Genomic DNA, 72,089 nt, shown 5'->3' on the forward strand with positions numbered 1-72,089 from the left:
TAACTTATATACTAACACCCAGACTTAAATAGGCTATATAGTTAGCTAAAGAGATTAAAATAGATAAACTAGATTACATTACTAAAGAGATTAAATCTTTATATCATAATAAGATAGAGAAGTAAATAAAGCGCTATCTTCGTAACTTTAAAAGAATATAATTCTATACTTTTATCACTAAGAAAAGTGTTAGCATAATCACTAAACAAAATTTATATGTCTTCTAGAGGTAAATATTACGGTGTGTAGATAACTAGTGATAATAATTAATAGTAACTATTTATAACTAACTTATATTTAGTGTTATAGAGATAAGATAACTTTTAGTGCGTAACTCTTATCACGCTCTCCCTAATTATCTCTCGCTAATATAGTTAATATCTATAGATTAATCTACTAAAGTAAGGAAAACGTGCAGAAGATTACCTAGCTTTTATTATGAAATAGTATTTATATGCTCTCTCCTAATTAAAAGAGTTATAGTTCTCTTATTACACTTTAGATAATCTACTATTAGTGAATTATCTCCTAGTAATAGCCTTTTATATAAACTATAGTATTCTAGTCATTAACGCTTAGGCATTAAAAGGTCTTTTAGTTACTAAGGAGTTTAAAAGAGATAATAAAATTATAGATATATCATAATAAACACTTAAAGCCGCTAATGTATTACTAAGATACGTCTTTTTAGAATGGGTTTTCCTTAATTATTTAGCTAGTCTACATAATAATTAATTCCTTATAGTTTATTACTTAGTTATTAAGATCCTATAAATAAAGTTTCTCTTCTTATTCTAGAGCTAGCTAGTATAGTAGCCTTACTAATATAAACTCACTTCTAGGCTAGAAATGGCGGAGAACTTACTCTCACTAATGTCTAATCTATAGTCTTTAAGATTCACGTCATTCTTAAGTATATAGAGACTATTAGTTCTAATCTACCTTTAATCTTAGTAATTTATCTATACACTAGTTTATTAAAATTCATGGCGAAACGACTAGATATAACGCACTTTATACCCCCTAATAAAGGTAGTATAGATAGTATCTTCTAGGCGTGAGAAGGTGAGTAAAAACCGACCGAATTTAGCGCTTATAACTATATAAGTTAGGCTAACTTAGGCCTCTTTATATCTAAATAGCCTCTATTTTTTCATAGTAACCTAAAGAGAACTCACCCTTTTAATTATAATAGCTATTCTATAATGTTTTAAATGGAGAGAGTTTAGATAAGGAGAGGCTTAGTCTAAGGCTAGTAATTCTTATAGTTTCTAGATATATAGATATTCTAAACCTATCTATTCTATCTATATCTCACTATTAGCCGCATTAAAAGGTGTATATTAGACTTTATACGCTCTCTCTATAATTAGATTAGACTTTCACACTCACTATCTAAGCTCTATGAGATAATTTCTCTTGCAGATTAATCTAGCCTAATTAGAGCGCTTTCTAAGAAAGCATTAGGCTAAAGTCTATATATATAATCTTACTAGTCACTATTTTGCGACGAGAGATATCTAAGCCCCGGTAATCTTACCAAATTCCTTTAAATAGCTCTTAATAACAATTTAAGCCTTATCTAAGTGTGCCTTAAGAAGTTATGTGGCCTAGCTAAAGTAGGGAGACCTATCTAAAGAGATTTAAAAAGAATTACTACTTATAAAGTATTAACTTCTTATCATTATAGCTTAGGTTAGTAAAGTACTCTATAATGGTATCTAATTCTCATAGAATAATCTGGGTTTTTAGATACTTAATAGTTAGTAGAGAGACTTTAAAGATAGTTATTATATACGGTCATTACTAAAAGGTAGCGAAACTAAACCTTTAGGAGTTATATAGACTAGTAGCTCTTTAGTAATTATAGCCATATTCTATAGATATAGGCTAATAGCGTTTAATCATAAAATAATAAGCTATACGTATACTTTCTTATACTAAATAGCGACTAAAAATGTAAAAAGCTAGTATTTAATAGTTCTAATATAACTTAATAAGATAGGAATCCTAATATAGACACTCTATTTTTTAAACCCTTCTAGCTTAACGTTTAACCTAGCTCACGTGAGAGAAAAGCGGCTAGGCTTACTTACGTAAGGGCACAGAATTGAATAATATAATAGGTAATTAGCGAATAGAGTAGTGCTATAGTGATTTAATTTATTAGCTATCTTAAGAAAAGCAAAGTAAAGTATATTTATTAAGAGGCTTTTCTATATAAGAGTTTATATTTAGTAGTTAATACTTTATTCTTAACTATACTATATTAATATAGATATTTAATAAATTAGTTTAAAGATTATAAGGAATAAGCTAATAAATTAGATTAGTTAAAAAGAGATAAGAGCCTAAGACCCTAATATCTCTTTACTAAACTTTGAATTAAAAAAGGGTCTACTTACGCGATATTTTGCGGCGACATTTTGCGGCGACATTTTATAGGCACTAAAGGAAATCCCGCGAAAAGGGCGCCACTAAAACTATACTAGAATTTAGATATGTTTAATTATTATATAGTTCTTAGGTAGTAAACTAAACCTTTAGCCTAACTTAAATAAACTTAAAGATCTTTTCTATTTAGAGTATTATTAAAGATTACTTTAGTACTAACTAGTATTATCCTCGCTAGTTAGGACTTTATAAACTATAAGGCTTACTATGGGAGAAAGGAATACCTTTTTAGTTAAGTGTAGATTTTATATATTATAGGGCTTATAACACTATTAAAAATATTTAATAAAGCTTATTTTCCGCTAACTAAGATTAAAGCTTTATTACCTTAGGTAAAGATAGTAATTAAATTATAATTAGCTAAGAATAGTTAGTACCTTAGTGTAACTAAAGGACATATTAATAATTACACTAATAGCTACCTAAATAGTGTTAATAGAGCTGCGACTATATATAGCCTATTAAAAAGAGACGTCTATAATATACTGTATAGAGATATCTAGGGACCTTAATTAAAGTAGTTAAGTGATCTATAAATCCCTTAGAACCTAGGTAGTATATAAGTTAGAATATTACTTAGCGATTTATTTACTCTCTTTCCCTTCCCTAATAAAGTACTAACCTAAGCAGGATTAACCTTTACCTAGTAGAGAATAATATATTACATAGTGAGATTAAAGACTATATTTATATATAGGTACATTATTTAGATAATAGCTAGTCTCTCCCTAAGCGGTCCTAGTTTTTAATTAATACTACTAACTTATTAGCTTTAAGTCTAAGGGATATAATATCTTATCTACAGTATAGGTTCATAAGGGTCCCTTTAATTACGCCGTGCCGCCGCTCAGTTTCTAAAGAAAGACTTTAACTCCTAAAGTGCTATTACCTATGATAATATCTTTATTATGCTAGGCTTAACTAGTGCAGTAGACATTATAGTGTAGTTAGTGTATAATAAGGGGAATAGCGTTATTATCTTATAGCCACTCTATAACGAGTTTAAGATTGATATTTAGTATTAAATAGATACTGTTATCATTAAGATAGCTTTTCACGACTTAGAAGGTTACTCCTTAATTAACGATATATTTAACATAGTAATAAACTAAAAAGCACTCTTAAGAGCTTTATGAAAGGTATAGAATAATGGAATTAAGGTATAAGCAGTCTTAATTACTAAGTATAGTTAAGTATGTCTCCTACACACTAATTCCCCTTACTAATAATAACACGCTAGTTCACATAACTCACTCAGTAAATACTACATAAGTAAACCCTTAATTCTATCTTTCCTTAAGTCCGCTACGCACTAACTAAATTACTAACACTAATATCACTCTAGCTAGTAGAGACCCTTATAGGAATTATAAACTTTTGCGGGCGTAATGGCTTACACTTTATCTTAGACAAGATATATACGCGCTTAACATTTCGTAATGCTAATTTACCGGATACACTACTCTTTATTTTTACCCTTACCCTAAATATATTTAGTGTAATTCTGCCCTAACTTTATTATGTTCTCTATAGAGCTAGTAAGGACTTCTACGTAAATAGCCTTAGGCTAAGGTTTCTATATACTAAGAATAAGGGGATTATAGGGTCAATTTTAAGTAATAAATACGTCTATTAATCTTAGCTCATTACTATTAATCTTTACTACCTTACTAATAGGCCCTCTAATAAGCCCTTTCTTATGAAGTCCTTATGTTCTCTAGAACGTTTAGGTCTTTATATTAAAAAATAACAAATAGAGATACCAGTTTTTTAATAAGAATAAAACATTAATAGTAAAGTATTACTATTATATAACGAATTTTCTTAGAGAGCGGGGCATTAAATACTATAAGATATTAGTATTCCTTATTCTTTATTATTTAAGGGGGGCACTAATAAACCTAAATAAGTTACGCTAGTGTTTTCCTTTAGATTAATTTATTACTATATTTCTCATAAAATACTAATTCTATAGACTCTAAAGTTACTATTAATAGCACTCTAAATGTCTTATCTAAAGACTTTAAGGTTTACCTTAGATATAAGGCTAAAATCGTTAATACGTATACTAGTAACGAAGTAATAATTATACTAAGGTTATTCTATCGCGCTAAGGACCATAGGTAATTTCGCGTAATATTCACTATATTAAAAGCGTGCTTAAAGGAAGAACTTAACTAAATATAGAAATCTCTTTACGAAGTGTAGAATACCTAATAAATAAGAAGTGAGTAGGTCTTATGGCTTTATAAAGATAGATAATGTCTTAAATAAACTAAGTAAGATCACTATATATATAAATAACCTTATAAGGTAGGTAAGAAGCATATTTTAATTATATTAATTTACTTAACGAAAAACTATGAATATTTCTCTCCTTAATTATCTAATGAGAATATAGCTTTTAGTTCTAAATATACTAAGAGAGCTATAAATTACTCCCATAAGTAAGAGTCCTTTAGGAGGGCACTAAGCGCTTTTCTTCACGTTAGTTTTAGAGATTTACCCTTAAGACTTTAGACAATCTTAATTTATTAAGACTGGATATATCCTTATGTCCTACAGTAGAACCTAATATTTTATAGTCTTTAAACTTTTTAAGTACTGTGTTAAATAATGGTGTGAAGAAGACTAGCTAATAAGAAAGCTTATAAGCGTTAAATACACTAGGTAAACATGCTAGTTCTTTAGTATATATTTTGATTGGGTAGCTTACACTAGTGCGATAATAAGTTAACACTAATATCTACTAATTTTCCTAATACCTATTAATATTTCTCCCTTATTCTTACTCTTACTAAAACCCTTTATTCTCTGGGTTTCTCTCTATACTCTTATATAATATTAGAATATATATAGAGTAAATAACTCTCTACATATTTACATAATTAATAACTAGGCCGTATAAAGATATAGTAAGAAGGGTTTATATAACTTAATTATGCATATAAGTCTATAAGCTATATAGTTTCTATAGTATAACTACTTACCTCTTAGTGACTAAGGTTTTAGTGAAACTTACTCTTATAAACTCTATGTACTTAATAAGAGCTAATTAACAATATAATCTCTTAATATATTTATAGCGTTAATAGTAGAGAATATTTATTTAAGTCTTATTAAAAGTCTAACTTATACCTCTAAAAGTTAGTGTAAGCTAAAAAGTTAAAACTTAAAAGGTTAATTTGGTATTAATTATTATGTTATAAAATATTCTAGCTAAAGTTATTTAGGTTTTAGAAATTAGTAATAAAACTACTTAAGAAGAGTATAACTCTTAGTAAACTCTAAATAGTACTTATGGCTTAATGAAGTAAAGTATAATTAAGATCCCTAGGTTAAAGTAATTCACTAAGTTAAATTTTCGAGGTAAAGATAGAAAGGTCCTATAATATTTTAGGGACGTTTAGTGTTTAGGTATCTAGTTACTAAAAAGAGAGATATAGCATTAAGAAGTATATAACCTTAGCGGCTAAAAGGCCGTAATGCGTAACCTATAAATAGATTAGTTACGTATAAAGCGATAAGAAGAATCTTTTTTAACCTTTTAAAGAAAACTTATGCCTATGTTCGCTAGCTTTTCTCTAAGAATTATGGCTTTAATAACTAGAGATAATATTTCTTTTAAGATATAAAGGGTTTTTAACTCTTTATTATCTAAGTTAATATTACCCTAGGTAACATTATCACTCTTTAGAAGGAATAGAATTTATAGATAAGTTAAATAAATATTAAGTAGGAGGTTACACTTAAATAGAATATAATCTTAAAGTATATAGAGACTACTCTAAAGTTTTAAATGGGTTAATAATAAGCCTTATAAAGTCTTTACTCTTAAGTAAACTACCCTAAATATATATTAGTACTTATACGTTCTAAAGTATATAACTATCTTAATATACGTAAATTTTTACTTGCGTCGTTTTAGTAATGCATTATTTCCATGAAAAACCTTAAGGATCTCTTCTTTTAACGAAGTATAGTAAGCTATCTAGTGTAGACTTATCACCTTATTAGCTTAATCCCCTAGACCGAAAAAAGCTAGAGTTATATTAGCTATAGGTTTTCCTAGATCGCTAAGTACACTATCCAAATTTCTGCTATAATAAGAGAGCTAAAAGTAGTAAAACTTTCGGCTTAGCCTTAGTGAATGTCCTAGAAACATAGCTACATTCTTATTATTAAAGTATATTTACGTAAAGATTAACCGCCGCATTGCGATTAGAAAGTTTAAGATTATAGAATTATCCTTAATTCGCTCGTTAAATCCTAAGAATAATAATATACTAATTATATTACCTAAATAGCGCCACATAATATAACCTAAATAATGTTTAGAGGGTATAACATTATATATAATAGAGAGAATACTTAGCTCACTTTAATTACTATCTATATTTAAGTAAAGAATGAAATTCTTATACTAATATATAAGTTAGAATTTATTTAGTAAATTAAGAGAAAGGGTAAACTTTAGATATTAGTCTAAAAGGTTTATAAGGGTTCGCTAAAAAACTCGCAGCTCTTAATAATAAGTATATAGGGGCAAGAAAAAGAGAATATCTATAGTGACTTAGTCTCTAATGATTAGAGTAAGAGCTATACTCTCTTACCTTATATTAATATTATTAAGTCTAGAGTAAAGGTCTTTTATTAAAGTTATAGACATAATGCTAAGCGGTCTACCAGAATTCTTAGAAATCCTTTATAAGATAGTAATTAGATCTTCGCCTATAAAGAGCTTATTCACTAATAATTATTATAATGTCTTTATATAGCTCTTCATAAATAAGGTACTAAGAGCTAAACTCACTCTCTTCTCTAGCTAAAAAGTTACTAGATTCCTATATTATTAACTATTAATCACGTTAAATAATTTCTTTAAGGCCTTAATTTATTTATTAGGGTGCCTATTACTTAGATATACTAAACTAAGTATTATAAATATTAAATCTATTAGAGATAAGTCTTACGTATTAATCTAAAGATAGTTAAAGATAATTATGTGACTAGAATATTTAAGATAACTAATATTTAGATAGTGATATTTAATAGACCCTTATTTAGGAAGGGCTAAGGAGGGGTATAATTAGCCCTTTATCACTATATTATCTAAAGTAAAGAGAGATTTAAGGTAATATAAGCATTAATAACTAATGAAAATCTAGTGTTACTATATATACTATATTTAACTATTTATTCTGCAACGAAGCTTCTTAAAAGGTCTTTCATAGTAAATATATACTTAGAGCTATTCTAACTATACGCATCATTCGCAAATTAAATAGATATAGTTATAGGCTAGTTTTATTTATCTATATAGCTCGTAAGTAAGGAGACATATAGGCTTACCCATTAATTAGGGCAGTTTCAATTGCGACCAAGCAATATTAGGCAGAATGATTAGAGATTACTCCGGCTAAGTTAAAGTTAATAATACCCTACCCTATTAATCACTAAAAGCTAAACTAGAGTGAAATATACTGCCGAATTAGTACTGTTTAAGGGAAGTGTCTAGTATGAATAGAAAAGTAACTTTATTAGCGAGGAATTTAGTTATCACGGGGGATTTATAGACTTTATACTAGGTTATTATTAATCTCTACGCTTAGCTTATAATACTAATACTCTTAAATAAAGGGTCTTAGTACTCTATAGAGTATCTCGCTAATATCTATCTTTATAAGTTAAGACTTAGTACTTATCTTAAAACGCTCTTTCTTTATTTTACCTAGAGAAGCGCTTATTATTAAGGTATCTTCTAGGGCCTTAGTTTAAACCTATTAATGTCCTCTTATAGGAGTTAATATAGTAATAAGAAAGACCTTACTTAGAGAAAGATTTACGCTCCCTTTTACTATATAAATAGATAGAAACTCTTCTCCTAGTGAGTGAGAACAGACTTATTAATATATTATATTAAACCCCTAACTATTAATTAGCCTAGTTTTCTAGCCTTCTTATAAATACTTATCTTATAAGGAGTGTAAACATTAACTCCTAAGACTATAAAAAAGTAAGATTATAATCTTTTAGCTATTTCACTAAAGAGATAGTAAAGACTAAATATAACGGATTCTAAATTTAAGAGTTATACTACCTTTACTATTCGGAATTAGTGGTCTTCTTTTAGGGAGATAAATAAGTAGTTATAATAAGTATAATTAGATATTTAGCGCAGGGAAGTGTCCTTAACTTTTAAAGTGGTATAAGCACTAGTAAATAGAACCAAAACTAATTTTATCTAATAGAAATTAATATGATAATAAATATATCTTTTCTAGCTTATATATCCTAGTCTATTTAGTGTATTAAAATATATATCTATTATATATAGAGCGTTAGAATCTATAAGTATTTCTTATACTTAAGATCTACTATCTTACTACCTAGTCACATTTAAAGTTTTCTCTTACCTTAGTCGCGAAGACTTTATTAGTAAGAACCTAGAGTTTAGCGCTAACTATACCCTTTCTCACACTTATAGCTAAAGTATAGACATTAGGCTTATAAGTAGTATCCCTAAAGCTAGTAGTATAAAGAGCTACATTAGTGTCTATCTAAATACAGAAGTTACTGTGAAATAAAGGTATCTTATAGCTTATATTCCCTTTATCTTATTAGCTCTATAGGGTTTCTTAGGAACTTCTTAAAGGAAAACCTATCTATATTAGTGCTAAAGTAACTTAAGTCATGAACACTTTAATTATTATAATATTTCTTCCCGCTAAGCGCTATATTCTAAGTAAACTCGTTACATAGTGATTCATTCGGCCGCAAATTAGCGTATAGATCTATACTATATTAGCTTAGTTAGCTACGTCTAAACTAAAGTGTATTAATAAAACATTAAGTTATATACATAGTAAAGAGTTTTAAAGAGTAATTAGTGATAAGCGCGGCACCCTTACAGCAGTTTTTAACCCTAGTGCGCAGCTCTTCTATTTATGAGGATATCTCTAAGTGTACACTCACCTATATTATGCTAGTATTAAGAATAACGTTATACCCTATCCTAGCCTAAGGAATAATTATGTTAATTCTATTCTTAGGCTTAATGTGTTAGCGAAGTAAGCTAATAGCATTATAGACTAGACTTACTATATTAATAGCATTAATACCTACCTAAGGCATAGTAGTAGTGTGAATAGGTCTACCTTTAAATTTAGTAAGAAAGCTAACTATAGTAAGACATATCCTATAAGTAATTCTATTAGCCTTAAGTATCTTAAACGCAAAGGGAGTGAGATAAGTTATAATAGCTATATTAATATCCTTATACGCTTTAGCGTTAATAAGCCTAATCTTATCACTCTCTTTCTTCTCTACTGGGCAGCTAAGAAGTCTTACTCTTCTAGTGATAAAGGGGTTTATCTTTATTACTTTCATAACGCTAAGAAAGGCGGTAATAAAGAAGATATATATAAGATTATGTTTATAGCTATAACTAATAACTAGTAAAGTATTATACTTCACATAGTAAATAATAACTTACCTATCTTTACTATACTCTATAACGAAAGAAGTCTCTAGACTAAATATGTACCTTTTTATAGTGACTTCCTTAGCCTTAAGAAACTAGGTAATATTCTTATGATCCTTATATTCCTTATAGTAAGTCTTAGGATTATTATGAATTTATATAAGCTATAGTAAGTAAAGCGAATCGTTATAAAAAGACCTAAAATACACTAAAGGCCTACCTTAAGATTAAGTTCGCGAAGTTTAGGGTTATAAGCGTTAATCGCCTGCGTAGTGATATAAAAATTCTTATTAGCGCTTATAGTGATTACTAATATATATATCTTAGTTTATATAAAGGAGAACCTATATAGTACTTTGTAATTATGCTATAGCTATTTTATAGAGACTTTAGTAAGAGATTATTATTAAGATACCCTAACACTTTAGTGAATCTAGAATATAATCTTAGAGTAATTATTAAAGTAATTATTAGAGTAAAAGATTATTTAGTATATTATTCTTAAATCTTTAGTGAATTCTAATATAGCTATTAGCTCTTTAACCCCATAATCTACTTAATAACCTTAAAAGATAATAGGTTTAGTCTATCTTATATAACTAGTTAGGATTTAGCTCTTAGTCCCTTCTAATAGACCAAAGCTAAATATAAACTATTTAGCGAATAATTAAGCTTTAAGGTATTTCTTAGTTTAATAAGTATTATTAGGAGTAGCGATTTTATCTGTCCAGTTTAGTAAGGCGTTTAAGCTTATATATACTATATATTATTTACTCCTATATAGGTATTTATAGTATAAAAGAAATAGATAATATCTTTACCTAAAGAAAGATATAAAGAAGTTAGAATCTTTATTATCTTAACACTTCTTCTCTATAAATATTATAGCCTTTTAATATTAAGCCTTCTATTCTGCACACCCTAAATAGCTATCTTATTAAAGTTCTTAGTCTATCGCTATAACCTTATAAGTCCTAAATTTATTTATCATTAAAAATAATCTTAACATTAAGAGAGTATAGAGTCTTTATATTAGCGAGATTACTATTAAGAGAAAAGCCTTACTAGTGATAAACGTTAATATAGCTAGGGAGCTTAGTGTACTCTAGAGAATTAATATATTATATATAAAGCTTACTCCCTTTAATCTATATAAGATAGAGACTAACCTATTTTAAAGCTTAATATCACTCCTAGTGACTAGCTATATACTATAGTTTATAAATAAAGTGTCTCTTAGAAACGCTAGTATTATAGGATTTCTTTTTAATCTTATAAGTTATTCTCTCTAAGTTACTATTAAAGAAGCTAAACTAATATTTAAGTCCTTCATAATAGTATCTTATTAGATAAGATTATTCTTAGGTTAGCGGCGTATTTTACTTTAGTTATCTTATTACTAGTTACTTAGTTTCCTTTATTCTCGTTCACTATTCACTTAGGAAATCTCTTACCATCGCAATATAAGCACCTTAAATAGTATAATATCTAGAGACATAAGATTTAATATATTAATTATAGGTTTATCTAGGGCATTATTCTTCTATACTATATAGTAATATTTAGCTTTACTAGGATTATGGTTATCTATACACTTTTAAGTGTTTTTAAGAGCGTAGTTAGCCCTGGCTTCACTTTTATTATAAGTATTTAGTATAAGCTATCTAAGTATACTCTATATCATAGCTTTTAATATACTAAAAACTTTATAAGTGCCTATATTAGTACTCTTATCACCTTTAGATATATATATATTTATTATAAAGATAAGCTAGTAACCTAGAGAGTGCGTAATTTTCCTAATTTACTAACCTTCTTCTTTAAGCTCCTTAGAATGCGGAAAACTAATAATTTATCTCTTAGTATCTCTTTATTATTCTTAGTGCCTTAACCATTATTTAAGGTATAGTGCTTTCTTAAAGGCTTTTAGATAAGTCACTAAAAGCTAAGTTTCTAAATAAGCTAGATTAATAAGTTACTCATAACTAAGCCTAGTCTAAGATAAAGACTATAAAAATTAATAAGTGAGTCTATACTTAATTTATTAAGACTCTTAGAGATCCTAAGACTTAATTTCTTTTCTTACTTAAAGGTATATTTACCCTAATAAATAGTATCGTTACTAACGTAAGTCTTTATTCTCACTAATTCTTTAGATTAGTATTTACGTAATTTATAAGTATTACACTAATAACTATTTATAGTTTATATTTATAATTCTCTTAAGTTTTGAATTTAGTACCCTTATAACCTTACTATTAAATATATTAGTATATAGATTTTAGTTCATTAGTATTATAGTATTTTCCTTCCTTACTAAAAAGTTTCGCAGATTAAGAATTATCATTATTATCTATAGTAGTCTTATAGCCTTATTTAGTGCTATTATTATTATAAAGTTACCTTATAGTAATAAGGGTAAACACTTTATAGGCCTTATAATGTTAATAGCCTTAATTAATGGCTTTTTCTTAACGCTAAGCCTAATTTCTAGTAATATTAGTGGCTTCACTAAGTAGTTTATAACTAATACTATATTCTTTATTACTTACTACACTAAAAATATCGTAGACCTATAACTTTATAAGGCTAAGGAGAAACCTAAATATATAATAGAATAATATTTCTTTTATCGCATTAGTTTTTCTCTACATTAAATACGCGACTAATTATTCTTTACTTTAGACTACTTTTATGTTAATTATGGTAGTGTCTACCTTTAACATTATTCTTCTCTTCCTATTTAAGTGCTATCTTAACTAAATAAATAAAAAGTGAGATTATAAGTAAGGTATCTATATAGATCCTAAGATCTATAGCGTAAATAATGTGAACGAGTTTAGAATATATCTTAATATAAAAGGTAAAGATCTCATTAATTAGTAGAATTAGCGGTTTTAATATATGCTATAACTTAATAAGCTAGCGGTTATTATCTATATAAAACTTAACTATAGGGTAACTTAAAAGCATTATAACTCTATAGACTATTAGTTTTTAGAAGAATAAAAAGCTAATTAAATATAGAGATATTATAATCTAAGCTAGAGGCTTATTAAGTATATAATCTTTAGTTAATTATTATAGTAAAAATAGTATTTACCTAGGAGAAAATTAAGCTATTTTAGTGACAAACTATTTTTAATTTCCTAAAGGGAGTAGACCTAATAAACTTCCTATTAGAGAGATTTTCTAAAGAGAAATCATAAATAATTAGTATATATACTAAAATTCTAGTATTACTAAAGATTTTAAAGCGTATATAGATAAAGTAGCTAGCTCTTTATAGGGTAGAGTCCTTTATAATAAGACTAAGCTAAGAAGAGAGACTATAAACCTATAGAGAAGTTAGGTTATTAGCGATAAAATGACTTAGAATCGTAGCTTAATTAATGAACTAAATCCTAATATCATTACTCTTAGGTTAAAGTATGTATAAAGGAGCTAGCGAGAATAGAATTCCATGGTCTCTTCTTCCTTAACCTAATTTCATAGGAGAAAGTAAACGTCTTAAAATACTATATCACTTTTAGACTAAGAAACCTCTAATAATATAATCTTTACATCTTTAATAGAGAATTATACTATTAAAGAGTAAATACTAATGCTATATTTTATAGCATATTAATGCCATAGTAATCGCTATTAAGATACTTATAACTTTTTCTATTATATTAATAAGTGACTCTAGCCTTATTATTAAGTCTATTCCTAATAGAACTATCTTAATATCTCACTTTACCTCCCTTAATTTATAGAAAATTTACCTTTCTATACTAATTAAGTCTCTTTTATTACATCTATATTATCTATTATTATTCTCTCACATAAAGTAAGGAACCCTTCGCACATTAAATATTTACACTATTAAATTATATCGCGTAAAGAAGCTTCTAAGGCGGCCTTTATTAATAGTAAATAGTAATACTTTACTTTATAGTGTTCTAGGTAAGACAGTTATATATAGCATAAAATAAGCTATAGTGACTTTACCTTAAACTAGAACACATATAAAAACTTTAGCTATAAATAAATATTATAATGTGAGCGTATAGATAAAAATAGTTATAACACTTATCGCGTAAATATATAATTATAAAGTGAATTAATCTATATAAGAGCGTAAATATGTCCCTAAAAGACTTATATATATTAACACAGTCTCTTCTAAAGGTTCAAAGTTAATGTGCATTTTTTCTTACTTTTCTTATGTTTTTATCACATGATTAGAAGAACCCCTTAAAATACCTTCTATAGAGATCTAAATACTATTTCTATCTTATATCTAGGTAGCTAATAATGCGATTTCGCAGCGAGGCTTCCCTAAACTTTATATGTCACTATTAGTACATAAATAGTAATGAGTTTAATATTATAAAAAGAAAAGGTTAATATACATATAAAAATAAGGGGCAGAGAAATTCGCTTATAACGTGATTAATATTTAGAACTATCGCACTAAAGACTAGGATATATACACTTATTTTCGTAGCGGTTTCTCTTAATTAATTTAATATTAGGTTATAGCGTATAGTAAGGAAATAAGAGATACTATAGCGCATTATCTCCCTTAAAGCCTTAAGAGTAACTCTTATTAGTACTGTGATTAACTTTAAGTCTTAAGATAAGTAAGACTTATAATCACTTAGTGAGTAGTGATATAACACTAACTCCCTATTATAGCCTTAAAGCCTTAGGCTATATTTATAACGAGACTTTTAGGTATAGAGAAAGTATTAATCCATTAATTAGCTCTATTAAGTACTTAAAGACTACTAATAAAGTCTTAAGAAAGAAAGATAAAAAGATTAATAGAGTCCTTATAAGGACTAACTTCTTAGGATAATCATAAAGAAAAGTATTTAATAAATTTAAGCCTATCTATATAGTCATAAAACGGAGTAAAGGTATCCTTTAAAAGCTTAAGACACTTAGCTATAGCCTTAAGAAACGTGGCTACTAAGCCTAATATCTAATAAATTAAGTGATTAGTAAGGTCTTTAGTCTTAGTATTAGGATACTAGGATATCTTTAGTGTTAGTTATACCATTATTAATAGAGTAAGCGTTAAAGACCTCTTATTTAGCTTAGTCTCTTAAGTCTTTACTAGAGTAGATCATTATCTATTTAGTAATTTATTATAGGAGTTCTAAAGTTAAATTACTAGCGAAAAGTTAACTAATAGTTAATTATGATAATAGATCTAAATAAACTTCTTTAAGATTAGTTTATAAAGTAGTGGTTTCTACGCCTAACGCAGTATAGTTAAGAAAAGATAGTGAATTAATTATGCTACACTTTTCCTTACTTTCTATAGAAAGATTAAAAAGCTTAGATATAGTATAGTGCCCCTTATTAAGCACTAACTTAAACGTTATTAAATAAGAATATAATTTCCTAGCGTCCTAATTTATCTCTAATTCTATATTAATAAGATAGAGAAAGCCTACCTTAAATAAAGTATCTTTAAGTTACTATAAAGTAAGTAACTTATTCTCTAGGGAATAAAGCCTTACGAAGTTAATAATAAGGATCTCACTAAATAAAGTAATCATAATAATGAGTAGTAATTTATTAAGTCCTAAAATATTCTTAAACTCCTAGCATTTAAATGGGTTTAGTTTAAAACCTTTCACTAGAGATAAAACTAAAGTGTTTATAAGATATTACTTTATAGATAGAGTAATACTCTAAACATAGTAGCGAGATAGGGAGTTTCTAAGGTATTTTAATATATATAGAGATTTTCGTAATTTTCTTCTGCGTTAACGCTAACTACATTATCTCATTATTATTAGAACTTTATCTAAGTATATAGAAGCTAAAACCTTAAGTAGTTCATAATGTATAAATAGTTACTAGTGCTTCTATTATTATTAATACTATACCTATAAAGATATCCGCTAGTTTAACCTATAAATTATTAATCTTAATATCTTAATACTTAAATAGATATAGAACTTTAGAAGAATTCTATCTTATTATAATAAATATAATTAGTTATGAATTTCTCTCTTAGGACTATTCTTAGTCTAAATTATATAAGTAAACTTAGTAGATTAGAGTGAGCTATTATATAGGGATACTATTTATAGTAATATAATATTAAGAGAATAGAATATTAGGCGGATTTATCGCGCCTATCTTATTAATTATTAATATAAAGTTTTAGTGCGCTAATACCTAAATATAAGTTTATAATATTATTAGGATTTATAAGGTAATAAGAGTTCTACACTAATAATAAATCTATAAATACTCTAATTAATAAGATATTACTCTTAAACTATTTAAGATTATATCGCGAATTATTAAAAGAAAAGTATATCTTAAGATTTAAAAATAATTTTCTTTCTTTCTTATTCTTCTATATACTTAAATTATTTATAATAATATTATTAATCTCTTTCTAAGTAAAGCTATTATTTTATTAATTAAATTAATCTTTTATTATAATTATAACTTTATTAATCTTTACTAGCTAATAATATACTTTCTTAATTAAAAATTTTAAGAATAATATTTTAAATTAGGTCTAAATATAATTAGACTATAATAAAATTATAATTAATTAATATACTTATATTTTAAATTAATATATTATTTTAATATTAAAAGTATTTTATTCTTATAAAGTTAACTTCTTATACTTATTTAGAAAGATTAAATATATAGCCTTAAAGAAGATTAATATAGTATTATTATAACTAAAGTAAATCACTAAGAGTAACTCTTTTTTTTAATAGTAAAATAAACTTATTATATTTAGGTAAAGTATTTATAATAATTTCTTAAGTTATTTCTTATAGACTTTATAGAATTTCTATATTAAGTTCGCTACTAAGATAAGTTTAATAAGATTAAAGGGATTAAATTTAATGGCACTTATTTATAAGTTATTCCTTACTAATTATATAAGGTTATTATTCTCTTTTATATTAAATAGTGTAAATAATTATTAATTATCTTTAGAAGTTTAAGTAACTTATTACTATTAAGGTTAAATACTATTTTATAACTATAAGTATAATATAAATAAAACTTAAGGTAAGAGAAGTGATAAAGGAATAGTAAAAGATCTCTTAAGCTATTATAAAGAAAGGTTAATTAAAGTGAGTTAGAGAGCTAAATATAAAATTAGGATTAAAGTGAAGGTCATTATAAAACTAAACCTATTTATATAATACTATATACTTAAGTAGTAATAATACGAAATCTATATTCATGACTAATTAGTACTTAAGTTAGAATATTACCTAATTAAATCTAGGTTCTTAATTAATATCTATATAACTATAATTAATAGGTACTAAATAACGTTAACTCTAATATATTTATTAAAGGCATAACTATATTTTAAGATATTAAATAGCCTAGGGATCTCCTTCACAAAGTACTTCGCTTACCTATCTTTATAAGTTAAGACCTTTTTCTAGGCTTAAATCACTCCTTTTATAGGCCTCTCTAGACACTCATTTTTAGCTCTCTAGGCCTATTTTATAGGCGCTTATTTAAGGTATCTTATTATGCCTATTATTTAACCCTTTAAGATCTTATGTTATAGTAAGAAATACCTTAACTAGACGGAGAATTTACGCTCCTTTTTACTATATAATAAATAAAGAACTACCTTATAGTCATTAAGGTCAGACTTAATAATACATTATATTAGATCCTTAGTATATAAATTACTTAGAGGTTACACCTAGTTTAACATAAGAACTTCTTTCACTATTGTAAGTGTACTAAGGAATGGTCGGAATATTTACGCACTACGCAGACTAACCTAGACAATTAAAAACTAATCATATAGAGAGAATAAGAATAAGAAAATAGCTTTATGTCCACTATATAGTACAAAATAGAGGGCTCTCTTATACTTATTAAACTTAAGAGAACACTTTATTCTCTTTACCTTCTATAGAGACTATATATCTTTATAGTGATAGACTAATGCCATATCTATATAGAACTATAATTTATTATATACTTAATCTAAATACTAGCCAGTGTAAATAATACTTTTTTACGGATTATAGGTACTTTCTTACCACCAATTCTAAGACTTAAGAGATAACTAGTAAAGTCTTATCTCTATAGAGACTATAAATTAATCTTCTTTAGACTTAGATTTCTCTAATTTCTAATGCGCCTATAAGTAAATTCGCATTAAGTAACTTAGTAGTAGTGATAACGTAGAGCGCTAGACTAGACTTTATTAGCTTTCCTAGTAGTCCATAAAGGCTTAAGTCTAAATTAAAACAGGTAAAGAGATCACTCTAAATAACTAATATAACCCTAGTAAATCTAGAGATCTTACTAATAGGGATTAAATTTATTATTATGAGCGAATAGGCCAATATATAAAGCTAAACGATTTTAAAGTATTAACTAGTGATGGTTTAGCTCTCATTTAGGAGTGTAACAGAATTTAATGAATAAACTATAGTTATTCACGAAGCTTCTCTATCCACTAAAGTCTAGATCTAACTAAGAAGTGTCTACACAGCATTAGAAGTGACGTAAGTTTGTTAACTAAATGCCCTAGTACTATAGGGCGTTAATGCTAATAGTTATGGACATAAGCATGGCGCTAGTTTACTTACACTTATACTCAAAGTGACTAACACGCTACTAGCCTATAGCCTAAGTAATTTACCCCTTATTACTACTAAAGGCATAATGAATAGAAGAAGCGCTATAGTAGCGATTTCGCTAGGGGTATTAGGATTAATAATGGGCACACACTTCCTTAGGGCTATAAAGACTATTATAGACTCTAATGTCCATTAAGAGATCTTTAATGCGAGAGATAGTGACCTTTTTATAAGGTGTTCATAGTTATAAGATAATATATAGGGCCCTAACCTATGGCCTTAAATATATAACGGCCATTATTTAAGAAATACTATCTATAATAATATTTAAGGTAGCTTAAGTATAGACTAGGCCTAGAGATAGCTTTATAATCATGACTAGCTAATAGCTTCATAGTTAATTAAGGTAAAAGATATATTCACTATTTAGGTAGGAATAAGAGTTAGAATAGTGAAAAGGCTAGAATCTATAGTAAATATTATTAAGTAAATATAAATAGATATAAGGAAGTGACTAAGAAATCTTTCTTAATGAGAATAATATCCTTAAAAAGGGAGAAATATTCGCTACGATATAAATAGTTTTAGTCTCATTTTCTAGCCTTAAGTAGTTTATTTATACCTTATAAATAAAAATTTTCAGGATAAATCTCTAATAGTATATAGAAGCATTATAACGAAGAATAGTTACGTATAAGCACTTATCAAAGTTCTCTTAGTAGTTAGAAGCTATAAGGAAGTATATATAGTATATACTATAACCCTTATTATATTATAACTCAATAAAAAGTGACATAATTAAGAATAATATAGACTACTTAGAAAAAGTAAATAATTAATATATCTACCTAATCACTCTATAATTAATGTATATAACTTCTGCAATTAATTAAGTGTGTAATTAAATACTTATAGGTAGGCTTAGCCTAGTGAGATATTAATATAGCCATGAAAAAATATCGCGAAAAGTGTCTATAAATACTAAATAGATAAAATAGCTTAGAATCTCTACTTCTCACTACTATATTTAGACTACTACTCTACTTATAAGACTAATACCTTATAGAGCCTTAAGTTACCTCACTATATAATGTAATAACCTTATAATATAATACTCTTCTTAATTATAATGCTATTAATTTATGCCTATTATATAACATTAATAACGTTATTAATATGCTATTCTATATATAGATTCGCGAATTAAGTCTTTTATAATGCCTTAAATAAGAGTTCTACCTACTTAACTTTATTTATTTAATTTTTTTACTCTTAATATTACTTTATCTATAGTTTAGCTCTCTTAATCTTCTTAATAATAATAAAGGCTTTATTTAAGTTTATTTTAACTCTTATATATTTTATAGTAGTCTTTTTCTTTATAAGAGTTAAGATCTTTATTAATTTATTATTTATATAATTATTTTATTAATTACTAAACTATAATATTATTTAGTTTCATAGAAAATTTTCTAAATAGGGCTTTAAAGTAAGTGTATAGAACTATAAATATATAGTTAGAATAAATCTAAGTATATTAAGACTAAGAAATATATAGAATACCCTATGAAATCTATTAAGATAAGCTTATAAAATAGCCTATAAAACTAAGTCTATTTTATCTAAAAGATATAACTTCTAAATATAGCTTTTAAGGTCTTATATAATTAATATAAAGACACTATATTTAGTGAGAAAGTACACTATAGTGCTTCATAATATATTTTCCCTAATTATAATACCTAAATATATTTCGAAATTTTAAAAGAACTAGTATATAGTAAGTTCTAAACTTAAGCTACTATAGTTAGTAATTATTTAGAAGCTAATAATACTTAAAAGTTATTTAGTTTTAAGGTCTTTAATAGTGAGAACTAAAATTTATATTAGGAGTACTATATTTATTTTAAGGAGTAAAAGAAAGCTTAAGCCTAGAATAGTAAGAATTTAGCTTACCTTAAGAATCTCTTTATATAGTTAATAACTAATTATAACTTATAATAAGACTTTCCCTAGTAATAATGAATAAGAAAAGAGTAAAATATAGAGAGTAAATTATCTTAGGGTTTATCACTATATAGAGACAAAGTAAAAAGGTAAGAAATATAGTAAATAAGAAAACTATAGCTTTTATTAGTATTTTAATATATTTATTAAAAAATAACCTTATAATTATACCTTATAAATTAAAATAAAAATATGCTATAATTTAAGAGATCTTTCTAAATAGAGTAACCTAAAAGATAGAAAATTTAGTGATATTATATTCCTAGATAATAAATAAAATTATTTTAGAGGACTTAATAATAATTATTAAAAATATAAACTTACTAATTTATATAAAGTTTATATTACTTTAGATAATACTAAGAATAAGGTTACTTACACTAAATAGAAATAGTATTATACTTTCTTAATTAACTCTAAGTTATAAGTATTATATTAAAGAACTATAAAAAGAAACTACTTAAGATATAAAAGTAAGAAATAGTTTATATAGAGATATATTAAATAGAGTTAGCTAGTAAAATATAAAGATTAAAGTTAATTTACTACTAATAAAAGGTTCTATAATACTTTTAATTACTTAAAAAGCTAACACTATATAGTAATTACTAAGATATTTCCTTAATAGTATAAGTTAGTTAGATATAATATAAACTAATAATATTATGTCTTTATTACTTAAACCTTATAAAGTAAGACTAGTAAGGATAAAGATAGGATTCTAGCTTAAAGTATAAATTATTAAGCTCTCTATTAATATTATTATAAATAACTAAAGTACCTTTATTTAAGTGCTCTAAATATTAAACATTATAGTAATAAAGAGTTATATAAGGGCTAAAGCTAGAAGATAGAAAATTATAATTAAATATAAAGAAGTTATAGTATTATTAAGCCTCTAAGTATTAAGCTATATTAGTTAGTTCTCTTTAAATTAGATAACCTTTCTTATATATACATTAACTAATAAAATAGTGACTAAAATTATTAAATTAATAGTAGCTAAAAGGCATATAAATAAGAGAAGTAATATATAAGCCTAAGCCTTAGGTAAGAATTTTTCTTCTTTACTAAAAATAAATAATAGAGACTTTATTTATTTAAAGATACTATTAATATAATCTCTTCTTAATATACTTATATAAGTTTAGAGATACTATATTATTAATAATAATTTAAATATGTAATTATAGGAAACTTTATCACTAAAATATAATTATTATAGCTAGTAAGCTTTAGTGTCTTATCTCTTCTAAATCTACACCTTTATTAAACATTAATTATATAAAGAGTTTCTATGCGTAAAGCACTCATAATATAATACGATCTTTATAGAAATGTTACTAAAGGTTTACTTAAGAGATATAATCTAGGATCACTATACTATACATAATATATACTACTATATATTCTCCCTTTTCTAGCGCTATTCGTAACGTTTAATTTAGTATGTCTATTACTAATGTGCTAACTCTAACTATAAAACGCTTAGGTAGCTAATTAAACTATTCCCTTTAGACATTATTACCTTTCTTTATTAACTTTAGTCTTAACACTAGTCACTATATACTCTTCACGTTTTTATCTATAGCTTTAATAATAATTACGTAATTAATACTTCTTTCTCTATAGAGTAAAGAGCCATTCACTCTTAACTAACTTACGTCTATATCTCTAAAAACTACCTTCCCTTCTCGCTTTTTCATTATCCTGTTAGCGCTTTCTAAAGATAAGAGCTCTATACCTAATCGCCAATCCTTTAGAACTATCTCTTTCTCTAGATCTTTTTCTGAGAATAGAACCTTAGAATATATAATATCTATAGAGTAGATCCTAAACTCATTAGGAAGCGTTACGCTAATACTAATAACGCTTTACATAAAAATCCCATTTATTATCGTAAGTATATCACTACTATTTCGATAAAATCCTTTCATAATTAGGCCTAGACTAGAATCTAGAGATAGAGTTAAGTTCGCTTTAAAGCTATTTACGCTAGAGAAGTACGCCCTAGTGTAAGCATTTTTAGCTTATTCCCTTATAACTACCTTAGTAGTAATAACTACCCGCGTAATAATGACTTCGCTAAGAGCTCTTAAGGTAAATAGAGTGTTCCTCACTGTGAGAAACATAAGCCCTAACTTATATTATGAAATAAGAGTGATTCGTAAGTTATAAACTTAGATAAAGTTATCCTTAGCGTAAATATTAATTATGGTTAAGTTATCTTTAGTAGTGCTAGGGAAAGAGAGTAAAGTAAAAAAAGGGACATAATAAATTTCTTATGGTGTGCTAATAGTAAACGAAATAAAGAAAATAAAAGAATAAGGTTATAGCTAAGTATAAATAAGCCCTACTATGAGGAGAATAGTTATAAAAAGGCTAAGGATTAAATATAGAAAGCGAGAAAGGTCGTTCGCGCTAGTGTAGAGATCGCTAGCGAGCGCGTTAATACTAAAGGAGAAATTAAAGCTAAAGTTAGTAATAAGAATAATAAAATTCGAGGATTTAGTGACTAAAGAGACTTCTAAGTGTGTTATGTTTAGAGAAGAGAGAATTTAGTTTTAAAGGAGTGTAAAGAAGGAGATATTAGTATTAAAGTGATAATAAAGAATTAGCCTAAGGAGAGAGAAAGCTAGGTTACTATATATAGAGTAAATAGTGAGTGCGAAGACTAAGGTTAAGGAGATAAAAGGATTAGAGAGAGTAAATAATAAAGTACGTTTAGTGTATCCTTCTATGAGACTAATAATACTATATAAAGAGAAATCAGATATTTTAAGGGGTGAGAAACCTAAAGATTTATAAATAGAGACTAAATTATATATCTCTAGAAATCCGTAGTTCTAAGGGATCCTAAAAAGATATAATATAAGGTATAAAACTATTACGTTACACTAGGGAATTAGTGAAGAAGAATTTATATGTCTAAGTTCTAAAAAAAAGTTAGTAATAAATAACTTAAGACTAATATTAAATTAAAGTATAAGGAGAGTTATAAATACCTTACTAATAAATATAGTTAAGTACTAAGAGTTATTATTAATGGAATTAGTATTAAGATAAGAGCGCTTAGGTATGAGATAATGGTAATCCTAAATGACTAGATTTAATTCTAAGACTAATAAAGATATAATAGTAATAAAGAAGAAGGTATTCTTAGTAGCGAATTCGGCTATAGAGAAGTTAGAAGAGATATTATTAAGTAATATTGTAAGGTTAGTAGCTATATCTTAGAAAGAGAATGAGATTATAAGAATAAGTATAGATAGAAGAGGTTCACTTATTAGTGAGATTACTCAGGAAAAACTAGGGATTATAAGAAACGTACCTAGTGCTAGAGTGAGTAAGGAAGCTATTACGATTATATGTTAAGGCTATCATAAGAGCTTTCTTAGATATACTTCACAGAATTTATACTTATCTTACTTCTAGGACTTATTAGATTAAGACTTAATGAATTTATACTCTTATTATTTTTTATAATCACTATTAGCTACTATTACCTTATAGTTAATATAATTTATACTAAGCTAGGGATAATCTTCTAGTATTAATATATAAATCTATGAGTATAAGGCATATAATCTAGTTTCTAAGACTAGTCTATTTATAGTAAGTGAGTATACTACACACTAAAACTCGCGTATTTATATTTATCTAATATAGTAGCTTTTCTTTAACTATAAGCTACTTAGCGCGACCTTTAACTATGTAATATAGATATATAATAATATCACTCTAGGTCTCTTTACTATAGAGTAAACTATAAATGCGCTAACTAATAAGTGCCTTTAGTGTTTTAGCTAGGCTCTTACTTTACCTAGTGAAAATAGTAATAATAGAGGAGATAGAATAACGAGAAACTAGTCTATAACTTAGCGAGAAATACTTAGACCTAAATATATAATAATAATTATATCTCACGTCACGCTTCCCTAATTAAACTATACTTAAAATCAGACTATATTATAATACCTAAGGTACCTAAAAGATATAAAGCTAAGAGCATAACTAATTAGGCAATATTATGAGCACTATTTCTATAAGTTCTATAAAGCGCCTAACTAGTAATAATAATAAAGTTTTAATTATTAAACTTAAAGTGCTAATATCACTAAAGTAGTGATTATTTAAGAGGCGGCCCTAATAGGGCATAGAATATAGAGGCGTCTATTTAAGAGGTGTTTAGCTATATTTAGATCTTCTAGTGATTAGGTTATTCTTAGCTAGTAAGGCTAACCCTATAGTAACTAAGCCTATAAACTTTTAGGACATATCTTATTAAATTAGTGATTATTAACTACGTGTACAGTATAATAGTTAAAGGTAATAACAATTAAGATAGAAGGAGTTTACAAATCGCTTTTTCATTATAACTTTTTTTCTCTATCTATTTATAGTCACTATTCATAGTAATCTTCTTAAATACGTGTTATTATCTAGCTAATAATTTTCTGGTTTCTATTAAAATTATAGACATTAAGTATACACGCTATCTTAAGCAGGATATAGTTAGCACTTAGATTCTATTTAGATATATAAGATATATATATAGGATAATAAGATCCTATATAAGGTAATAGTAAATTAAGTATACATAAGTCTTTTTACTATTAGAAGGTAAAAGCTTACTTAGTCTTAACTTAGGGTTTTATTAAGTATAATAAAAATATATCTAAGAGACCTATAATTCTATATAATTAATTAATTATAGAATAAAGTTTTTATAAGAGACTAAAGTAAAGAAAGTCTCTTCTTTAAGCGAAAAGAGTTAATAATAAAGAGTCACGACTTATTACACTATAGATTAATTAGTACTTTACTTCCGCCTCTTATATATTACTTCCTAACGTAATACTCATGACTTAGGTAAGTTATATACTACACTCTCTAAGCAATTTAGACGCATAATATAAAGTCCAGAATAAATACTTAATAACTATAAAATCTTACTATAAAGGGGTTTTCTTATGAGTATCTCACTATTAGAGTAACTACCTAATTACTATACACATTAAGAAAAATTAGTAGCTAACCTTTCTTCCCTTATAGTAAAATAATAAGTGAAAAAGAAAATTAATAGACTCTTAGTACTGAAAACATTAGGTCTAGTGTATAAGATAGAATAGTAGAGAGTATACTCCCTATTAGGATTTTTAACCTAAGCTTATATTTAGAGCTTTAGTTCTCTCACTAAGGTTTATAGTGTAAATTCTATTTATGAATTAATTATATTCTAGCTAATAAAAGCGAGTAGTGTCTATTACCCTTAATAAGTTATTCCTTTCTTACTATAGCTAAATGTCTTAGACTTTTACTCATTATTACCTACACTAGCTTAGTATTATGGAATTTTAAGTTTAAGCTCTCTAACTATAATCTAACTAATCCTAAGTATCTATACGCGCTAATTATAATAACTAGTATAAAGGTATTACGTTTTACTTTACCTAAGGTGTTATTATATATAGGGTTTCTTAATAAGTAAAAAGTATAGAAGGGATAATGTCTCTAAGAGTGTATAGTATACTTAAGCGTACTAGTATACTAGAAGCGAAGTGATTATAGCTAAAACATATAGGTATAATCGTGAACGAAGTTAACTATATAGTAAAGCTATGTAATGACTATATATATATACTCTAAGCTAATTAGTGTATCTTAGCGTGTCTTAGTGGTTCTTAGCGTATAGCGCGCTAAGGGTCACTAATCTAAACTGATTTCACTAAGACCACTAGCCTAGGTTATATAATAACTATTTCTTCCTAGTAAATTACCTTTACCTAACCTATTACTTTACTTTATAGGTTATTATTATAGCTATTTCTATGGCCTATAAATAGGCCTAATTCATAATAAAAGAATAAAGAATAATTTTATATAATCTTTATTATCGCTAAAGCATAGGATAAACCTTTAGTGATAGCTACCTTGCACTATCTAAAAGCCATCACTAAACATAATAATAGTGATATTCTTTCTACTGTTAAGTTAATCGTGAATAGTATCTAAGATTTAACTAGATTATTATTAAGAATTTATGAGCACTATAACCCTTAGGTTTTTTATGAAAAGATTACTCTATACTCTTAGGGACTAAGGTCTTCTTCTTTAGTGTTTACCTTAAGATATATTTTATAATCTTAGAAATAGCTATAGTATATAGTGAAAGTATAGCGAAGATAGTAATATATAAAGTACTTTAATCTAGATATTAAATATTTTTATAGGAGTTTCTTATTTAGAAAGGAATAAGACACTAATAGAAATACCTTTTATTACACTACCTTTTATATTTAGTGAGTCCCTTAAGATATATATTTATTACTTAAAGCTTAATATATATAGAAGTCTATAGAACTAATAGGCTAACTTAAAAGATATAATTCTATATATTATAAGAGTATTATAAGTTTCTTATTTATATTATATAGTTAGATAATTTAAGGAGATACATAATAAAGTACACTACTAGTACTAATATATATTAAGCGTATAATAATATAGTTAAGGCTTTAGTAAGCTTTTATAGCGTTTATATTTAAATTATTATATAGTTCATTATTTAGCTATTTAAAGGGTTACTTTATTTTCTATTTAGGGATTTATAAGGGTCTAATCTAGAGCTAATAACTTAATTATAGTTATTACTTAATAAGGATATATCTTATTTAAATTTATATAGTACTAAAGGCACTAAGTTTATATTATTTTTAAAAAATAATACGTAATAAAATATAATACACTATAATTACGTTATTAAAGTAAGCTAATAATCTTAATTACCTTTTATAAAGAAATTTATCACTTCTAAAGTAACTAAATTTCTTAACTAGTTTAACTTTATAAGTAATTCTATAGTCTTAACTATATAGAGAATAGCTTAAGTCTTAAGTTTATAGTCTATATATAAAGTATAAATAACTTTAGATTAATGTTTATAGTATATATTTACTAAGGTATATTCTTAGAAGAACTTTAAGTTATTACGTAAGTAAATAATAATACTATATAATACTTTATTAAAACTTTAAAACACTTTTATTATACTTATATCTTTAGTAAATTATAAGGTAAATTATATTAGGCTAAAGAGAACATTAAACTTTATAGAAACATTAAGAAAAAATAAGTTTATAAAAGATAATAACTATATAATTTAGATTTAAAGTACTAAGATAATTTTTAATATTATAAGTAATATATAGATTAAGATATAAATATCTTATCTTATTCCTTTATTAACCCTTTATTATTAACTCTTTATTAGCTTTATAACGCTTTATTAAATCCTTACTTAATTCTTATTACTATTTAACACTATATTAAAAAAGTCTTAATAATTCGTTCTAAGGTTAAGGGATAACACTAAGCTAAGTTAGTTTTTATATATATCTAAGTATAGTATCTTAATATAACCTAATTTACATTAGTTTTTTACTAACTTTTTTACCTTAAGGAAAGCTATTTTATTCTTAAGAGTTCTGTTTTCCTAACTTATTTATTAATTTTAAGTGATTTATATAGCCTAATAACTCTAACCTTATATTAATTATCTTAAACTCTTTTAAGTTTAAAATTCTCTTTTATAGCGTTTTAATAATCTTATTTAGTTAATAAAGGTCTAGTTTTATAGCTATACTATTAGTATTATTAAATCTCCATTAATTAACCTCTTTCGCTAGCTTATCCCTCTACTAAAGTAGATTTATATTTATATTGTGACATTAGTAAATTCTTTTAGTTAATAATAGTAACTCCTTATGTATTAAATGAACTACATTCTGATAGCTATTTACTGCTGCGGACAAGGTTTGGAGATTTTGTTCGACGCAGCGGACATAAGCCTTAGGACCTTGAATGGCTGTGAGCATTTTGGGCCAAGCTAGAAATCTTGGAAGATGGTACACATTTTTGAGTGATTCTTTCGGGCTGGAGAAGTGCTGAGTTAGAGGAGCGCCGTCTCTGGCTTAGCCAAACTTTAACAAGTTTCGATAAAAGCGCGTGCGATCTCTGTGCGATATCAGGTCTACTGGATGCTGGGAGTCTTTGTAAGGGCTTGGATGACCTTCAGATCTTTCCCATTGTCTTTGTCATCGCGGCTGACAAGAGTAATGTGTTGCGATACGTTTACATGATGACCTTGAGGGGACGCTGCTAAAGTTGAAGTACACTGACATAACGAGCATTCACCATCATCTCCCGCATTCGCGCTTGAGGCAAGAGAAAACCCCAGGGCTGAAAGCGGGAAAAACCTTGCCTGGAGAGGATTACCAAAAATGATCATATGGACTTTGCAATTCGCCGCGCCTCACCGAAGCGACGGAGCTTCTCTTTCAAATCAGCTCCCACGTTGGTGGTGCTGTAGTTTTCGGCAGCAATGGAAGCGAGTTCTTCATCAGAGAGCCTTCCAACAAACTCACCATCAAACATCCCAATAAAGCCAACAGGTCCAAGCCAAGATCTTTCGACCACTCAAACTACAACATTGTCCATAAAACGTTTGATGGCCACTTTGTAATAGGCTTTGACGATGTCGTGGATATCGTAGACCGCTTGATCTTCATTGCTCAGACGCACCACTTTTGTTAGCTGCTGCAGATCAACTGGGATCGATCATTCTTCTCCTACACCGAAGTTGCGAAGGCGCGACAAGACGCGCTCCTGCCGAGCAGCAGCTGGATTGTCGGCAAAGTAGTATTCACAGTGTGCAAAATGACAGACACAGTCGTCCGTCAGTTCAGCAGGTTTTACTCCATTACTCCGTACTTTACGCGTCGATCCGCAAGCTCGACAGAAACGGCAGTATTCGCCGAGTCCGCATTGAGATCGGGTTAGTTTTACATACTGCTAATGCCAAGCCCATGAGATCTGTTTAAGTACGTAGGATTTGAAGAATAGCCCGAGACTGCCAATATAAGCCTAGAAGTCCCGCCTTGCCTTCTAAAAAACGCGAATTTGGCCAACGCAGACCAGATTTCGATTCGGAGATAATAAAAATGGGCGATAACACCGCCTCCAATGGTCATGCAGCCGAAATCGAAAATGCAGCATCGGTGTACTCTCAACCACGGGTTCTGAAGTTCGGTGTGGTTGGTATAGGTCGAATGGGACAACAGCATGCGCTCAACATTCTCAAGTCAGTATCTCGAGCGAGACTGGTTTGCGCCTGTTCACCGGCCAAGGCGGACCTCAAATGGGCCGAGAGCAACCTAGTCCCTCATGGAGTAGCGGTGTATCCTACATTCGAGGAGATGATCCAATTCCCAGCCCTCGATGCGGTTGTGGTCGCTTCAATCACCGAGCTTCACTATCAACATACCAAAGTGGCGCTCCAGCGAGGTATTCACGTACTTTGTGAGAAACCTATCGCCCAGACCGTGGAACAAGTAGAGGAACTTGTTGCTATAGTGCACGCATCACCCAAGACCCGGCTCATGGTGGGTTTCACCCGACGATTCGACGAGAACTACCAAGATGCGGTGCAAAAAATCCGTGAGGGCGCCATCGGCTCACCCGTGGTGGTGCGATCCCAGGGTTGCGAGAAGCTCGACGACGCGCCCTTCATGCATTCATATGTGGTCAATGCGGCAAAGGGAGGTGGATTCTTCGTCGACTCCGTCATCCATGACATCGACCTCACCCTGTCGTTCTTCGGGTTTGACGGCAAGCCCGTCGTACCTCGATCCGTATGCGCCTTTGGCACGGTTTCCCATTTCAAAGAGCTCGAGGACGAATCCCTGAACGATGCGGACAACGTTGTGGGCACCGTCCAATATTGGGGCGGTCAGATTTCATTCCATTACAACTCCCGCACTGCCGCAGCAGGCTACGACAACCAGACCGAGATCTTCGGCACACACGGCAAGCTCTCGGTCAACTTGGTCTCGAAGAGCAACAGATTGGAACTATCTGACGAGGCGGGTATTCACGTCTCGGTGTTGCCGAGCTGGTATGATCGCTATAAACCCAGTTTTGTGTCGGAGTTGATTGCGTACACGGACGCCGTCCTTGATAATAAGCCTATGCCAATTTCGTTGGAGGCGTGCGTCACGAGTCTGAAGGTTGCACAGACTTTGCAAGAGAGCTTCAGGACTGGAAAGAGGATTGAGTTTGATCAGAGCGGAAAGCGTATCTAAGTTCTTATGCGAGATGACCCTAGAAAGCGCTCTATATTTAAGGATCGTCTACGTTTCATACTACTTTCATTCCAAGAGTGACGAAGACTTTGATGCAAGGTGGGAATTAGATTGTGCCTAAAATAGGAGGTCTAGATTTCAACAATTCTATACTTGAACAATTCTACATTTGAAACGATTGTATACTTGAACAGTTCTACGTTTTATCGTTATACAACAAATCAGTCGTAGATCTGCTTATGGGCTTAGACTTCAACGAGATATCTCATCAGAATACGTACTCGTCTTGGAATGATATACCTCAGTCAATCTAAAAAATAATGCAGTCGCTCCCAAATGCGTTACTTTTAGGACATAACCCCAATGCACGCAATGACAACCCGCGTAAGCAACCTTCGGAACATTCCATCTTAAACCTAACTTCAAGATCGTTCATACCAGTCAGAAAATCCCAGATCCCAGCCCCAGAGCGGGGTGTTGTAGCGTTTCGCCTTTCCGGGCTGCTTGCTAAATTCGTTGAGCGTCTTCAGATCTTCGTCGTCGAGGTTTACAATCTGGAAGTTCGACTTGAGCCGTGACGGGGAAGTGCTTTTGACAAGAGGCACTACTCCTTGGTTGACATGGAAGGATATCAGAATATTCGCAGGCGCAACGTCGTGCTTCTTGGCGATTCTGACGATTTCTGAATCCGATGCGATAGGTGCGCCTGTGCAGTAGGTCAGTCGGCTGCTTCGCCGGGAATACCATCTGAGAGCGCGAGATGATCCCGAAAAGAGACTCAACATTGTTAAGCCTGGGATATTGCATCTTACCTGAGCCCCCGAGAGGTGAATAAGCCTCTACCAGTATTCCTTCTTTCTTGCACCATTGGACAAGTTCGTGCTGTGGAAGAGATGGGTGAAGTTCGACTTGGTTGACCACGGGCTTCACACGCCAGGTCTTCTTAAGTTCTTCGAGGTATGGAACAGACCAGTTGCAAACTCCGATTGCTTTCACCTTTCCAGATGCAAGGATCTCCTCCATCTGGGCCCAAGTCTTGCTCATATCCCAGCCCCGGTCTACAGAGCGACTTCCATCCGGATTGACCGGTAGTAATTCGTTGCTCCCATTCTGCCAAAGATCAGCTCAAGCACAATAGATGGGGAATTGCCTCAAGGTGCGTAGTAAATTAAGACAACTGGGCTTTCTAAAGGTTCGAGGGACAACCTTACGGGAACAAGTCGTACGGGCCAGTGGATGAGCTAGTTTCCAGTCAATAACATGTCTTCATCAAGGGAAACAACTGGACACAGACTTGTCCTTGCCATTCAAGACAAGACTCAAGGGCTGGTCTCATCTGTTTGCCGATTGAAATGGTTGTCTGCACGTGTTTACTTACATAGAGATCTAGGTAATCCGTGCCTAAGTCCTCAAGCGACCGACGCAGACTCTCGGCCGCATTTGGGTGGAAAGTGTTCCACAGTTTGGAAGTGATGAAAATCTCTTCGCGTGGAACACCAGATCGCTTGATGCCCTGGCCCACCTCGGCCTCGTTCTTGTAGATGAGCGCACAGTCGATATGCCTGTAACCTTCTTTCAAGGCAGCGACCACCGCTTCACCAACTTCTCCAGGGGGTGCTAGCCATGTGCCTATGTATGCATGAGCCTAGGAAGAGCCTGTATAGAGCCTTCTCGGACGGGTTTGCGAGGCGGGGAGCCCTCACCTCAGACCAAGCCAGAAAGCCCAACGAGAATGTGGAAAAGTACTCACCAAGGCCAATACCTGGGATCGAGTTCCCGTTGGAAAGCTTGAAGCTGGGGATTTCCGGAGTATTCATAGCGGTACGAGATAAGCTAACCACTGAGAATAATAACACGGTCAATATTGTGTGCCGCTTAAGACCCAATATTGCGATAGAACATCTGTTGAAGTTGTACTTATTGAAACGTCGAGTGCATCGTGACGTTAGTACGGGACCGAGTTTATCAACGAACCAGGAAAGTTTCGGCGGATGACGCTTTTGGTCGCTTTTGGCAACTCCTCGCCGTCAAACTAACCCCGCGAAACCACACAGAAAGCCGTCCCATCTAGCCACCGCCCATCTCTCACGCATCAGACAATACCCCCAAAGGTACTGCTGCAACTAGAGATCGGACCGGGGGAGGGGCCGAGCGAGAAATATCTCTGTGTGTCTACCAAGCGTGACAGTGGTCAAGACGCGACTTTCAAAAACAATATATAGACCACTGGTACCCTATGTGCCGCTTCACAGCATAGCACATACCACTCAAATGGCTCCGTCTGCGATCATCGAGCCTCCGACTCCTAAGGAGCTCTTCAAGGTCGAAAATGCCCCTCTCGCCTACCGAAATGATACTTGGAAAAAGCCCGTTGCCGATGATTACATGTATGCGTTCAAGTACAATTTCCCACTACCAACGTATGCCGATAGCAAGGATATCCTCGATTTCACCGAAGGCGGCGAGAAGAGTCGCGAGGAAATTGCCGATCGTTTCGTAAAACAGTTGGAACAGGTCATCCAAAGCCGTGATTCCCAAGCATTTGCCGACTTGTTCTTGAACTGTGGTAAATCGAACGTCCTTGTCTCATCATTATTCTTGACTCTAACCTTCCTCCCACAGGAGTATGGAGAGACAAAGTGTCTTTCACTTGGGACTATCGTTCCTTCAACACGCCGAAAAACATAGAAAAGGCAGCTTGGGATCTTTTCCCTCGCACGCCAACCCGCAACTACAAGCTGATCGAACCCGCCCCGTCGATCCAGCGGCCATACCCTGATATCGCCTGGCTGCAAATCGTATATTCTTTCGAGACCAACCTCGTCGGCGCAACTGGTGTCTTGAACCTTATCAAAACAACCGATGGTTTCAAGATCTGGACGCTTCATACCGCTATCGAGAGCCTTATCGGCCACCCAGAAGTGCCCAACAGGGATGGCCACATGACTGGAGACAAGTCCTGGCACAACCAGAGGATCGAGGATGACAACCTGGAAGGCGTCGAGCCTCAAGTCCTTGTGATTGGTGGAGGTCACTGGTAAGTTACATTCCGTATCCTCGATGTATCATGCTAAGATTCTGTCTGTGGCCTTCATATGGCTGCTCGACTCAAGGCCCTCGGCATCGACGCCCTTGTGGTTGAGCGCAACAAGCGGATCGGCGACAACTGGCGCAACCGATACGAATATCTCTCCCTCCATCTTCCTCATTGGGCCGATCATTTTCCCTACTTCCCTTATCCCGACCACTGGCCAACATATACCCCAGCCGGGAAGATGGGTGATTGGCTTGAATGGTATGCGAGTGCTATGGAGCTAACCACGTGGACTGACAGTTCCGTGGTGGGAGCTTCACAATCCAGCACGGGTGAGTGGGAGGTGACGGTTGAACGTGGGACGAAAGACAACAAGTATACGCGGACTTTTCATCCCGCGCACGTTGTCGTTGCCACATCTCTTGCTGGTGTGCCCTTCACCCCAAACATCCCCGGCATGGACAAGTTCAAGGGCACCGTCCGGCACTCGACCCAGCATGACTCCGCCCGTGAGTGGGTCGGCAAGAAGGTTCTTGTCGTGGGAACGTCTTCTTCCGGCTTCGATACAGCATACGATTTTGCTCGTCGCAGCATCGATGTCACTCTCCTTCAGAGGTCGCCTGCGTACCTGATGTCCTTGGAAGAATCGGTTCCGAGGGTAAGTCATGATCCACCTGCGCAGCGCCACCCATATTTACTAAATCTATGTTTCCAGATTCTCGCTCCTCTTTACGAGCCCAAAGACCACAAACCACCAAATATCGAAAATGCAGATCGACTGAATTACAGTATGCCCGTCGGTCCAGCGGAAGAGCTGAATCGCCGAGTGGCCCGAGACATCTGGAACGCCGACGTAGAACTGATTGCCAATATGGAAAGGGCCGGTTTCCGTGTCTGGAGAGGTCAACGTGACACCGGTTCTCATACTCTTGGGTACACCAAGAACGGAGGCTTCTATTTCGATGCCGGTGCTTGCCAGGCGATCATCAATGGCAAGATCAAAGTCGAGCAAGGGTACCCGATCGCTTTCACCGAAAACAGTATCGTACTGAACGGCGACCGAGAGCAACAATACGATCTAGTCGTGTTGGCCACCGGATTTTCCAATACTATCGATTCGGTCCGCAATATCCTTGGTGATGAGATCGCAGATCAATGTAACCCAATTTGGGGTATGGATGAGGAAGGCGAACTCAATACGGCGTGGAAAACCAGCGGTGTTCCTGGTCTATGGCTAATGGTGGGGACTTTGCAACATGGTAGATATCACTCGAAGAAATTGGCCCTTAGGATCAAGGCGATACTGGAAGGCGTGGCTCCTGAGCCATATCTAGAATAGATTGGAATGCTGTTTTCTTCATCATATCTTGATATTCTCTTGTCCTTTAATCAAGTCTCCATTGACCAAAAAGTTTAATCTGCTTCGTAATAACTGGATGAAGTTTGCGTCGCCCCAGGAGATTGGAGTCTTGATATTGTGAGGACGATGGTATGAATGTCGCTGTTCGTGATTCTTGAGCGCTCCTGAGTTCTATATGTAGGTGTACTTTGGTTTCATGTTTTCTTTCTGAAATGTAAGGCATGTATAGCATCTAAGGAAAAGGATTCCGTAGTATATGCTTACGCGCCAATCCTGTCTCCTCATACCCTAGGCGTCTTGATGGTCGGACACCTGAGAAGTGACAACTCGGCTACACCTTGTCCATTACCCGGGAACATGTGGTATCAATCTAACAAAGGGATTCAAGAATAAGAAGCAGGGGAGAAGGCATTGCTAAGTCTTGACTATAGGAGCTTTTTGCATGTTGATTGGAAAAGATTGAGATTGATTTTGGGTTGGATACTGCATAAACCACTTCAATTCATCTTTGAATGTGAAAGGTGGGATAATATCAAATAGCTTTAAATTTCGCATCATTCGCGAATTCATTCCATCTGTGCAACCAGTCTTCCTCCGTGAATCCATGATTCATTTTCCCTATAGTGCTCGTAAAAGCTAAACAATCCTAAAGCTCGTACTCATTCTCTACCATGTTGGAAGTTGGGGCGAGCGAAGTGTCCATTAAACTCAATGACCCACGGCTCTGGTCCTGGGTTGGTTCTTGAGGCGCTCTTTGATCTCCTGCTTCTTTTCCTTTCTCAACTGTCTTGCATACTTGACACCAAAGCCATGTTGGAAAACTTCGCCAATCTCTTCGAGGTTCAAGCCCGACACTTCAGGGTAGAACAGAATGATCAAGATCCAGCCGATGCCGCAGATGGCAGCATAGAAACCAAAAGCGCCGGATGGGGTCATGCCCTTCATCATGGACAAAAAGGTCGAAGAGACGATGATGTTGGACCCCCAACACGAGCAGGTTAGCCACATGGTACCAGTGGCGCGGACTTCCATGGGGAAGAAGTCGGTGCTCATCCACGCGGTATTGCCGACGGACACGCCGTAGAAGAAGACAAACCATATGATGAAGACAAGCACCACGATGGCTGGTGGAGTGACTTTGGTTGCTTGGAGCTCGAGAGTGTGCGTGTCAACCGGAATGAAACTGAAGGCCACCGCTACCGCAATCAGACCGGCCGACATACCCCAAACGGTCGAAACTAGGACACGGCGACGTCCAATTGGGTCGACGCACATCATGTTGATCCATGTCATCACAAAGTTGGTGCCGGAAACGACTAGACCGATGGCCACGGGGTTGGAGAAACCAACCAGCGCGAAAAGTGTCGAAGAATAGTACATGAGTGTATTGAACCCGGACATCTGCGAGATGACCATGAGACCGCAGGCGCAGACAAGAGCGCGGAAATTGGCTGGATTGGTGTGCAGCTGCTTAATTTTACCCCAGCGGGATTGGTTCTCGTTGAGCTCTTTGACTTCCTCGCATGCAGCAGCAATGACGGCTGCTTTGGCGCGGACTTGCTCGGCACTGGCGCCCTTGTAGATCTTTGCGAGCACGGCTTCAGCCTCTGCGATCTTGCCGTGGTAGATCAATTGACGTGGAGACTCGGGGCAGAAGGGCAACAGACAGGCCAGGAGGATCGCCGGGACACCTCCAAGGCCAACCATGTAGCGCCAACCATTAGGACTAGGATCGTCAGAATACAAAGGTGGTGCAATTGTGTTCGCGGCGTCAGACTTACACATGTGCAAACGCGGCTCCAATGCCATAGCTTATGACTTGACCGCCGGTAATTGACATATTGTTCAGGCCAATAAGTCGACCACGAACCTTGGTAGGAGCGATCTCGGCAACGTAGAGGGGTACGACCATGGCAGCTGAGCCCACGCCGAACCCAACCACCAATCTTCCGACGGACATCTGAGCAATAGTGTACGCGGCTGCCTGTAGGAGAGCTCCCACAGTGAAGAGAACACAGCCGACGTAGATTGCAATCTTGCGACCATACTGTGATTTGAAATGTCAGAAGCTGCTTTCAAGTGTGGTAAAGGGAAGATGCTACCTTGTCGGCGGTCAAACCTGCTATGATTGAACCAATAAAGGCACCACCGGAACAAAGAGACGTGATCAATTCCTTCTCGCTCGATGTGACTGGACGATTGTTCAAATCGCTGTGCAGGTACACCAAGACGGCAGAAATGATACCAGTATCGTAGCCAAAAAGGGAGCCTGCAATGGACGCGGTGGCCGAGATAAGCCAGACGTACCATGACACGGCAATGTCGTCAATGTCCTGGGTTGAGTCATCGTCGTTGACTTCCACGTGAGTTGAGTCAGGAAAGACCATGGCCAAGTTGGCCTTGTCGAAGCTCCTTCTAATGGAATCTCGGCGACTGCCAGGTGCAGATGCCGAGTTGCGGCGGTCGAAGGAGGCTCTCATCGCGCTGTCTGGTCGAAGGCTGCTACGGCCGACCTGGTTGGTTTCCATGTGTTCGAACTTTCTGCTCTTCTCCTGGACGGCTTGCTCAAAAGCCATATGATCTCGATTAGCCATCTTTTGCGTTAAGTGTTGTGCAAACGTATGAAGATAATTTGTAAGAAGCCCGGGAGATTTGTTGGCTTGGCGACTAGGTTCTGCGCTTGAGAAGCTTGGCCGTTGCGACGACTGAGTCGGAGGAGCACAAAGTCGTATTATATAGGCGTGAGGAAGATACTTTGAAGAGTTCCCGGCAGGGAAGTGCCCATGGGGTTGAAGGTTGCTCTAGATCGGAAAGACCGTTACATGCGTGTAATGATGTAGAGGTAAGGTCATTCCAAAGCTACGGCCAAATGCCGACCAATCTGTGCTCGTGGCAAGATTGATTTCCGTCGCTCTACGTGACCAAATCATCTGTGTGGGAATCCTACGGCGTTTGTGGCGAAGTTGGAAGATCCGGGGTGTTGACTGGCCACTGTCTAGAGTGACAACACAGACATGTAGAGGGAGGAATGTTCGGCGAGTAGATTCCTGCGAAGCTGGTAAAGGGTCTGGGGCTCCGAACTTGACATCAAACTGTGGGGGCAAGCCAGCGAGGGAATGAAGCCCAACTTGGACGAATGGAACCCACTTCAAGGGCTTCGGCGAGCTCGACCAGTTCAAGTTGCTACTCCGTACGGGGCTGGACTCCATCCATGGAACAACAAGCGGGTAAAAAGTTGCCACAGCGTTGTTCCAGCACGCCAGTGTAGGCACGTAGTCAAGCTGGTCATCAATTTGATTCAGTCACTTGATTATAGTGAATATGTAAAGCATGGCTACGGTATCAACTCCTCATCAACAAAAGGTGCAGAAACATCTCGCAAGACGCTGACCTCAGATTTCGTGCACCTCCAGCAAATTAAGCTTCCTCAATGCACTTTCTCCTCCACACCTTGAGTGGCATGGGCCCTGGAGACAAGTTAAAGTTCTCTCTCCTCGTAGGCTCCCATTCTGGATGAGGGAGAGCAAACTCGTAGCGATGAAGTAGTGATGCCAGCAGCACCATCTGCTCCAAATAGCTAATGTTTCTACCAATGCATCCTCTTGCACCCGCCGAGAAAGCAATGAAAAATGGCTGCAAATTTTTCCCCTCCTCACCCATCCATCTGTCGGGGTTATACATCTCTGAGTCGGGGAAGACATCGGCATCCCTGTGGGCGACATAAGAAGAAATTGAGACTGTGGTATTGCCGGGAATGTATTCCTCAACCACCGCAGCACCCTCGGGTGGCGTCTTACGAGGAAGGCCAAAGGTGGTGGGTGGAAATAGTCGCATGCTCTCATCCAAACAGGCTCGCAGGTAAGGGAGGTGCTTGACCTTGTCGTAGGGAGCAACGACCTCGTCCTCGTCCAGAGTACCATCAATCTCTTCACGAAGGTTCTGCAAACATCGAGGGTTCTTCAGCAGCAAGTACATGACATTGTTCATGGCGATAGCGGTCGTATCGGAACCCGCATTCATCATGATGCTGACTTCAGCAACCATTTCACCCCATTCTAGGTCATTGGGACCACCATATTTGTCGAACAAAAGGGCAGAGAAAAAGTCGTTAAGCTTCTCACCAGCCTGAAATCTCTTGAAACGTGTCGTCGCCCGGTTGCGGACGATGCCATCCCAGTCTTTATTGAGGCCCCATTTTCGACGATATGTCGGTGACACTAGTTTGCTGATGCGGACCAGCGTTTCGAACCATTTATACGACCAGACTAAATTCGACTGAGCCCAAGCGGTGGCATGCAAACATTCTCTAAAATGGACTTGCTTCAATGTGCCGTCAGGACCCTCTGAGGTGACCAAATCATCGCCACGCTCGAGAAACCCAAGGTCCTCACTAAGTCCAATATTGGCAATTGCGCAGACAGTGAAGAGGTTGGTCCACATTCGATAGTCTACCGTTTGGTCTTCTGGCGACGGGAGGTCTCCTGCAGCCAATGGTTCGGTGCATCGATCATCGAACGACTTGATCAGTCGACTTGTGACATCAGCCACCTTGTGCTCCCAACCCTCGAGATTTTTGATGGCATAGGCACTCGACAGCATTTTCCTCTTGCGGGCGTGCTCGGGCCTGTCAACGACATCCGCCAGATGGTAATGGGTGCCTGCCAGCACGTCGTACATTGTGTCTTTGATGCATTTTGTGTTGTGCCCATAAATATCCTTGATGGCTTCCTTCTTGCTGAAAGATAGAGAGTTCGGCCCAATGCGAATAACGGGGTGTTTCTTGTGGGCGTTGAGTAAAGTCTGAGATCGAAATCCTTTGTGTGCCTCGTATATGAATGGGAGATCCGAGATACCAGAAAGTATCGACAAGGTCGGATATTTGCGGAGACCTTTGGGGTCACGGAAGTAGTTGATGAGAGGAACAAGGACAAGGTAGCCAAATGCAGCCGCAGCCGTGACAACAGAAAAGAAGTAACCCAGCATCCTGAGCTGAACGTATATTGGAAGGAAGACAAGGTGATTTCGTGATGATCCGACTGGATTCCAAGAGCAGGGGCAATCTATATCCTCTCAGTGGCACACAACCTTCCCGCCCTGGCCGAGAGACCAGATCACGTTTTCATATCTCCATTACCTACAATCGGGGCAGATGTCGCAAAAATAGAAGGCTGATCCACCTCCACAGGGACCTGGGAGTTCACACCGCAAATGACAGACCTGCATGGATCTTCCCCGGGCTAGCGCTTTCTCAAGAGGGGTAGTTTTCCGCCGAGGGTTGCCAACCGTATCTATTTAGAAACACACGCCGGGATATCCCGCCGAAGGGTTCATGTCCTCCCTCTCTTTCTCTTCTAGACCCCCCTTGGAGGTTACTTTCGCCGGCCCCAGGGGATCAGCTTCAGAGTTGCTGCTGTGCAAGCGTGGCGTCTGTGGATAAACATGTCCAACCAAAGCTCACAGCGACGCCTCGGACTTGGGATTGCGGCGCCACACCTGGACCACAGAATATATGACAATGGATTCTCAAGCAGGACACAAAAGTAAAAGAAGCATCTTTCTCCCAACAGCGGTCTGCAAGTTGGACAAGAATGTCGTTCACACTGGTAGAGTTCAGCAGACTGGCTCGGCTCCCAGAACTCCTTCGGCAATTGATCAAGAATCCCGGACTAGATGACCTTCTCATACTCGCGATCTTGCTCGCCGGCAGCATCACATATTTTGGGTGCGGCATAATATGGGACAAGCCCGATCCATATCACTACAAGTGGTTCGAAAGGCCTCAAGCTGGCGCCTCAGTCCCAGGTGCCGCCACCAAAGCTACACGGAATATCGCACAATCGCTTGCCGAAACAGGTCATCAAGCGGTTATCTTCTGGGGTTCTCAGTCTGGCACCGCAGAAGGCTTCGCACATCGCCTAGCAAGAGATTTCCACGGCCGCCTCAAGCTCGAAGTGTTAGTGGCCGATGTCTCGGACTATGATCATCACACCATCGCCGAATTATCTGAGTCTCAGTATGCCATCTTCATCATGTCCACATACGGCGAAGGCGATCCCAGCGACAATTCTACCAGCTTTCTGAGTTGGCTACAATCAAAACCTCAAGTGTCATTTGCCAATCTGAGGTACGCCGCTTTCGGCTGCGGGAACAGCAACTACAAGCGCTACAATGCAGTGATCGACACCGTCGTTGCTTCGCTGCAAGGCCTCGGGGCTCAGAAGATCCTTCCTGTGGGAAAAGCCGACGAGGCCCAAGGTAGTACGGACGAAGATTTCATGGAGTGGAAAACGAGCTTGCTCCACGAGTTTTGCACCCAGCTAGGTCTCACCGAGTCTGAACCGGTATACGAGCCAGCGATAAAAATCGTCTTCGACGAGTCCATCGACTCGAGCGGCATCTACTTGGGCGAACCCCTGAAACAATCTTCCACCGAAGTCTCGACCGGGCCATCGACCGCAATAGTTCCCTTGCCGATAACTTCAGCTCAAGAGCTTCTCAGTGACACGTCAGAAATGCGCAGCTGCCTGCATCTCGAAATTAACCTGTCCGAGCACCCAGAAGTCAAATACAAGACAGGCGATCACCTAGCCGTCCGGCCGATCAATCCGATCTCTGAGGTTAAGGCACTTGTCGATGTCCTAGGTCTCAGGGGCCGCGAGGACATCCCTATCATGATTCAACGTTCTGAATCGACCTCTGAAAAGCTCAACCTACCGTCCCCAACCACGATATCTGCGCTCTTCAGCCATTATCTCGAGATCTGTGCGCCTGTCTCTCGCGAGACGGTCATGTCCCTAGCACAGATCGCCAGCTCCTCTTCTGCAAAGGATCAGCTCCTAGCCCTGGCCTCGGACAAGAGTGTCTTTTCTGCATTCTTGGCCAAAACACACATTACCTTCAATCGGCTTCTGAGACATATCCAGGGCGTTGATCCTAGCGCCAGTTGGTCTAGCCTCCCCCTATCTTTTGTCATTGAGTCGCTCCGGCCGATGCAATCTCGCTATTATTCCATCTCCAGCTCAAGCATAACATCACCCCGGCGTGCTGCCATCACAGTTGCCAACAATCCAAAGCCTCTGCTTGGAGAAAAAGCCACTTTCATCCCCGGATTGGCAAGCACATACCTCTCCACTTTCACATCGGATGGCCCTTCACCCCTCAGTGCGCTCTACCCGCGCATTGTCAACCCGAGCCTGCCAATAACGACAAACTCGGCATCAACAAGTATTCTTCATGCCTCGATCCGGCATTCCACATTCAAGCTACCTGCGTCATTGAGTCTCCCAATCATCATGGTTGCAGCCGGCACAGGCATTGCTCCATTCCGTGCCTTCATACATGAGCGCGCTCGTCTCGCACGGCTCCAGGGTCACAGGGGCCCTGTCGGCCGGATGATCCTGATTTTTGGCTGCCGACATCCGGACCAGGACCTCTTGTACAAGGAGGACTTGGAGCAGTTGCAATCGAGCCTGCCGGGGCTGGAGATTGTATATGCATTCTCGCGCGTGGAAGGTCAGAAGAAGGTCTACGTTCAGGACCGCGTGGCCGAGCGACAAGATGATTTGGTTGACATGCTCCTCAAAGAGGATGCAGCCTTGTATCTCTGTGGATCGGCGGCCATGGCCCGAGAAGTTGGCAAGCGGCTCGGCGAAGGAGTCAAAGAGGCAAGATCATATGATGATGACAGGTTGAACAATTGGAGGAAAGAGAGAAAGCGACTGAAAAGATGGCAGGAAGATGTTTGGGGATGATTTGATCTACGAATAGAATATTTGTCCTCTCAAAACGAAACTGTACAGCCGTAGAAAGTATGCCTTGTACACAATATGCCAGTCAGCGTGACCTAGTTATGCGCAGACGGTCACAATGTCTCGACGAACATTCGCGTTATTACGTTTGTGCCACATGAATCGTATCATCTCATCTCGAAGACGACGTGGCGGTGTCATTCGCTCGCTCTGTGCCATGCCTCTTTCAGAGTCTGTCTCGTATCACCAGCAGGCCAACCATTGGTCTCCATCTCGTCCAAAAGTCCGAGCAAAGCCTCTTGTTCCAGCGGGTCTTGAAAATATTCTCCACACATGGCAATGGCCAGAAAAGCCGTGACCAAGGCTGGAGGGCACTTGCGATTACTCGTGGCAATGCCGCAGAGACGTAACACGGCCGCCTGTACCTCGCTAGACAAGGAACGCATACTTGCAATGTAGCCTGGTCCAAGCTTTGGTCGTGTAGGATCGTAGACTGAGAGCAGAATCTTCGCGAGTTCCACATATTGTACTCCCACCACGTGACAATCGACCATGTAGCATATTTGTGGAAAGACTTCTCCTTTGAAGCGGTTGGGATCCCGGTAATAGATCGGTTCGAAACTGGCAGGCAGAACCTCTCTCCACGTCTTCTCATAGCGCTTCAAGGTCAGCCAACGATCTTTCGTTGACTCAACGGGCTTTTGCTGCGACGCCTGGTCTTTGTTGTCATTGTAGCAAAATTCTAGCACATCCGCGCAGAACACAACCAACCGATCGGCCCAGACGGCGTCCTCGGCGGGCGAGAAACTGCGGAACGCTTCGCAACGGGCGAGAGAGAGATTGAAAGGCCGCTGCTTCAAGAAGGCGCTGTGGACCTCTTGTCTGAAAGCTACCCAGAAACCTGCCTGGCGCAGCCCGTCGGTACGCCAATGTGAAGGAAATTCGTTGCGGCTGGAGATCTGGGAAGGAGCGTTCGGAGATGATGTGATCTGAGGCGAGAAGAGCAAAGATCCGTACGGATTTGTGGCTATTTCGGGCCCGGTAATCACGGGAGAGCTGTGCGGGACCACAGGTGCAGAAGGGATTTGAGCGTCAATAAAGACATTGATCACGCGCAGAAAGAGCTCATTGTCACCCGGGTCTTCACGGAGCGGCGCATCAATCTCCTCGTAGAAGCGCAGGATGATTGCGGCAGCGAGGAGACTTGCGTCTTGCGGCTGCTCCATATTCATACTCCGCTGGACCAAATCTTTTATACACTCGCTATGATAGTGTAATGCCGTCTCTTCGGTGAGGTCGGGTAAGACCTCACCATCGTGAACGTAGACAAAACCAGGTTTCGACATCGGATTGCAGACACGTGTCATGTGACGCGCCGAAGATGCGAGTAACGCGGTTTTCAAGGGTGGACACCAGCGGGCTCGATGGGGCACAATCAGTGCAAAGTGTTTCTCGGGGTCGCAGATGTCAAACCAGCACGCCAGTACATCAATGAAGTATCGTAAAAGTGTGACTTCGAGCTCAGAGCTGGCGGTCTGAGATACAGCGCTGGGAGGTATTTTGACAAGGCCACTCGAAAAAGAGCTCCGTGTGGAGGTGTCTCTGACACTGCGGCTCTGGGTGGTAGAGGGAAAGGGCACTGAGGTCTGGGAGCCAGAAAACCCCCGCAGGCGATCTGACTGGCCAGCTGTGGACTGCTCGGTCTGGAAGCGCTGCTTCCATGATGTGTCACATAATTGTGAAGAATCGCGAAGGCAGTCGCTGGGCGAGGAATTGGCATCAGCTGTCGAGAATAATGCTGTAGAGGGGTTTTGGAATTCCTCAGGTAGGTCGTCGGCTGTATATGTTGGTGTGAAATCAGGGTCAAGTTGAGAAGCATCTGCAATGTCAGATTGTGATTGTGCGCTCCCTCCTTCTTCCTGCATCTGTCCATTTCGCTGTTCGTGTTGTTGGTCCTGCTGCTGGTCCTGCCGCTGCCGTCGTTCCCGTTGCGATTCATGGTCGATGTCGGAATCTTCTTCACTTTGACCATATATCGCTGCTATCTCGGCAGTTTCGTCAATGTACTTTAGTTCTGCAACGCTTGGTGTCAGACATCCCGGAGTACCATTGGGCTAACGACTGCTTCAACGCGAGAGCGGATAAGGGAGAACATTGCCGCCGCCGTACCGAAGACGAGGTTTGCTGAGGGCTGCTGAGGCTGTTTGGAGAACCACCTACCGGAAGATTTGTTTGGTCTCACCCAGACTTGACTGGCAGCGAATCCTTTAGAATCATATTTTGCACTAGACCCGTGCCTGAACTTGACACGATCAGCGGTTCGAATGCACTTCTCGCCACTTTTTTGACACCTGGCGCAGACCGAGCTGGCGTAATCACCTGGAGTTGTTCAGATACCCGACATATTGACCGGGCTGGGCACAGACTCACACTTGAGATGCTTCCCTGTGCACAAATGTCAATATTTCGCGCAAGAGGTCAACAGCGGTGGAGACTTATCTGCAATTGTCACAAGGGGCTAGGCGACGCTTGCGTCTGACCCCAGCTCCCAAGTCGCCGTCACTGTCGCCATTCTCAACCACGATGCGTAACTCCGAGACCTTTGACGGGGTCAAGTCCATGGCATCTGCGCATTGCCGGCAAGAAAAGGGGTTTTCGGCGAGGTGGTCGTCGGGTGGAAGGGAGGGAGAATCAGGGTCTGAATCCTCGGCGAATCTTGCAAGATCCTCTTCTGTGCTTCAGGACTTTCTCTTTCCTTGGAATCGGACCGGGATTGGGAGCGGGGAAATATGTAGCCATGGCTTTCTTGGCGAACATTCCCCGCACACCCGCGGCGAGAGTTCAAGCTGGGGAATCATGATGTGACCGTACCACGCGTACGTACGCGCAGCTCCCCTACGTACTCCACGGGGCAGACCAAGACGCGCCAAGGGTTGTAACGACCGTTCAAGATTGTACGGAGCGGTCCTGACAGTTCACGACACGGTTGCGCTGGACCTAGAACGGCCGAGAAAATTCCGCGGAGTGTCACCGCGCTAGGCTTGCCTTGTTTCGCAGGACCCCGAAAGAGTCGCTTTGTGACCTCGTGGTTCAGGGTGCGTGCCGAGATCTTCTAGCTCCTCAAAATAAAAGCCATTACTGGATCAGTGTATGCTGAGGCATGAGCGATACAGCAGCCTCACCGGAGCGAGGATGTATTGAGGCAGGGAAGAGGTGCACGACATCACTGTACAATATATACATCCACCAAGACGCAGGAAATTGCAGCGAGGTATGATTGTCAACCCACCACAAGGTTACTTATCTACACAATTAATTTCAGTCCGACTTTTTTCAATCACACAGGACACGTAAAGATATTCTACCTGTACCCGAGATATATCGTTCGCCAGCATCCTCCCAAAGAAACACCCACAGTTAAGCAATGACGCTGCCCAACTATTCAAGTCTCAGGTGAACTTCTCATGGACTAAATTTTCCGATAATGCCCACAATCGGGCTGCATTAACACTTGATCGAGCCCGAGGATTGGCTTGATCACTGATCTGGCAATCAATCAGATACGCGCCGTAATTATCCTTTCCCACTTTTGTCACCGGTAAGCGAAGCTCCGGATCGGTCGCAGCAACAAGGGTAGTAGCTGCTCCAGCACCAAGTGTCTTGATATGGATCTTCCCCTCTTTGTCTCACCGCTGAATGGCCGTAACAACTTCAGGAGGACTACTCCTATTCAGCTCGGTGGGGATGACACCAGAGTTCAATGCCAGGCTTAAGGTGCCATACTTAGAGTGGAATTTGTGATTCAGGCCGATACTGAATAAAGCATTAGCCACCTTACTTTGGCTATATCCTTCTCGAGGAATGTATAATTCCTCCTCTGGGTTGGCCGTGCCCCAAGCCTTGAGCTCAGAGTATGCTGGCTGTTCATCGGGCGGTAGTGTTCTGTTTACTTGCTCAAAGTTGATATCACTCCAGCGGACTCCACCTGACATTGCGGTCGAAGAGCTGAGATTGACGATCCGTGTCGCTCCCTTGGGTTTCCCTTTTGCAGCGTCGGCAAGTTTAGGGAGGATCAGATTCGTGAAGAGGAAATGTCCGATATGATTGGTGGCGAAGTGCAGTCCAATCCCGTCCTCACTCAGTCTACGTTCAGGAATGAGCATTACGCCGGCACTGTTGACCAAAACATCGATGGTGGGCACATCAGACCAAGAAAGAACTTCAGCTGCAGCTTGACGGACCGCTCGCTGGCTGGACAAGTCGAGCGTAAGAGCACGATATTCCACATCGGGATACTCTTGTTGGAGCGACTCAATACTCTGCTGGATCTTCGACGGTGTGCGACCTGCAATAATGAGACGGGCGACAGATTCTGAAGCCTGATTGAACTGTATACCGTCAGTTGCAGGAGTATTACTGAAGGCTAGGTGAGCTGCGCGCCATCGACAATTCTACTTACGAATGCTTCTGACGTTGCATAGCCGATCCCTCCACGATTTACGCCAGTAGTGAGGATGGTTTTCCCACGGATGGAGTCTGGAACTCGGCTTGCAACTTCCAACGCCTCCGTGTCAGTATGGAATTCTTCATAAGTTGTTGCAGTCATTTGGTCGCTGTTTACTTCTGGGGTTTCGATGGGATGCACGAATCCAGAAAGAGACGAAAGTTGGTTTTCTTCCTGTTCAGCCACAGGTCTCGATTCCTGGCAGGACGGTGGGATCTCTTGATTGGACCCGGACCATAATGCAAGAGAGTTCACCTGATGTATCGTCTTGCGTATGTTCGCTCAATTCAGAACACTAAAGCAAATAACTGCTCAAACAGCCACCCGACAGTCTCCCGTCGAACATTTCGGCTGTGGTTCCTCTTCCCCGCCCACGGGGGCATATTTCGGGCTTCCCAAGCATCCCAGGGCGCGGCTTAGGAGGATGCCGTATCTATACACGCGGTCCATGGTTCAAAGCCATTCCACTTTTTTTGTTTATGCCCCCGGCCATATACCCTGGTGGGTATGGATTATGCTTGCCCACTTCACACATCCCGCAATAGTGACAATGCGCGGCACATGGCCACTTGATATCCCCGTGGGGGCAAGCCCCGGACCCAACTCAACTTGACTGGGGAGGTTGTACTTTGGCACAGGATATGATTGATATCGACTCTGCTAAGAATACTGGCTTTGTGCCCTCCCGCCAACTATAAGAGCATGCGCGGGACCTGAAAGGCGCAGGAAGTCGTTTATCTTTCTCTCCTGCTTCCAAATTTTGTCGCACGACAATCCCTTTTTGTGACACAAATCATGGCGTCCAAGGAACACACCGCTCATACTGAAGAGCGTCTGGAGTCTCCGGTCATTGGGCCAGACGAGGTATTCATGCCGGAATGTTACATTGACCCAGTGCTGATTGAGTGCAGATCGAACAGCACAACAGCGAGGTGCTGCTGACCGTAACAACGCTTGCCGATAAAAGTCTGGACCCTAACATCAAGCTTGCTAAAGATGGCAAAGTACGTGCTCAAGGCTCCCGTCACTTTTGTTGTTGCATGACTATTACTGACTGCCATTCCTTCCTAGACAATATTGGTGCCTCAACCAACTGACGACCCCAAGGATCCGTTGAACTGGAGCCCCTTCAAGAAGCACATGGCTTTGTTCCTGATTTCTTTTGGCTCGTTTGCTGGCGACTTCGGTGCCGGCTCCGGAGTAGCTGTTGTCTTCCTGCAGGCCCAAGAATGGAATGTCTTACCGACAGCTAACCACGCCAACTCCCTCGCCGCTGTCATGTGTGGTGTGTCCGGAATCATCTGGATGCCGCTTCTTAACTCCTGGGGAAGGATGCCCGTCCTCTTTTGGTCTACAGTATTAGGCTTCTTCTTCACGCTGGGAACGGTTTTAGCGCCAAACTTCCCCGTTCACTACGCCTTACGTGTCTTACAGGCCGTAACCCAGAGTACGGGCCAGACTATTGGCTTAGCTTTCGTCGAAGATTGTTTCTTCTTCCATGAACACGCGCGGAAGATCGGTATCTGGTACGCTATCTACCTCAGCTCACCTTTCTTGGCTCCGATGTTTGCCAATTTCATTGTTGGGACCACGGGCCAGTGGCACACTATCTTCTGGTGTGTTTTCGCGTGGGCAGGAGCTCTAATCTGCATGATTCTGGCTTTTGGGGACGAAAGTTATTACAACCGTACGGTCCCAGTCAACGAACAACCGCCCCGGCCCAAGGACCACGGGAGCCGCCTGCTCCGGGTGATAGGAGTCTGGCAGATCAAACACCATTCGGAATACTTTGCCACGATCGCAAGCTCCTATCTGCGGCTTATCCAGGTTTTTCTTAAGCCGGTAATCTTATTAACAATGCTGTTTTACGCTGCCATTTTCATGTGGATGATCGGGCTCTACCTTTCATCAGTCATTATCCTCGGCACGCCGGCCGCTCTTGGTGGTTACGGCTTGGCACCGGTGTCGGTGGGATATGTATTCTTTTCGCCCCTGGTTGGCGTCCTCCTCGGCGAACTCTTTGGGCATTTCTTCAATGATTTCATCGTCAGGGCGTACGGAAAGCGTCATAAAGGGTACTTCGTTCCTGAGGTTCGCCTTTGGTCAACCTATATTGGTCTAGCTTTCATGGTGCCCGGTCTGATCATCGTTGGAGAGACGTTACAACACAAACTCAGTGTGGCTGGCATTGTATTCGGTTGGGGCATGGATGTCCTCGGAGTTATGGTCACCTCGGTAGCTACCGTCGCCTTCGCCCTCGATTGTTATTTATCGGCATCAGGCGAGGTTTCGGCACTCATCAACATGGCTCGGGTGGGGGCCGGGTTTGCCGTTCCTTACTTTGTCGACTCGTGGGTGGAGAAACAAGGTTATGCCCTCACGTTTGGGCTGCAAGCTGTCGTTGTCGTTGCGGCTTTCATCATTCTTATCTGTATCCAAGTATATGGGGGAAGACTTCGAGCCTGGGCTGGTCCGGTCAACCCACTGAAAGTGTCCGGATCTCGACACGGGTAACTGCGTTTCCTTGAGGATTGAAGAGCGCTTGGTTTGTTTTAGGGGCAGATGACTAGGATATATCGTCCGATGTTTGTACCTTAATTTTCAAGACGGACAACATTTTACAGTCCAACTCGATACACCGACTGACACCATATAGGCTATCTAAAGCAATTATTAATTTCCTTGTTTCACTTGCCTGTAACGGCCGGGTGCCGGGTGAGCCCCGCTGCTGATGTGCGACTCAAACTACTTCTCATCTAATAATCCCCATGCTGAGGCTTGGTCTGGAGACCCGATCCTGCTAAATTTTAATGCTTCATGACTTGATCACTAGCGAAATATCTGAAAGAATCTGTAGAAGCCATCGAGACTGTTATGATACCCCTATTGCGCAAGTCTATAGACTATAATGCCCTATTGACTCGTCGTAGCTTCACGTCCAGGGGACCCTTATCCCAAAAAGACAGGATCTTCTGCTCATTCCATCGACCACTGTTCGGCATCAACTCAAGGTCGAAATTCCACAGCATCCGAGCCAGAATCAGCCGCATCTCTACATATGCGAGACTAGAAAGGTCAAACACAGTGGTCAGCATCACAACTATGTGGACGTGCAGGGTGTAACAGAGGGTGAAATCATACTTTTTGCCCAGACAATTGCGAGGGCCGAATTGAAAAGGCTGAACAACCTCTCTGACATCCTGGGTGAATCGTAGATCATCCATCCAACGCTCTGGGATGAACTCTTCGGGTAAGGTGAAGTTGTGCTTGGAATGGTATGAAGCCCAATGGGGAACCGATACAACCGTCTATTTTTTGGCAGCGTTAGTTGGTCATCGTTATCTGTGGAGACAGGGAACACGCAAGACCCTTGCAGCCTTTTGGGAAGTGCGTGCTGTTTGGGGTAGAAAGGTGCACTCACTCCTTCTGTGATCTCATATCCGTCCACAATAGCGCCGCCACTGGGGGCAATACGTCCCAGACCTCCGGGGGAGGGAGGATAGATCCGTAAGCCCTCATTCAGGACTGCAAGTAAGTATTTGGCATTTGTGACCGAGATGGACGTGATGTCTTCTTCTTTGGCAAACATGGTTCGAATCTCCCGTACCAAGGTTTGGTAGACTCTCGGGTTCTTCAATAACCAAAAGGTAGTACCGCTGAGGAGGGTCGCTGTGGTCTCGCTGCCTGCCAGGATCAAGATATTGGCGTTCTCGCCGATCTCATCTGGAGTCATGCCTTTTTCATCATTGAAGCGGAGAATGTAGGACATGAAATCTTCCCTTTCCGTGTTCCCCGTCTCGAGCCTTTTCTGTGCTTTCGAGAAACTCAACTGGAGATGATCCATTTGGTTCTTGACGAGGTCTTGAGGAATGAACCTGCGCAGAATGGGAGCTGCGATGGGGAGGCGTTTGATTGCCTGGTTGAAGACGGCCAGGCGGAACCCGTCAAAAATGGTGGCCACCCAGGGATGATACACGCCGGCCTCGAGACAGCCAAACGGCTCTCCAAATGCCAAATCACCGATAATATCAAAGGTGGTGAAGTTGTACCATTGAACCATATTGACTACTTGGTCCTCATCGGACCGTTTTGCCAATTGCTGAATGAGCAAGGTGAGGTAGTGATTTAGGACCCATTCCTGGCCTCGGAGCGCCTTCTCTGAAAATGCATGCGCAAGCAGCCGTCGATGTCGGCTGTGGTTGGCGTCGTCGGCCAGCAAGATGTTGTCAGCATTGGTCAGGGCACTTCGGTACAGCCGCATATCCTTCTGGAATGAAAGTTGGCCATGCCTTTTATGGCCGTAGATGGTCTGCCACCCCGTCGGGGTAATGAATGAGACATCGTTGGGAGTGAACCGCACCACGGGTCCGTACTTGTCGTGGAGATCTCTCAAAATGTACGGCCAGCGACCCGAGAGCAGTCCCGCCAGGTATGGGAGGTTAGAGGCCGCATAGAGTCTTGGGCCTGGAATTTTAGCGAGTGGGTGTACGAACGCATTGTATAGTGTCTTCACAACGACAGCGAAAAGTACCTGTCCCACAAGTCAGATGCCAGCAGATGCCAGACCCAGAGCTATCTCCGTGCTCGAGGCTTCTCGGTGAAGAACTTTAGCTGACCAGCAATACAACAAATGCGATGATCCTGACCAAGTGGTCGATAGATGCTAGTGAGGTGACCGATTTCGTTAAGGATGTCGCCATCTGGGCTCCCTATACATCCACAAAAGGTACCAGAATGCAAGTGGTACGAACAGATTCAAAAAAATAGGATGAGGATTTTGTAAGAATGTTGCAGTGATCTTTGGCACTTCAAGCCAATGCAGATAATTCACTGGAGTACGATGAATGAGTCTGGCATACTCCTGTTGACATTGTGTAATCAGTCGGATGCCACATCTTCCTGGACCAAGCACTTGAGTTCTTGGTGCCTAGCTCAGACTTGCGAACGTGCCGATACCAGAGCGAGACCACCAAGAGCGCGACTTACGCGCCGGTCTGGCTTCTCCACACGACCGGCATACATCGTGCTGCGAGCCGGATACCGGAGGTGAAAATAGAAAAGATTGGAGTCCATCCGCGGTAAGGGAGTTTGCACCATCTCATCGTAAAATACGGGGAAGCCGGAAGAGCAAAATGTGTTCAACTGTCGGCAAGCAGATGATCTGCCGTCCAAGCGCAGATGTTCCAACTCGGATTGCGTTTGCATCTCGTTTAGCCTGGCTCAAAGCAAAGGACTGAGAAGATTCATCAGCTTGTTTATGAAATGGTATTTTCCTTCCAATAGACTGTCAACACTTTCAACAACAATCGACAATGGCAGCATTCCCACTACCGAAAACATTGCCAGAGCTAGCAGATTGTTTACCACAACACCTGGACCTTTATTATGGCGGTCAATGGCACCAACCAATCGACGGACAATACGTCGAGACGTCAAATCCCGGCACTGGAAAAGTCATTACCAAGGTGGCTTTTGCAGGTGCGGCAGACACTGAAGCTGCCTTGAAGGCTGCTCAAGCCGCACTCCCAGCATGGCGAGCAACGCCGCCTCTGCAACGGGGAAAACTACTCAAGAAGGCGGCCCAGGTATTTCGTGACCACGCAGTTGAATTGGCTCTCCTCGATGCCGCCAACATTGGAAGTCCTATAGCTATCATGGCTTCGGACGCTCATTTTGCCGCCGAATACCTCGATTACTATGCAGGCTTGATCCCGGCTGTTACTGGCGAAACGGCTAATCTCGGAGATAAGACCTTCAACTACACGGTACGGGAGCCCCTCGGAGTGGTCGCGAGAATTGTGGCTTCAAACCATCCCATGATGTTTACCGGAACTAAGATGGGCCCTCCCCTGGCGATGGGAAACACCTTAGTGATCAAGACGCCCGAACAAGCACCATTGTCTGCTTTAAGACTGATGGAGCTCATTGGAGATATCTTCCCTCCTGGTGTCTTTAACGTGGTCTCCGGTGGCGTCGAATGCGGCAAAACGCTTGCAACTCACCCGATTGTCCGAAAAATCACGCTCATAGGTAGTTTACCAACAGGTCGCGCAATCCAAAAAGCCGCTGCAGACTCTCTAAAACTATCAGTTCTAGAGCTGGGAGGAAAGAATGCTCTTATTGCGTATCCTGACGCCGATATCGACCGCCTAGTCGAGGGTATCGTAGCAGGAATGAACTGGTCTTGGTGTGGCCAGTCATGCGGGTCGACATCGCGAGTATTCCTTCATGACGATATTCATGACAAGGTTTTGGGACTGGTCAAGTCAAAGCTGGAACAGAGCTACAAGCCTGGCAATCCCTTGAACCCTGCGACTACCATGGGCTCGCTCGTTAGCAAGGCCGCTCAAGATCGAGTGCTCCGGTATATCGACATTGGCAAAAGAGAAGGTGCTAAGCTCATTACTGGAGGAGAGGCACCGACAACTGATGACTGTAAAGACGGCTATTTCGTACTTCCAACCATCTTCGCCGACGTGGATCAAAGTATGACTATTGCACAAGAGGAAATATTTGGACCAGTGCTTTCGGTCTTGAAGTGGAGGGATGAGGAGACTGTTTTCCAACAAGTAAACTCGGTCGAATATGGTCTCACCGGTGCAGTCTTCACATCCAACATGACTACCGCTCAGCATGCCATCAGACGTATCGAAGCTGCAACCGTGTGGGTCAATACATCGGCTACTCATTTCCTTGGAATGCCATGGGGTGGGTATAAGCAGTCAGGTATTGGTAGGGAGGACTGCTTCGAGGAAATGGTGGAGATGACACAACGCAAAGCAGTACACATCCTCCTCTAGGCTTTACGGAAGGATTAGATAAATAGCTAGGCTGTCATGCCTCATGCAAATGGGTCGTTAAGGAACAAAATATATGATGACAAGCTCACTTAACACCGAGTGCCGGTAGTAATATCCGTACCATGTCTCCACACTGTCCGTCCATTGGGGTCGCGCGTGATCGCGATGTGTAGTTGGAGAGCATACTCTAGATCACCGAAGCGGATGTTGTGCAAAGACGGCAGCTTTCGTCTCTCGAGTTCTTCGAGTCTCCACCAAAAGCTTGTCAAGATGGATCATGGCATTGCTGTGACCCGGTTCAATCATTCTGGAAAGGCCGTCAGCCGGTGCAGCTGACCTTAGCTCGAGGGGTCCGACCAGATGCCTACCGGTATACCCGCGTGCATCTTGTGACTGGTTGCTGATCCCAGGCCCCTTCCGGACTTATCAAACCTCCTGGCTGTCGGTGCGCTGGTGCCAACCGTGGGTAAATGTGACTATTTGTATAGCTTCGAATTTCCTCACTGCCGACAGCAATTCGAAAGAAGCAATAACTTGACCACAACGCCAGGATGCCAACACTTCTCGGTCAACAGATCGGTCCGGTGGGATTCGGCCTCATGGGACTGACTAGACCAATCAGCCCGGTTGACCAGGAAGAAGCATTCGCAGCGATGAACGCTGCAATTGAAAATGGTGCAACATACTGGAATGGAGGACAGTTCTACGGCACTTCGGAACGTAACAGCCTGCACCTCTTGCGTGACTATTTCCGCAAATATCCCGAGAAGGCTTCCAAGGTGACACTCGCAATCAAGGGTGCTCGCGTGATGGAGGCAGCGACAGTAACCTTTGACGGCAGCGAGGCTGGGGTTCGAAAATCTGTCGACGAATGTAATCGGATCCTCGATGGCACCAAGAGCCTGGACATCTTCGAATGTGCCCGTGTCGATCCCAAAACTCCAATTGAAGAGACGATGCGAGCCTTAGGGCTGCTGGTCAAGGAAGGCAAGATCAAAGGCATCGGCCTCAGTGAGGTCAAAGCCGAAACGATCCGTCGTGCGGCTAAGGTCCAAACAATCACCCAGGTCGAGGTCGAATTGTCCTTATGGTCGCCTGATATCCTCTACAATGGTGTCGTCGCCACTTGTACAGAGCTCGGCATCCCGATCATAGCATACGCACCCCTGAGCCGCGGTGGATTGACCACTGACCTCCCTGAGAAGGAGGAGGATCTCCCTGCGCATCTCAAGATGTACCCTAGATTTCAAGGGGATGCTTTCCAGGCCAATCAACAACTCACGCAGGAAGTCCAGAAGTTGGCTTCAGACAAGCAGTGCACTGTACCCCAGATTGCCATTGGCTGGGTGCGAGCACAAAGCCAGAGAAATGGCAATGGAATCATCATCCCTATCCCGGGTGCAGAAAAGCCGGAATGGGTCGCCGAGAATTGCAGGGATATAAAGTTGGTGGAGGAGGATTTACAAAAAATCGATGAGATACTTCGCCGGATCCCGATCAAGGGAGGACGATATGGCCCGAACGAGAGTAAATTGAGTGAAGGATAAATGATCACGGCTGAAGTGAGCATGTATGGCAAAGAGTGCCAACTCACATATATGCCGTCTTCTCTAGGATCATAGAGAGTGAAAGTTGATCAGCACAGTGTCATTCCAACTCATTTGGTGGCTGCATGACTGACAGTGACAACGGCAAAGTTTGTTCAGTGAAGGGTTTCTATAGCTTAGAGGTCATAGATATAAGGTAGAGTAAACGACTCCAGATGCTTTCGTCCTGTTCTCAATCGCATCGATTCTGACGTAGAACGCTCTCTATCTCTTTCCCCCACCCGCTGTGTGACCATCCATTTAGACTCTCAGGATACTGTGGCATAGGGCCGACCAGAAAAGAGTCGTGCGCCAGAGCTACAAATACCTGACCAGTCTCCTCTAGATGCCGGATTTTCTTCAAGGTTTCGCCTGCAACCTTTGGTTCACTATGAAAGCATCGTCCCATGGGTCCAAATGAGACGCTCATTGGGCGACTTTGCAACAAGATGGAGCGATGATGGCAGCAATCACCCCCCATAAAAACCCACTCACCCGGCCCTGTGAGAGCGAGAGCGCCCATATGCCCCTTCATGTGGCCGGGAGTGTCGATCAAGTAGAAGCTACCATCGCCAAAATAGTCGAATGCCCGCGGAAAAGGCCCGACTGGCGACCATTTCTCGTTCTCAAAGCTCAGCTCATGGAGCTTCGGGTGTTGAACCACAGAACTGGAGAAGGGCGATTTCGGGTTCACAGGCCACCCTTCGCCATTCGCAGCCTTGGACCCAGGACCTATGACCAACTTTGCGTCTGGGAACTTGGTGCAGTCGCCGATATGGTCGAAGTGCAGGTGGCTGAATATGACGGCATCGATGTCTGAGGGTGCCACAGGGCCAGTTGCGAGGATGTCGGAAGCATCATTATCCACTACCGGTTCAATGACGTGAAACAAACTTCTGATCAATTCAGGCACTTGGTCAAAGTCCTGATTCTCGGTCAGCGTGTACGTGAAGCTGCAGCCATGCGCAGTGGTGAGAAGTTGAAAGCAGGTCCAGCTCTTCATACCTTTGTCAGACCAAGGTCGAAAAGCACATTGTTGCCTGAGTGATGGCGGATTAAGAAACTGAAGTCAGGATAAGAGTGACGAGCTCTCATGATATCCTCATCGCCATCCTCGAAAAGCCATTGATCAGGATGGTGTAGTATACCGGTAGCCAAAGCATGTACTTCGACGGGCGCAATGTCGCCTGTAGACGGTAGGGAAGACATGCCTTGTAGCGTACAGGTAGTTACAAGGGTCAGTGGTCACATTTCTCGCATTCCAGAGCAGCTTGGAAGTCAATAGGAGTAGTTAGGTAGCACGAAAGCGGTGCGAACTGTAATTCACTGCACCGAAAAGCCCGACTCTGACGAGTACAGAGTACAACTGACTCCAAGCTCGAGATCTTCCCCATGGGCGGCTCACCGTTTGCCCGCCTTGGAACATAATCGAGCGGGGCTCAAGTCCAGGGGAGCCGGCATATCCGTCAGATCCCCGTGAAACCGGGATTCCCACTGCCAATGAACTGAGTGGATTTCTGGAGGCTGGGATCCCCAGGATATTGTTCTGACGAGTAGGCAATGTGGACCAACGACCCGTAAACACACGCTTTCTCGGAAGCAGCGCGTAAGACGTGAATACTTCCGCTCAAATCCTTGGCAGAGACGTTCCAAATCTTGAGCAACATCAAGCCAGGGCAGGACGACAGGATCACAAGTGACTCTCATTTTTTGCCTACTATCTCATTGCCAGCCTACATCGCTCATTGTCGCATTCACGATGACATTACTTACCAAAATGATCGAATATCAACCTCAAAGCTTGTTCACTACGTTATGGGCACTCCTGGCGACGTACCTTTTGGGCGTCTTCGTCTACCGCGTCTGGTTCCACCCGCTCGCCAAGTACCCTGGACCGTTCTTCGCCAGATTCACCGACATCTATCCAATGCTGGCCATGTTCAAGATGACACGATGCTACTGGCAGGATGAAATGATTCAGAAATACGGTAGTCCAGTTCGCGTTTCCACAAACCAGCTTTTCTTCGCCGACATGAAGTCTTGGGTCGATATTTACGGGCAAAGTTCTGCTCCTTGCCTCAAGGAACCAGGTTTCTATGATCAGATGACGGCAACGGGAGCCACCAGCGTCTTCAACGCGACGAGTAAAGTCGAGCACGCCCGAGTCCGGCGACTACTGTCGCATGCATTCTCCCTCTCCGCTTTGCTGAAGGATGAAGCACTCGTCCAGAAGAAGGTTGATGAGCTTGATCGCCTCGTATTTGCACCTGCCGCTCGATCGGGACAGTCGGTTGATATCTTCGGCAAGATGATGTGTAATTTCCTCGATATCTCAAGCCATTTCAGCTATGGCGAGTCATTCAACACCCTTTCTGGACGGGGCGAGATTAGCCATGCAGATATGGATTGCTTGTAAGTTATACGTCCGCTGAAGTTGACCACATGTCTCTAGTCTGGAATAGGGACCATAATGCTGATTCTTGATAGCTTTGTTGTTATACCAGTCCAAGCATTCCTTCCGTTTCTAAGATATGTTCCGATCCCGCGAATTCAAGAGGCATATCGTAGTCTAGGAAGGCTTGTGCGATTTGTGCAAAAGAGCGTCGGCAACTTTCAGGCAGAGATCGAGAAGCAAGGTGACCAATACGCCAAGGGCACGTTTCTCCGGAACTTAATTGACGCTCGAGATGACGAAACCGGAGGCTCCAAGCTTTCTTTTGAAGACTTGGTGGAGAACACTATTATCTTCCTTCTGGCGGGTAGTGATACCACGGCAATAACATCCATGTATCTGATGTGGGAGGTCGGCCGTCGGCCAGAACTCAAGAAGAAACTGGTGGAAGAGATCCGCAGTGCCTTTCCCAATCCTGACCAGATGCCGAACTATGAACAAGCATCACAATTGGTAATTGACTCTCCTCACTTTTCATTGCATGACTACTGCTAATCCCCATGAACAGACATATCTTAACGCTTGTATCGAGGAGACACTGAGACTATGGGGTCCGTTCAATGTCGGGTTTCCCAGAGTGTCGCCTGGCAAACAGATTGGGGGCGTGTTTGTCCCTGCAGGTACTGTGGTCGCCAATGTGGCCTACTCAACTCATCGGGATCCCAATTACTTTCCAAATCCACTCGAATTCGTACCTGAACGATGGTTGAACGCCAGCTCAGATATGAAAGCCATGGCGAAACCTTTTGGACACGGGCCTCGGAACTGCATTGGCAAACATCTGGCTGAGATCGGTATTCATCTGACCTTAACGCGGCTATACCAATTGTATGATATTGGTATAGATCCCTGCATGACAGAAGAGATGATGAGACAAAAGGACCGAGGTGCCGCGGGTCCTTGGGCGGGAAAATTTGTAATTATCCCCAAGCCAGCAGGCAAGGCTTGAGCCGATGCAACAGCAACAGCCGGGCATGGGACATATTACGGAGACGGGTGAAGAATCAGTAGTGCGGGACGCACAGTGGGTAAAGCTGCGTGCCCTCCATGGCACAGGCAACGAGAACATGTAGAAGTATTGAAGACCCTTCAGCTGGGGAGTATGAAGCGCCAAGTGCACCACTGTTGAGATAGTAGGGACAGCCTAGAGTGACTCCCAATGCGTAGTTTCCAGACAAGCTTCTCAATCCTGGTTTTGACAACTTGACTCTGTAGAAGTCGCAAAAACCGATGCCAGGACAAGTGCCACCAGCCAGTGTAGACTGCATGGACAGAAAGTCAAGTCTGGCTACCCGAGTGCCGGTGATGAGATGGTGGTATAGTCGTGCAGGGAAAGCCGTGAAGGAGCGTCATGGCGCACGGGCCACCGAATTTATAGACCTTTGGACCGGTTCCGCTATACGCGAAAATGTGGGGAGCCCGATGAGTGCTCCATTGCTTCTTTTCGGGTTGTGACGGCACGCGAAATCCCCGAGAAAGCAATCTTTATATAGCCTGACCGCACGTATTACTCAACTTGGCCAGCAGAGCCTACAGCATTCAAATATGGCTCAGTTTGCGCAGCACAATCAAAGGGTGGTACTTGTCGAAGATGCTGGCCCAAATCCCCAATTCTCGGTCCAGGAGACAAAGATCCCAACGTACGGAGACGATGAGGTGCTCATTCAATTGGCGCACACCGGTCTCTGCCATACTGATGTGGCTTTTGCTTACGGCGAGTGGCAGCAGCTAGGGTTTGGTATGTCGGACGGCAATTGCACTCCTGGCCATGAGGGCGTTGGACACGTCGTCGCCGTCGGGTCTAATGTGGCCAATCTGAAGGTCGGGGATCGAGTCGGCACCAAATGGCTAAGGAGAGTCTGCGCAGAGTGTGCCAAATGCAAGGGAGGCAACGAACATCTTTGCCGGACGAGCAAGATCTACGGCCAAGCTACTGCTGGATCACTACAGCAATATGTTCCCTCTCAGGCCTCGATAACACCAAAGATCCCTGAAGAAATCCCCTTGGAGAACGCCGGCCCTCTTCTTTGTGCCGGCGTCACCATCTTCCGGGGTGTCAAGCAATCGGGCGCTGTACGGGGGGATTGGATCGTCATCTCTGGTGCAGGAGGGGGTTTGGGTCACTTGGGCGTCCAATTTGCAAGCAAGATGGGCATCAAGATCGTGGGGATTGACGCCGGCAACAAGAAGGACTTTTGTCTCTCCCTCGGGGTCGACCATTTCATCGACTTCCAGACCACGCCTGACGTCGCAAAGGAAGTTGGTCGGATAACCGACGGCGGCGCCAAAGGGGTCCTTGTTCCGGTCGGGACGCGGTCATCCTACGAACAAGCATGCCGAATGTTGGCTCTAGGAGGTACTCTTGTTTGTATCGGCCTGCCTTCTGGGTCATGCACGCTGCCACTGGAGCTGATCGACATAATCAGCAGTGGCTATACCGTGACCGGCGTGAATGCGAGCAGTCTGAAGCACATAGACGAAACCTTGGAATTTGCGGCACGGCACAAAGTGTGGCCAAAGACTCAACTGATCCCCATGGACAATGTACAGGAGGCTTTCGAGCTCGTAAGAGACGGAAAGGCTCAAGGGAGAATCGTGCTAGATCTCAAGTAGCTAGAATTCTAGCTCGAATGATCAGGGGGTGTCGGCCAGGACTTTATATACATCAAATAACCACTTCGTTTTTCGTTTGTAGAAGTGAGTCTACGAGAGCAACAGTTTTCCCACCACAGATGCATCTACTACAGTCTAAGAGCCCTTGTCAGTCAATTCCCATTCTTCTCGTTCAGGGGCACAGGCAGATGTGCTTGTGAAACGTGAATTCCTCAACGCCGTAGCCTCCCCCGTTGCTTCCCCAACCCGAACCTTTGTGGCCTGTGACAGGTGCGGTTGACGAGACATGAAGCGTGAAAGCATTGACTTGAACCTGTCCGAAGTCTAGGTCACGACCGATTCTCAGTGCCCGAGCATAGTCTCTGGTGAAGATTGATGCCGATAGACCGTAGTCCGTACGATTGGCGATCTCAATCGCTTCTTTGTCCGAAGAAAAGGTTGCAAAAGTTGCCGAAGGGCCCCAGATTTCCTCACTGCGAATTTTTGACTTTTCATTGATGTTTCCTAGCACTGAAGGGTGCAGAGACGATCGACCGATCAGCTTATTGTCACCCGCGATGATCTCAGCCCCGTCAGCAATGGCCTGCTCGATGAGGGTGTGGGTTCTCTGCGCGGCATCGGAAGTAATGGCGCTTCCTGCAGACTGGGTCGTTTTCATGGCTGCGACGAGCTCCTTCATGAACGCGTCCTTTGCTTTTTCATGCACGAGGATCCTTTCCGTGCCAAAACATAGCTGGCCATGATTGATAACCGCTAATAGTACTGATCAGCACGCCGGTCGACACACAACAAACACCCGACATGGGGTTTTGGGATAATACTCACTGCCCACAACGCACTTCTCCGCCGCAAGCTTCATATCTGCATCTTCTAGAACTATAGCAGGACTCTGGTCGCCCAGTTCCATCAAAATTGGTTTGAGATGGCGTGCTGCGATACTTCCAATGATCCTCCCAACGACTGGACTACCAACAAATTCGATCTTGCGAAGGGAAGGGTGCCCAATGACAGCCTCGGTCACATTGGCTGCGTCCTTGCGGGAGCTTTGTATCTGATTGAGTACGCCATCAGGAAGTCCAGCCTCCTTGAATACCTCGAGGATGAGTTGATGAGACCAAGGTGACATCTCCGAGGCCTTCAGAACCACAGTGCACCCAGCCGCCAGAGCCGCACTGATCCCTCGACAAGCCATGATCATGATAGCATTCCATCTGCTCAATCAATTAGTACAATAACACTTGAGATTTATGTAGGGTGGGATAGGGAAGGATGTTCAGCATTACGGAGGTATAATGGTCACAACGCCCACGGGTTCTCTGAAGACGAGAGATGTGCTCACACCGTCGTCAGAGGGAGGGATTTTTCCGCCGAGCGTCATGGCCGTAGCGGCATTTTGCCGGATTGCGGTCGCTGCCAGTTTACAGTCGAAAGCGGGCCAGTTCTCGTCACAACTCGTTTCTGTTGTGATCCTCTTCTTTGCTTCCGCTGCCCGTTGCTGCAAGATATCCGCAGCTCGATGCAAGATGTCGCGGCGTTGTAGCACCGAAACTTTCTTCCACGATTTGAAGGCCCGAGATGCAGCTTCCACTGCCCTCGCCGCAACCTCGGGGGTCGCACTCTGTGCAAAGTGGACGACATCGCCTGTCTTGCCATTTACCACTGGGAAATTCTGTGTGTCAGGTAGAGTGACAGGCTCTCCATTGATCACACATGGGACTACCAGTCCAGATGCAGATGAGTGTGTGTACATCGTTTTAATGTGGCTGAGAACCTGCTGAGGTCGGTGTCAAATCTCAAACTTGTCCGGCTAAAGACGTGGTAACACCTGCGCTTCGAATCAGTATATATTCGTCCGCTGGAAAGAACATGCAGCTTCATGCAGTACCTGACTAGATTTCTCAACACTTGCGCATGGAATTTTTCAGTCTCGGCAGCAAATCTTGCGTCTTCGGCGGACTAGCCGGCAGCGAGCTGTATGGAAAGTCGGGGATCAGACGGATGCTGGGAATCGGGACCGTTGGTATCGTACTAAGGATCAGGCCCGTGAGTTGAGCTTGTGCCGAATGCTTGGCTATTCCACGATGGTAATTTGTCGATCGTACCGGACGAAGACCATTTTGTTGTTTGACGGGCGAAGTGCCCTTCAGCAAAAGTGCCTTGGCTTCCAGCGTCCAAATAGATATTTGGATACCCGCAGCCCGAACATACTTTTATATGTGTTTTAGTCCTAAAGTAATTTTCGGGCCTCTACTGCACTACACCAGTTCTTCTGAATAACATGGCTTCAGCCAACCAGCGTGACTATGGTAACATAACCCTCGTGCAGGCCTGGTTTGTCGCCAACATTGTGGAACTAACAGACCGTAGGCTCCGAAAGGCCGAAGCAAAACCTCGAAGTACTCATAATCGGTGCAGGTCTTGCTGGACTAGCACTTGCCGCGCGATTGGGACAGTCGGGACACAGGGTTACGGTCCTTGAGGCAGCACCACAGATCTCGGAAGTAGGCGCAGGACTGACTTGTGCTCCAAACCTGACACGGTTATTGAGCAGATGGGGGCTCGACAAGCGTCTACGCCAGCATACCGATACTCTCGACTACGTCAGCCTGAGACGATGGGAAGCTGGAGAAATCTTAGGTGCATCGCCCCTCATGCCGGAAGTGGAACGCAAATACGGTGCTCCTCAATATGTGGTTCATCGAGCCGATGTTCACACCGCTATGATGGAGCAGACTGAACGTGTAGCCGAGGTTCGCGTTGCCAGTATGGTTGTATCGATCGATTTCGATAAGCCTTCAGTAACATTGGCCAACGGTGCAACGCTGGAGGCAGACTTGATTGTGGGAGCGGATGGTAAGTGCTGCTCCAGCCTCCACGACATAGTTACCCGGCCGCCCAAAGGTACTGATATGTATTAGGCATGAAATCGACCTGCCGAAAGCTAGTCTACCAACGACTCGAAAAGGTAGACAAAGTTATACCTACAGGTGACGCCGCCTTCAGGGCAATGATCCCTCTGGAAAAGATTCAGGACCCAGACTTACGAGCTTTTGTACAACGTCCCATCGCGACAAGATGGATGGGTGGGGGGAGGCATGTGCAAGGTTATCCTATTCGACATGGACAGCTTTACAACATGGTAAGCGAACAATTTCCAGGTTCTGCTTCGGCAGAATAGCCAGCTGATTCATTGGACAGGTAATGTGTCACCCCGACCTTGGCTTTTCAGAGGAATCTTGGACAGCACGAGGCTCGAAACAAAGTATTCTGGACCAGTTTGGAGACTGGGATCCTCTTCATCTGCGCAAACTTATCGATCTAATTCCTGACGAGGACATTATGATATGGCAACTGTGCCAACACGAGCCTTTACCTACGTGGGTGATGGGTAAAGTGGTGTTGATGGGCGATGCGTGTCATCCAATGTTGCCGTACGTTGCGCAGGGCGCTGCTCAGGCTCTCGAGGACGCTGCGGTGCTCGCGCTTGCTCTGGATCAAGCTTCGCACGCAGATGAAGTGCCGGTAATGCTGAAGGCCTACGAGCTAGCCCGGAAACACCGCGCGGAACACATAATGAGTGTGGCAGGCAATAATCGTATAGGCCTCCACTTGGAAGATGGGCCGGAGCAAGAGGCGCGAGACCAAAGGTTCAGGCTTATTGCACAAGGAGGCGATAATCCAGATCTACTCGGCAATGACAAGACGCAGCAGGCACTATGGGGTCATGACCCGGAAAAGGAGTTCCTCGACAATGTTGCATGTAAGTACACACAACCAACCTCACCCCAAGATGGCAAAATGACCCTGACTGTGATTTGCAAGCCATCGTCGAACAAGCACGGCGAATCACCCAATCTGGTACAAAGTAGCGATGGGAGGCTCCGGCATTGGCAGCGAGCTCTTGACAGCGGGAAACATCCCATCGAGAATCAACGAAGCATTGAGGATGAACCTGATACGCTCGTGAAGTGGGAGAAAATTAAGACCAAGATCAGTCTGTGCTCGCTAGTGTCGATGCTGCACTCCGTAGATTTCATAGAGAATTCAGGCATCGGGGCGATTGGGCATATTATTGGCTACGAATGCAGTTCCAGCTCTGGTGTGCCGTCAGTGGCTTCTACAGTATGGATACCAACCATTACCTTAAGCGAAGGGCCGCTTAGGGCACCAGCTGGGATGAAGGGCCCACAGCCAAGAACACTTGCACATGTACGAGTAATGTACGAATACGGACAGTTCAGATATTCTGGAGAGAAGATGCGGGGTCCGGAAGGGTTTTGCTTATACCCCCGTCGTTGCCCGGCTTCTGGTCGGATTACCCGCCCATCACATGGACACTACTTCTTCAGCGAATTCGTGCCTTCGCTGACGGTACTTCTAAGCTGAAGTTCCCCTTCCTGCCGTTGCCCGAACGCTGGATTGCCTACCGATCGCACTCTATCCGATCCTATAGCCTGGGGCCCGGGTTCCGCGTCGTCGACTCACACTATCCGAGCCTGCAGACCCCTGACCGCCATCCACTGCACGTGGCTTGGGGATTTTCAGGCCATGTCCAACAACGAAGCTGGAGACTATTCTGGCCATGGCGCAACGATGCGGGTCCGGAGCTCGTTCGACGGAGAAGATGCTCCGGCTCACAAACGACAGAGGACTGCTTTGGCGTGCAATTCCTGCAGGTATCGGAAATCACGCTGTGACGGTGCCCACCCTATCTGCTCGACCTGTAGGTCTCAAGATCTAGAGTGCATCTACCGAGGTCCTGCACCGCGACCTCAACAACATTCCCAAGAAACCCAGTCTTTGGAAAAACGCTTCCAGGAGTTTGAGGGCAACATTCAAAACATCAACAGCAAGTTCTCCAGGCTCGAGGACCTTTTGACGTCCCTGGCGAGCAGACCGTCGACGAGTTATGGGAGCGATCCTTCTACCTCTGTCCGGTTCGCGCTTCCTCCGAACCCAGGGCTTCCATCCACTTTACTATCTGCGATTCCAGGAAATTCCTTTTCGAATGGTCCGCCACCAAGCGCGAATGATGCCCAGGCAAATTCCTCAAAAATGCATTCCGACAAGCCTATGTCCAGACTCTGGCCTGTGACGATGCAGGAAGATACTGTGGACGGAATGGGAAGCATCATATTTGCTGATGAATCCAATTCAGGATTCTTCGGCCCTTCGTCGAATTCTGCGCTGGTCAGTAAAATCGCAAAGGCTCTCGAGTCGGGACCAGGTCCGATGCGTGAAGGCAGGGACTTTTCGCGCGATCTAGGGGGGAAGTTGTCGCGCCCGGCATCTCCTCCAGCCCAGAGTAAAGCTCTTCAGAATCCCATTAACCCCTACATCCTGCCATCACGCAGCGAGATCTTTCGGCTGATTGATATCTTCTTCTCCTACACTGGCCAATCCTTCCCTTATATTTCAAAAAGCGTGTTGACCCAAGTGGTCGGAGAACTTGATTCAAATCGGCTCAGTGGCATGCGTAAGTCGGCCCTTTGCCTTCTTAATGCTGTTCTTGCAATGGGAACAAGCCTTGATGGAACTCGACGGCGCCAGGCGAAGACTCGAGATATCGAGTCTGATGTCTTCTTCCAAAGAGCTCTAGTTTTGTCTCCCTGGACAATCTCCAACACCGCCAACTTAGAAACCCGTAAGCATTCTGTCACTCAACGCGATTCTGCTGCACGAGAGACCACTAATTTGTTGCGTTGTAGTGCAGGCACTGACTGTCATGACTCAATATCTCCAAGGCTCATCTAGATCTGCTCAGACATGGAAGCTACACGGCCTGCTGGTCCAGGCCGCTTTTCAGCTTGGTGTCTACACAACGACTTCAACCACCAAGTTGTCTGCGTTTGAACAGGAAATTCGAACAAGGATCTGGTACACATGCATCATACTAGACCGGTAGGATGATTTCCCACCTCTCGATTGCTGGCTCCTCCCCAGTGGCTGACTATTCAAGCATCTTTGCCACCACCTTTGGGCGCCCTCCGCTTATACACAAGGAACTCACGCATGTCATGATGCCCAGGGATGTGGAACTCGATGAGATACCGAAGGATTGTCCTGACTACAATATGCCGCTTGGTTCCAGCCTTGGACCCTCTTCGTGCATACTATTCAATCCCAGCATGTAAGTTGATGACTTCAAGTGGTCGGCCCATTTGCTTATTCTCTGTTCAGACGGCTGTACTGCATCCAAGGTGATATCCTGACCAAGATTTACGATGAAAACAAGTTGTCATGCCAACACCTTCCCTCCCACGAACTTTTCAGCAAAACGGTAGAGTTGGATCAACAGTTAGAGCAATGGAAGTTAACATTGCATCCTCTCACAACCTTGCTGCCGCTGGAGTTCCTTGATGGGATGGACCCTGATAATTGGGTTTATACCAAGATCCAGACCGTACTAACGCTCCGTTTTCTCAGCACGCGCACTCTTCTTTTCCGGAAGAGCTTGGAGCATGTTCTGGATGTCATGGTCAACCCCAGTGATATTCTGAGGCAGGCTGAGTGCTCACTTCCGATCGGAAATATCATCATTCAAACGTGCATTGAATGCTGTGTACAAACCATCACCATCATATGCAAACTTGGGTCGAAAACGCAATATCTCCCTGCGTGGTGGTATACGGCATATTATGGTGAGTCTGAAGTCGTGGGCAGCGATTCTCCAATCCCTTCCGGCATAACATTTCTGACAGAAACATGGGCAGTGTTCAACTCAGCGTTGATCCTTTTTGGCGTCATCTGCCTGCAGACCGCTGGCAACACCAGTATCGGAACGAGGCCAGCGGCAGAACTACTTGTAACCCTACAAACCGGCCTTGAAGCGCTTGATATCATCGGGAAAGAGACGCGCATTGTTCGAAGATGCTCCAAATATCTCAAAAAAATGGTGCAAGTTTCAAAAGTTCTCGGTAGGTGTTATAAACCACAAAGCCTTCCCCGTCACCAAAAGGACCCAATCACTAATTTACTACTGTAGTTCGAAATCATATTCCTGCACAAAGCATTGGCGCCGAAGTGTCTGCATTAATCAATTCGTCGCCTGCTATACAAGCACCTTCGACGACTGATGGGAGCGAGCCTTCTCCATTCCAGACGGAATTCGGTCCAATTCTCATCGATGAAGACTATGCTTTTCTAGACGCTTGGTCAGACATCAATTTCTAGTCTAGATACCTGATCAGCACCAGATCTAGACCGTCTGTGTCAGAAGTACTAGGAGCACAACACACCACATGAGCATGAATCATTATCTCCTCTCAGCGCTCATGCACATATAAGCCTATAGCTTCCACCTCTCGAACCCATAAACCCCATGCTCGAGCCCAGCCAGTCATCGCTATTTTCCCGGCAGCTGAAAGCTCATCCGGGCGAAGATAGTCGATATCCACTCTTGGTCCGTACGACAGGTTATATGCCGCTGCCAGAAGACCGAGGCTCTCAGTTTGAACAGCAGCATTGTCTCTGGTGTAGATGGCACGATACACACATTCTTCAATGCCCTGTGCTGCAACAGTGTATCCATGCCCGCGCATGAGCACGACGGAATGATCGAGCTCGAGCGTCTCCGTCTCAACCACGTCCGCGTCCTCTGCATGGAAGTACTTGGCGAGTGACTCACCAAGATGTCTGTCTCGGATGAGGAGATCACGAGTCGCGTCAGATTTGTAGTATTTTGCGACATCAAATACAGGTGTCTTTGCGCCTGTCATTTCATTGTTAAAACGAGTCAAGATTTGGGGCGGGCTACGCCATACCTAGGAAGCCTGCCATATGCAAACACGGTCTCAATGGAATGCCTAGAAGTCCAGCCAGGGGCAATTGTCAGCCTTCGATCTACAGAAGCTGTACGTCACTTGTGTGGACATGTATGCAGCAGATGGGATGGCCAGCAATGAAACACGAATTCTCAGGAGTTCTCACCGGAGATACTGTACGGCAGGACGGCACTCGCGTGACTGTGAATTACGCTTCTGACTCCCGGGAACCTTCGATATATTTCGCTGTGGATATATCGTTCAATATACCCTGGGGCAGCGTTGGCTTCGACAGGCTCGGCGTCGACGACGTTATACTGAACAAGATCCTTTGCTGAAGTAATGTTGGCTGGGGCCACATTTCGAGGCATGATGAAAATGTCCGGGTCGTTGGGATGGCGGAATGATAGATGCCCATAAGCGTCCAGAATCCTGTGCTCAAGTCAGAAAACCCAGATCTGATCTCATAAAACCCGCCTTGCATCGATTGTGGCTGACCCGTGGTGGTGAAGAATATGACTGCCAGTTATACATCTGTGCTGCCATTGCTCAAGGCGAGACTCTCCTGGTCCGTTCTGTAAGGTCATGATTCTTTTCAAGATAAGGCCGCTCTTTCGACGCTGAATCCTGAGTGCGGGAGTTGGGACTACATCCTATAGTACTGTTGTTGTGGATGATGACTTGGACCCCCAACTTGCCGATTGACTGTCCGACTCCTTCTCAAACTGTAAACCCGTCCCACAATCGTCCCTTGGGCTCCGTACCACAAGATCAGTGTCATACCAAGGATCCACCTAGGTAGACCAGGACTTACGGATGCCATTCCGTTTGATACCCGGCTACCATTGCACCGTCTTCGGAGTATTTGCATCACGTTCCGATTCGACCGTTTGCTCCACCCTCGCAACCGACAAAGACAAGGGAACACTAGCATTGGTGATGTCGCGACAGTCTCAGGTCTGCTTATAACGTTCAATCGTAGAAGTGACAAGCCCCAGTCTTGCAACGGATACCGCAACACATTCGAGTCCTTTTCATACCGTTGTCACATTCAAGTCACCTGGGTGCAACCAAAGACCGAAGATGGCGTGGAAGCGGCTCATTCGGTTCGAAGACAAGATCGGCGCAGTGAGGTTTGGCCAACCTGAGATCAGCGATGTCGCAGATTTCTACGAGCTTCTCCGCAATGGAAAACTTTCAGCACAGGTCCTCGCCGGTGATGATATCTTTGCGCTAAAAGAGTCAAGCGAGAGGGCACAGGTCAAGCGATTGCTGCCTGTACTTAGACGAGATGATGTGCCTCTTGTCAAATGCATTGGGTTGAATTGTGAGTAATCCAACGCGTCTATTTTGTATATGAAAGCCGAGGTTTGGAATCTGGACTACTAGTCAGGATCCAATACGTTCACGGCCAATGCCTCGTTGATGTCTTCATGGGTCCAGTACGCTAACATGGTTTACATGGTGGTAGATATGAAGCACAGTAAGCATTCCAACTTCGCGAATACAGCGATTCTCGCGTTTATTCTGTTCATTGTTAAATACTTATCTATACAAAACCACAGTCAAGGAAGCTGGTCGAAAGCCACCGCCATTTCCGTTTTTCTTTATCAAGCCAAGAGACTCGATCGCATCTTTCGATGAAGACATTCCTGTGCCCAAGATCGCACAAAACGATCAGTGCGACTGGGAAGGGGAACTCAGCATTGTGATCGGCAAGACAGGTAAAGACATCAAGAAGGAAGATGCCTTAGAGTATGTCGCAGGCTATGTGGTCTCTAACGACGTCTCTGCACGAAAGTGGCAGCGCGATCCGGCCTATGCGGGCTCCGTACCTCAATGGGGATTCAGTAAAGGGTTCGATAAGTGGGCTCCTCTCGGTCCCATGATTGTATCTCCTCTGGTAGTTGGTGACGCAGGGAATCTCTCTTTACAGACGTCTGTCGATGGGGTTTTGAGACAAGACTCTAATACCAGCGATTTGATATTTGGAGTGAAAGAGATCATCGCCTTTATTAGCCAGGGCACAACATTGGAGAAAGGTACCGTCATTATGACAGGTACTCCGTCAGGGGTGGCCCTAGGCATGGAGAATCCTCCGTGGCTCAAACATGGACAGGTGGTCGAGGTCACAATCGAGCAGCTTGGGAGCATAAGAAACAATGTCCGTTTCGAATGAGGTAGCAGCTAGAGATGCCCATAGTCTATAGCCTCGTCATTATCCTATTGTCGTGTCACGAATCAAGGTAACCACGATTCTGAAGGCTGAGATCTCGAGCCGCAGCCTCAGAAGAAGTAGATAAACACCCTGGATCACTTGAGGTGATAATTCTAGAACCCTGGCATGGTTTGGAATGTCTTGATTCCCTCCTGAACCAATCTCGCCTCCTTACAGCGACTCACAAAGAATACCACGTTCGGAGGGAACTTTTGCAGCCTTTGCCCAAATATTAGCCTCGTATTAGCAAGTCACCCAAGGTAGCAATGGTCCCAAGAGACTTGCTTGGGACCGAGACCAAGTCCACTTACCCATCATCGATCAAAGCCACACGCACAATTAAATGAGCCCCCCCGTGCCGCATAGGAATTGTCCACAACGTACATCCGCACTCGTTGCAAAAGACCTTGTGCTTCTCGTAACCACTAGTCGTGTCCTTCATCACGATCGTCTTGGTGTGTTGTGCGCCTGTTATTGCGACTTGGCTTTTATCAAACTTTGCACACTGCCATCTGTGGTGTTAGTCCACGCCTAAAGTCTCTTTTCAAGTCGATTTGGGCATTCTTACAATCTGAAAGGGGCTACCCGCATTCTTCTGACAGTGGGTGCAGAAGCATTGAATACAGGTCTCTGGTTTGCCTGAGACCTCGAAACTCACGCTGCCGCAGAGGCACGATCCATGGCTGCTGAGTGTTGAGCTGGTTGCGTCGACAGACTGGACCATATCTGCATTTGACCGAGCTGTTTTCCGATGACGAATGAAGCAGAAAAGTGGCCTGTCCTTGTTCGTAGCCTTACAGACAAGAGATAAGAGACGATTCTACGACCCGAGGCACTATCAAGGCGTCGTTCTCCACTGGTTTTCCCGTTTGAGCGTGTTCAAGTGTCGGGGGTGACCACCGGCCGGAGTCGGATTCCTTCCGGATCATGGGGCTAGCAAACAGGTCCGCGGGAGCTCGGTCTTGTCTGACATGAGAGGTCTACCAGCACGCGAGGGTTGTCGCTGCGCGGTTCCCACTTGCTACTACTAGGTGCAATGTTATCCTTCTCAGCAGGTCGGACGGCTTCCGGAGGCTAGGCTGAGATAGACATCACAATTGTGATTTTTACCACCGAAATCCCTCCAGAAATGGTCTCTACACCACAGACTTCATTACTCTACATCCAAGTCTCAAAGAGTCTTATCATAAGGTTACAGCAGCGACATAGACAAGCCACATATCTACCATGTCAGAAAATCCCAGCACAACCAAAGCTCCGACGAATGGAGTCTTGAACAAGAACACCATATCTCAACGAAGCGACGAATCGACGACAAACGCATACTA

The 72,089-nt window shown here is 41.2% G+C and overlaps 3 protein-coding genes across 3 annotated transcripts; 1 reads left to right on the forward strand and 2 right to left on the reverse strand.

Annotated features, from left to right (window-relative positions):
• Positions 1-32,954: 32,954 nt before the first annotated feature.
• PV06_10627 (uncharacterized protein) lies at positions 32,955-35,056 on the forward strand (the record flags this gene model as incomplete). Its single annotated transcript, XM_016412194.1, has 4 exons — positions 32,955-33,249; positions 33,306-33,713; positions 33,759-34,375; positions 34,433-35,056. 4 exons carry the CDS (start codon positions 32,955-32,957, stop codon positions 35,054-35,056), a joined length of 1,944 nt encoding a protein of 647 aa, XP_016257502.1.
• Positions 35,057-43,022: 7,966 nt separating this feature from the next.
• Positions 43,023-45,446, reverse strand: PV06_10628 (uncharacterized protein; the record flags this gene model as incomplete). The annotated part of the gene is made up of 4 exons (XM_016412195.1): positions 43,023-44,899; positions 44,995-45,204; positions 45,256-45,270; positions 45,338-45,446. 4 exons carry the CDS (start codon positions 45,444-45,446, stop codon positions 43,023-43,025), a joined length of 2,211 nt encoding a protein of 736 aa, XP_016257503.1.
• A 4,786-nt stretch (positions 45,447-50,232) lies between these two features.
• On the reverse strand, positions 50,233-52,534 carry PV06_10629 (uncharacterized protein; the record flags this gene model as incomplete). Its single annotated transcript, XM_016412196.1, has 4 exons — positions 50,233-50,395; positions 50,471-50,637; positions 50,751-51,860; positions 52,316-52,534. 4 exons carry the CDS (start codon positions 52,532-52,534, stop codon positions 50,233-50,235), a joined length of 1,659 nt encoding a protein of 552 aa, XP_016257504.1.
• Positions 52,535-72,089: the final 19,555 nt, after the last annotated feature.

This window comes from Exophiala oligosperma (genome assembly GCF_000835515.1).
Source record: "Exophiala oligosperma strain CBS 72588 unplaced genomic scaffold supercont1.14, whole genome shotgun sequence".
In the NCBI taxonomy this organism is placed as follows: domain Eukaryota; kingdom Fungi; phylum Ascomycota; class Eurotiomycetes; order Chaetothyriales; family Herpotrichiellaceae; genus Exophiala; species Exophiala oligosperma.